Source organism: Gopherus evgoodei, chromosome 7 (assembly GCF_007399415.2).
Source record: "Gopherus evgoodei ecotype Sinaloan lineage chromosome 7, rGopEvg1_v1.p, whole genome shotgun sequence".
Classification (NCBI taxonomy): Eukaryota; Metazoa; Chordata; order Testudines; family Testudinidae; genus Gopherus; species Gopherus evgoodei.
Window position 1 is genome coordinate 8,985,406 of NC_044328.1, and position 66,863 is coordinate 9,052,268.

Below are 66,863 nucleotides of genomic sequence, written 5' to 3' on the forward strand. Positions count from 1 at the left end.
GATGCAGGGGAAAGTTCTTATCTTAGTGCCTGGGGAAGTTACACAAGTCAATCCTGGGGCACTCAGCTGAGACAAGCACACCCTAGAGAAATGACTAATTGAAGGCAAATCCTAAATATGAGACTTTCTTTAGCTCTGCACTTAACCAAACTGACTGTCTGGCTTGTGAGGGAGACACTCATACCCACTGGATGAGCTCTTTAAACCTGTCCTGAAAAATGTGTGCGCTCTCAGCAAACACTGCTTCTCTCATTTTCTAGTCAAACCTCAACAGCAACGCTGACACTGGACAGTGAGACGTGATCCCAATCCAAATGGCAGCTCAGGATGCTCTCTGCATCCCCTGCTGCATACAAAACACAGACCAATCAGCGTTGGTGAAAGAAAACCAGAAACTTTAGCAGAGAGTCTGAGACGTGGCAGCCACAGTGCAAGACTCAGCGAAATTCAGCCACTTGCCATCTGCAGCAAGGCTGTTTATCGTGGCGTCCTTATGAAAAACCCACGGAGTTAATTTGAATAACCAAAGAGATGTGGGCTGCACAGATACTGCTGCTGGGGGTAATTAAGAGGGAGCTGAGGGGATGCTGTGTTCTGTTAGCAAGTGCCCACAATTTAACTCCTCCGGTCTCCATCTCTAGAGAGTGTGAAGACAAAATTAATCCAATGGGCCATCTCACAGCATCAGTTTTTAAGCAGGCTTCCCTTTGCAATGGATTGCATGGTAGGGCCCAAATTGTGTGTGTAACTCGGAGAATGCAGTTCTTTTTCCCCCTAGTGGCTGGTCCACCTAAGCGGTCTAGGTCTCTGCTCTAGGTTCTAGTTTAGGGCACTTCTTGTTTTAGCTCAAATAGGAGCAGTATGTGCTTTTGGTTCTGAAAGCGCAGGGTTCAGATGCCACTGTCAGCCAAATCTGGGCTGGTTCCATTTGCAGTGAGCCTGCTGATTGTTAAAACAGTATTTCAAGCTCCCTGCAAAGTGAACCAGCCTGAGCCTACTCAAGCTAGTCTGCACAGTAAAAGGGGACACTGTCAAAAGTAAAATCACAAACAATTCCTCCTCTGCATTTTAACAGCACTTCAGACCGTTAACATGAAAGAAATTGTTTTATAAAAGCAAATTTTCTATATAATCCCTTTATTCGTTTGTTTACTATTTGCATTTCACCCTTTTGGTATCACAATACCAGAAGAGTCAATTTCATCTCTCTCTACATTCAGGCTGACTTCCTATTTAACATTATTAACATCTAACATCTATTAGGTCCAACAGACAGAGCACTGAGCTAGGAGTGAGGACATCTGAAGTCTAATCTTGACTCCGCTACTAACCTGCTGCATGACCCTGTGTAAGTCACTTCACTTCTCTTTGCCTCTGTTTCCTCTTCCGCCATGTCTCTGCCTTTAGATTGTCGGATCTTCAGGACAGTGATTGTCTCTTACTGTGTGTTTATACAGCACTTGTAAGACAGTGCTGATCTCAGCTGAAGTTTCTATGTATGTTTGTAAAGCTAGTAAGAATTGGAATATAGTGTTCTTGGGGTGGGGTTCCCAGCTTTAGAGGGGAATCTTTGCTCAGATAATATAAGGAAGTTTGCCACTGTTATTTTTATTATATATCTTGTAGTGGACCCTCGCTCTCCCACCCGGAGGGAGGCCACTCGGCCTCACTACTCACCTCTATTCACATCTGCATAAGGAGCTTCCATGAACGGGGGTTACACCTGGAATCTCCAGCTCCAAACCACAAACTTTCACCACCTGAACCAAGGGATCAATTCTATTAGCTGGTAGCAGTAGTAGTTTCTTAACATCTATATTGACCGAGAACTAGCTGGGGCTTCAACATACTTGGCCAGCACGTTACATTTATTTCTGTATCATCCTGTTTCAGAGAGAAAAGAAAAACGATGTTTGTGGCCTAACAGTGTTGAGTATCACTTTAATAAGTAACTGCCTTCAAATTCTCAGCAATGGCTGACAACCTGTAGAGCAAAAAATGTTAGGCCAAGCTGATCTGCCTCTGCAGAGTCTGACATTTCTGTACACTGATGTGGGCTGTTGAACTAAAACTGAACGTGACCCACGGCTACTGTTTTGCAGAAGGTTGAGCTTTTTCTTATTAAATTCAGACGCTGGGTGCGAAGAGATCAGCAAGTTTTGCATTGGCCGCCTCGCAATGTGATTAATCGGAAAGGCCCCACTCCAAGGGGATTGGTGCAGCAGGATTCCAACTGCCAGCAGTTTGCACAAATCACACTAACCCAAGATCCATCTGCTTACAGCTGCTCCCTCTGTCATTCAGAGCTGTCAGAGCTACAGGGCTTCTGTAACGACAGCGTAGGAAGGATGGCAGGTAGAGTGGGAACAGGCCATGAAGGGCCTGTCCATTACCTAACCCCCTTACTAGGATCTGCCCATCTCCCTACTCATTCACCCCCATTTCCCATAATCCCACAGCAAGTCCCCAATCCCACAAGACCTTTGGCAGAGTCCAAAACAACTGACAACACTGTGGCTTCTGAGGCAGTGTACTGCCCTTAGTGCTGGTGAGAAGGGAGGGAGTGTACTGGGGCTATGTGATCTCCAAGTCCTTGTTTGTTGAACAGCAGGACTGGGGAGAAACTGGTTACTGCCCTGCCTGCCCCCCATGCTCCTGGCAGTGGCTCCTACTGAGTCTCTTCAGCACGCTGGGACCATCCCTCCTGGGAGAATTCCAGAGAGAGATTCTGACCAGATGGTGCTCCCGGGAAGTGAACAGCTATTGGTGCATGTGCCCTCAAAGTCCTAGCTCCATAGGCTGATGTGGCTCAGTTAACCCACCACCACCACCACTCCTCCTAGCAGCTACTACTGCTGAGTCTTGCCTTCCTGGAGGACACCACGTGGTAACTGATTAGCTAGGTTCATCCGAATCAAACACACAACACCCACCTGTTCAATAACAGTTGAACATACCTATAGACCTGTGTTACATTTCTTCTACCAAGAAGATAATTTAAGGCTTAAAGCTGCATCTCATCTGTAATTACAACTTGGTTAGTGAAACACATATTCATAAGCAGTACTGCCAACACTCAAAAAATCACAAATCAGGCCCCCCCGCAATCATGAGATTGCTTTAACAATCATGAGATTATTTTAAAAATAATAATTATTGGACTCTTTTCCTTTGCCTTCCAGTTTCTGAGCCTTTAGGATGCACTTGTTTCAAGTTTTCAAGTTTTTCTCAGCAACTAGGGTTAGAAACTCCATTTCTCTGTTTTTTTTTATAAAAGCTGAGATTATTTTCACACAAGTTCTTGATTCCTGCACCCGCAACTTTAAGGAAAACTAAATATCACAAGTCCTGTGATAAAATCAGGAGAGCTGGTAACCTCAGAAGGCAAGAAGTTGGTAGGATCTCACATTTGTTTTCCAACAGACACACACCCCAGTTACATTTCCCATGTACAGTTAGGTTACAGACTTGTAGACATGTAGCTCAGTTTTACAGCCATGTGCTATACATTTTCTATAAGGTTTTCATTCAGCTAACTTCTTCTGCTCCACAGAGAGGAACAATGGCAGATCTTAGACACTTGGGTGGATAGATAGCTATGTACAGGTTTCACTTCATTCAGCACTGAAAAGCAGCTATATATGTGGTAGAACATGATGGCTATTTATTGGTAGCAGCACAACAATACACAGTGACCACAAGGGAGCACTTTTATTAGGCAACATACTGTCTTGAGACCACCTTAAAATATCCCCTCCCATACTCTGTTCTGATCTGCTCCCTTGCTATTAAAAGACCGTTCCTATTGAGCAATCAATTTTGCTGGGCCCTTGCCTGGTTAGTTCTCACACACACACACAGTCTTCCTTACTGTGTGCTGATTGTTTCCACATATATACAAAGGCCTCCTCTGCTGGACCATGATCTTTTTACCAGGGCTAGGATCACCTTCTACCTTGTATCTTGTCCAAGCTTGGATGAGCCATTTCCAGTATCCTGCAGAGAACACCTGTGAAACATTAAAGTATCCCACGATTAACATCAGCACTGGTGCAATGTCATTGTGTTAGGCCTTTTGTATCCTGACTGTCAGAGAGTGGACTGGTCAGTTCCCTTTGAGAGGGAATGGTCTAGCCCACCTGTGCCTCATTAATTGCCTTGTGATGGGGCCTGATAGAGGCCTGATGATCTCTATAAAGCGTCAGAGGGGCAGCTGTGACAGAGTGAGCTATAGAGAGCAGAAGGCTGCAGAAGAGTTTGAGGCTTCATAAACCAAAAGTCTCCAGCCAGGCAGGGCAGGGAGTGGCTGGCCAAAAGCAGGGAATCCTCAGGGCACCTTTTGGTTTTAAGTCTATAAATACGTTTAACATGGAAGGGAAACGTTTTAAGGGCTCTTGACTGATGGAATTTATTGAACGAATCCTGAATAGAGACAACTGAGGCAGGGAGCTCCCCAGCCACTGTTGCCATGTTATAACAATGGTCCAAGGTCCTGGAGAGAAACTGCATTGTGGTGTGAGAGTAGGTTAGGACATCATGGTCTAGATATATGATGTGGGGCCCAGTCCCGCAAACCCCTCCTACCCTGCACAATGCTCGCTACCATGAGACTTCAGGGGTATGCTGAAAAGCAGGATATGTCTGTAGGACTAGGCAGCTGGGCCCATAGAGAGGCAGCATGCCTAAGAGTTCACTTGGTACTAATGACTGCCAGCAAATCCCCTGAAAGCCGTGTGATCCATGCACTAGGATTTAAGGTAGTAAAGCACATTTCAACAGTTGACCCACTTTCTTATCAAAGCCCATCTCCGGTTAACGTTGAAACAAAGAGTGCCATCTGCTGACTAAATTACTTTATTATCTAGTGCAGACCTAGGCGAGAGTTCTGGCTATTTATAAAGCGTGATTCAGAAATCATCATGCTCTAATGTCACTTTTTTAAAAAATTCCATTTGCTAGTTTCATTTCTGGAGTAATTCAAACATCAGAAGGATCTTGGGCTATAGACTATTTAGGGAGTTACAGTGTTAGATACTTTGCTGTTTTAAGCAATAAGGAAGGCATGGCTCACAGATGAGTGAATTGAGACTGCAGATATTTTCCTCTCCTTGGGCTGAAGATGATTGTATGGCTTCATTTTAAACAGATCACCTGATGGAAGTTCCTGTTATTTAATTTATTGCAGAGACCAACGCTAACTCAGAAAATCAAATCAGCGCATAGGTTCTTCCAAAAACAAATAGTTGTTTCTTTTTGTTCTTCTTCCTTAACATGAGTGAGGTGAGTGTTGTCATAAAGTTACAAGTCCTTATATTCTGGGTTTTTTTTGCATATACGTGGTTGTAAGTAACACTAGAAAATGGTTTACAAACTCAAGCCTTGTCTATACTGGGGTTTAGCCCTGATTTCATCCATCGGGGATCAGCTACTTGCATAACTGCTTCAGTTCAGACCCCTAATGTAAGGATAAGCCTCTGCCAGAGCCCAGGGGAAGCTCCACCACTGCACATCACAGCATTCCTTGTCTACACTTCGGTTGTGCCGCAGCTGCTGAAATCTGAGCTAATCTACACCACAGACAAGGCCAAAAGCCACTCTTCTGATTCCATCAGGTGGATGAGGAAGCCTGGGACCGGCTTTCAAAAGTTATTCTATCAGCACCTTGCCACCACAGTGCCTGGCTAGACACAGACTGCTTCCCCACAGACATTACTGATGTCTCAATGCAATCACACAGTATGTCCTTACTGATCCATAGCCTTGTACGTAAGCTCGTTGGTGAACCGCATACATGTAACATTAAGTAAGCTCCTTGTGTTTGTACAGCATCTACCATCATGGAGTCCTGGTCCATGATAAATAAATAAAAATATTAAGGATCAAAATTGACCTTTGGCTCCAAAAAAAACCCCATAGTCCTTTAATTAAATGAGATACGGTTGCAGATCTACCCCATTTTTAATGGGGACGCTGACAGCCTGAAGACGAGCTCTGTGTAAGTTTGAAAACTTGTCCCACTCACCAACAGACGTTGACCCACAAACATATATTACCTCCCCCCAACTTGTCTCTCTAATCTCCAGGGACAGGCACAGCTACAACTACCCTGCATGGCCACACTTTTGACATTCCATTCAACAGAGGGAATGGTGCGCGCGCGCACACACACACACACACGCACACACACACACACACTTCATTGCAATGTCCTAGATATCACCACATCCCAACAGTTAACGAAAGTCTTAATTCTTCATTAACATGCATGTGACGTGACCTTGATTTTTCCCATCTACAATGTTGTTTTTTTTCAAAATCCTTAACAATTCTCCCTACAGTTTTTCACTGTGCATCTTACAGTCCTGGCCCTTTAAAATTCCTTCCATCTTGCAGGGTGAATTCCACTGAATACCACTCAGTTCCTGTAAAAACAGGAGGAATTTTAAAGAGCCAGGACTGTATTAAAATCTTCCTTCCTGGACTACTATAAAATGGGTCCTGGTTTTTTTATGCCAAATTTGCAAGAGAGAAATGTCTTGGCTGTTTTTTAGTCTGTGTGCGTCTGTTGCATGCCAAATTTAGAATAATTTTAACAAGCTGGATAGAAGAAAACAAATGGATCTTGATCTGAGCAGCTTGCTGTTCTTGTGGGCATCCCCAGAGAAGATGGAAAGCCAAGAAGATAGCTCCTTATTTTAATTGTTGCATTAAAATCCTTCCAGGTCAGTACACAACTGTTAATAGGCAACTTAATTAAACATCAGCCCAGTTCATTTTTATACTCTCTAGAGGCTCTTGTTTCATTTTTCTCTTATTACTACAGTAACTTCTATTAAAACCAAAGCCATGGGGAGTTTTGTCCTTATCATGTAAAACACGCTTAGGAACTACCAATGGGCATTCTCATTTAACTACCTCAGCAGATTCCCCAGCCTCTTCCTGCCCTAGAGCAAGGCAATGTGCCTGATCTCATACACAGCGCTACACTGTCTTGCCCTTAGACCCTCCAGAAGCCAATTACACCCCTTTGTTGCCATTTGCATAGAAGGGCATTAGAGGAGATTACATTGGAGGAGGAAGGAGGAGCTTGTGGAAAAATCCCTGGTCTAGGCTTCCAGAGAGTTGGGTTCAATTCCTGGCTCAGTTGCAGACTCACTGTATGACCCTAGTCAAGTCATTCTGTGTTTCAGTTCCCTGTTTGTAAGATGGAGGTAATACTCTTGGCGGGGCAATTGTGAGGAAAACAATCCATTGATGATTATGAGGTGCTCATGTACTATGGTGAATGGGGCCATGTAAGCACCAGGCTAGAATGTGCCACTGCTCATTATACTGAATTCATTAGTGTATTTAAATTTAAAAACTGAAACCACCCCGCTCGAGTCTACAGCGCTCCTGTTATCCACCAGTGCCCCGCTCTCCCAGTTCCATGGAAACCCTGTGCATCAGCACCTCCTCATTCAACCCCCTGCTAACAACCAGCAAGAAGTGGGATGCTTCAGAAACAGTCCCTGTGGTATGCCCTGTATATGGAAAGCCCCTGGCAGCTCTATGTAATTTAGAGAGGGAATTTGCCCCATATGAACGCAACAACTTACGATCACCTTTGGGCCAGTCCCTAGGAGAGGTTCACTAGTCAGTAAAATGCTCAGGCAGAGCAACTATTGTATATAAAGTGGGGAAGCCAGCTTCTCCATATTTCCTCAGTTCTCTGGAATGATGCCATTTTGTATCCAATTGTATAAGGAGTCCTCAGCTACTTTATCTTTTTCAGCCTAAATGCCAAACTCACTTAGATGGATTTGCCAAGGAGCTCCTAAATCCCACCATTCTTGGACGCATTTGGCTTTTTGAGGTCTATGTGGTCTAACTAGGGCCAACTGCTGCCTTGGGAAGTGACAGATTTAATAGTCGCGTGAGCAAATATTGGAGTTCCCATTGCAGGTGAGTTATGAGCCATTTACGCTCCAAAACAACTGAATTTCGCCACCGCCAGGGCCACTTAAGATAAGAGTGAGCAGAGGGCAGGATTTCATAGGAGACAGCTACTCAAACACTTACAGGCTGTCGGAGCTCTCTGCCTGTGATAAATGAACACGAAGCTTCTGACTCAAGGAGAAATGATCTATTTGTCTGAAAAACCTTGGCTAGCAACCGGCATGCTGCCACTACTCAGTGCCCAAGCTCCAGTCATGATTTTTGATTGAACAGACACACCTCTGGGGATTTTCCTACATGAAAAACAAGCATCTGCTCCTCTCATTAGATTTTCACTGGAAGGGCAACGAAAAACTTTATGATCCCCGAATGCAGTTGGAGAATGCCTCCAGCTTGCTAATATTATTACTACCCCAGTAGCACTACTTTACACAAAGGGCGCCAATGCCTCAGCTGATGTAAATTGGGATTGTGCCATTGAGATGGTGTAGCCTCAGTTTACACCAGCTGAGGAGCTGGCCCCAAAAGCTTGAGTCATATGGTGCTATCGATAGCTACGCAAAATTACCCATTGACTTCAATGGGTGTGACACTGAGATGCCCTCAATGCCAAATGGTAGAAGGCTCCCTCCCCACAACACTGTAACTCACATCACACCCAACACACTTATAGGGCTTGTCTACATTACCTGCGACAGACAGTGATCGATCCAGCGGGGGTCGATTTATCGCATCTAGTCTAGACACGATAAATCGACCACCAAGTGCTCTCCCGTAGACTCCGGTACTTCACCAGGGTGAGAGGCGCAAGCGGCGTCGATGTGGGAGCGTCAGCCATCGACTCACCGTAGTGAAGACACCACGCTAAGTAGATCTAAGTACATCGACTTCAGCTACGTTATTCACGTAGCTGAAGTTGCGTAACTTTGATCGATTCTCCCCCTAACCCCAGTGTAGACCAGGACATAGCCCCAACACGCTGTTGCCATAATATGTAGCTCCAAGGTGTTGTGTAAGGTACCATGTGTAAACTGGGGACACGCTGGTCCCAGAAGTCATTGTGTGCTATATGTACTTGTGTACAAAGAGCTACAGATGTGTGCTGGAAATACATTTGAAAAATGTGTTTGGGCAGCAGTGCATAAAGCCAGCCGACTCTACACAAAGGAATGTGTATTTACCTGTCTGACCAGATTGACTACTGGCAGAAGACAATGAAAGTGCATTTACTTAAAGCCATCAAGCTAAACACACGGGGAAGATGCTGGCTAATATACTGATTGTGTATTAGTTATAGTGATGAATCAGAAAAGCCAATTAACAGTCCATAGTTTGGCAGGGTTCTGCCTCGTGATCAGAACCAACAGTATTCGAGTTATGACAAGGACCCTGTGTGCACAAGAGAGACAATCACACTTATGAAATTGGTTCTGGCCTTGTAATAGTTTTATTAGCACGGGTAGCAAAAGCACAAAGATATCAACCCAGAAAAGTAGACAGAGATTATACAGAATGGTCAAAATGTCACGCCTCTGAGCATCCATGTACTCACACTAGCCCTTGTGGAAAAACCTGATGTGTTAGTCATCATTCTGAGCACCTATCAGTGGGCGGCATCCTGGCGTCTCCCCAGGCACGCTGGTTAGAACATAGCTTTTATAATGTGTTACACTGACCCCCACTATGCCAAATGCATAGTCAGTAGGGGGGGTCAGTCCCTTTGCCTTCTCTGCATTTCATCACCTGACTAGTATTGGGGTGACCTTGTATCATAGGTAAGGATACGATTCTGTCATGGAGGTCATGGATTCTATGCCTTTCCAGGCTCTCCATGATGCCTTCTTGAGCAGGGCGGGAGCAGCTGTCACTCTGGGGCCGCCAGAGCACTGGACCCAGGACTGAAGCAGGAGCTGGAGGTGGGTCAGCATTCCTGGGGCTGGAGCAGCGGCAGGACTGGAGCAACTGCAAGCCCCTGGCAGGGCTCTATTTGCCCCTCCCCCTTCCCAAGATATTTTTAGTAAAAATCGGGGAAAGATTATGGGCTTCTGTGAATTTTTGTTTATTGCCCATGACCTGTCCCTGACTTTTACTAAAAATACCCAGGACAGGTTCTTAACCGTACCCAGAGATTACTGGGCCTTTTACCTCAAGTTTATTAGCATATACAGCAGTTAGTTACTATGTCATGCTTGTGGTCAGACATCTGCTGATGTTCCTAACTTAACAAAGCTAACGCTGATACCAAATGACAACTTGTGGTTACTGGCCAGCAGTTTAGCAACACTTATAACCTCATGCTGTGCTATAGAGTCAAATATGAGTTACTCATGTCAAGTCATTAGGCCTTTGTCCTTAGTTAGTTTGGCTAAGCTATTGTCTTTACGGGCTTAGGGCCCATATACCTATTTACATCTAGGTTTAAGTGAATTTAACACTCACTCTAGGGGACAGAATCTGCACCCTAGGAAGCCGCCTTGACTCTTGCAACAGAGACACTGGATTTTGGGTAATATAAGGGGAGCAAAAGGACCTTTTAGTTATACAGCACTGACGGGATACTGAGTCTATGAAAGTTGGATCTCTTAGTCTGGCAGGCTAGGGCTACTGGTAACTTGATGTCAGTAAGACAACTGCTTAGGCAAAGTTTGTAACTTGCTAAGATAAAATGTTAATTATTAGAGCGTGCGCTTTGGTTGGTTTTTAACCATACCTGTCTTTTATTCTTGCTTAGTATCACCTCAATCTCTGTTCTTTGTTAACAAACTGATTCTTATTTTATTACAAAACCATCTCAGTGCTATGCATTATAACATGCGAGTCTTCAGCTAATCTTATAGGCTGACGAGTGCTCTGTCTCTTCGGATGTAGCAAACAATCATTTCTGTGCACGTCCAGTGAGAGGGACACTGCAGGGAGACGTCTCTGGGGAACTCTGGCTCCCTGATTATTACTGGCAAGGCCAGGTTTAGACTGACACAGTCTCAAAGAGTTTGCTGGCAAGGCAGACAGGCTGGTGTGTCAGAGAGGTGACACAGAGCTTAGCAGCAACAAAATGCTCCCTTGAGATGGCAGAGGGGTAACATAGTGGCTCACAGTTCTGGGTGTCCTGAGCATGACATCTCTGCAGGTAGTCAATATAATACGAAGGCAGACTGAGCTGGAAATTGAGCTACAAACACAATGTATTGTGAAAGCCTGTTAGGTTTGTGTCCACCTTAGCTGTTTGCTTTAAACACCTACCACAGGAACGGCTATGATTCCATGACACTGTACTATCATATACTGCATTGATTGGCACTATGGAAGTAGACAGACCAGTACTATAGCCTATGGGCAGGCGGTTCAGCCATGGCGTTTTGCATGCACACACCTCCCTAGGGTTTTGTCTGCAATGCTGTGCAGAGATCTGCCACAAAGCAGAGTACTCCTATGATGTTTCTTAACACCTGCCCCAACTCCAAGTACAAGGAAAGGTGTGTCTATTTATTTCAAGCCCATGGTGGGTGAGGACGGGGCTTGGCCCTGAGTTTAAAGGCCAATTAAATCAGTTACACCTCTGACAGAGACCAGAGAGACTGAAGGCAACAGAGCAAATCAGGACTCTGAAGCTTTTATTAGCTGACCAGAAACATAGGCTCGTCAGTGTAACAATTAACGTCAGCAGTGTATTGGCAACTGGAACCCAAGAATGGAAAACCACTGGGTTTTCACAGTGATAAACCAAAATGTATAAAACACTCCAGTTATTGTCTCCTCGAATGATTGTTTCAGCAAGGCCTGGACTGCAAAAGCAAAAGATTTCACTTTTGAGATTTGCTCATTATCAGAAAAATTGTTCACAGATGGAATGCTCCTGTCCCTCCACAAAGGAAAACAAAAGCTAAACAAATAGCCCCCTTCCCACCACTATTTCCAAATGGTTATCAAAGGCTCTTTCTCAATCCACATTCATTTTTCAAAACGAGGGGCGGGGGATTGGAGGATTTTAAGGTTGAATGGAGTCTAACTGTCACCATGTAAAAAGTTATTTAAAAAAAAAGTTGGTCTTAATGCATTTTGGTGATGGGCTCCGTCTCCCTGATGAGCCACTGGAGAGCCTCATGTCGTCCTTGGCTCTTCAGTTCTGCCCCGATCACCTCCCTGCATTTCCGGTGGTAATCGTTCACCCAGTCGCACTAGAGAAAGGGACAGAAGCAACATTTAATACAAATCAAGAAGCAGGGGATGATCTGTTCAGCCTGCACTTTGCGTGGGCAACATCATCAGCTCTCAGTGGGGAACAGACCGGCTGATTAGAGGAGAAGGCAAAAGGGCCAGGAATATTTAGGAATGGCTTGTAATTGTGGGTGTCAAAACTGAGGCACCTAGGACCTGATTTTCAGAGGTGTTGAGGCTCCTCCATTTGCCTTCAGTTGGATCCGTGGCTACTTTAGCATCTCTAAAAATGAGAGCCTCCAACAAAGGCAGTGGCCACTTCTTAATACTTGGGCCTGAGAGCCCTGCAGTCATTACATACACTGCCTTGAACGGGACTATACACCTAGGTATGGGCTACCATTCTGGGCCTGAAGGCCAATGAAGATACTGCATGGAACAAGCCAGCAGAAAAGGGAATGTGGGTGGGGCTATTGGTCAGGAGAAGGTAGGAAGGAAGAGTGGAGAGGGCGTGTACTGGAAAAGAGAGGGAGGCTATTCTAGGTGTAGGGGGGCAACATGATAGAAGGGCTGAAGCAAAGGAAACAAAGTGGGGGTAGCAACATGATAGGGCTGCAGGTAGCGTAGGGAGTAAGAGGTGAGTCAAGCAGAGATTAGTTTAGGTGAGCTGCCAAAGTCACACCACCATCAGAAGGAAGGTAGCCCTATGAGACCAGATCCTTCGGCCCTTCAGAATGAGTCTGCTCCCCTCCATCTACTACCTCCCTTACCTCTTTTTGTGTCAGTAAAGGGACACTGATCATTTTAGTCTGGATCGGAACCAGGGTTAGTGGCTCGAAAGTCAGGCTCCCTCTGTTACTGAAGTTATACTGCAGAGGAACGAGGAAAGACACCATTAGTCACTGGACACTGCTCCAGTGGAATAGGAGTGTCCTGTACAACCCCGGTGCTTGGCGTGGCTTACACATGGTTCAGAAGGGAAAACATTTAGCTGGCGTTCCACAAGTGGCAAGGCCTGACGTAAAGCCCACTGAAGTCAATGAGATCGTCTTGTAGAGGGCAGCTACCTGGAATTGCTCATTTTGGCATTTCTAGTGACATTTCATCCTAAGAAATTCAGCAGACAATTAAATGTTCCTTTTTTAAATCACCTGGGTTTAATGAAAGCATAATCCCCCCAACCAGGCAGGTTTTGGTGTTGAAGCAGACTATGTCGACTCTACCATGCCAAGGAATCTCCAGCTGGGGGGGGACCCATTAGCTTTACAACCCCACAGTGACACAAAGAGGCTGGAATGCAGAGACTCTAGCCCTGGCTCTCCGGAGCAGAGAGAGGACATTTAGGGGGAGTGTTGTGCAGATTTTAACCTTGCCTGACCTTTTCTAGTGAGCAGTGCAGATCACAGCAGCACCAGCATTGTCCTCATTATATCTGTTTCCAGGAAGAGACCAGGTCTCGGTCTTCATTACGGAGAAAAGTCCTCATACGTTTTCCCCGAGTGAAACTCTTGCAAGTGCAGTAACCCAGCCTTGTGGGAAAACTAAACCTGTGGGTACAACTGCCTGCAATATTGACCTGCTTCCAGTTCCAGGCTTTTCATTCAAAATCCATGACATATTTGTGTTTTTACAACCACCAACTCATGGAGAAGTGATAAGGTTCTTCTTGAGCATGCTCAGAAGTCACTCACCTTGGTTTTGGCAGGGATCACGAGTACCACATTTTCTATGCGGATCCCAAAAGACTCATCTTCATAATACCCAGGCTCTGCAGAGACAGACAATAATCAGCCAATCCCTGCCGTGTAGCACAGCCATTTATCACAACAGGTGAATTTCCTCCTGGGGCTTTAGTTCATGTGCATAGCTAAATAGTCTGGACATTTGGCATCCACGGAGAGGAACAAATTTCCCATTCCATCTAATCTGCATGTAGAGCCAAAGCAAGGTGACAGGCTGAGTTCTCTCAGACAGACAGACTGCCCCAGTTTAGGCAGTCACCTTCCAACTTCAAGAGAAGAATACAAAGTGTGTGTCACGTCTGTTTGAATCACCGGAATTCTGCAAACACTACTAATCCAGTTACTACGGGCCAAAACATCCCACTCTGTTTTAAGAGGTGCCCATTGTACACAGTGCCCTCCATGTAAGGATCTCAACTTAGCAAACTTGAATGAATTTAATCTCACAAACCCTCTCACCCCCGCGGGCAGGGTAGCTAAGTATTATTATCCTCATATTTTACCACTGGGGAAACTGAGACATGGAAAGGTTAAAAACTGCCCCAAGGTCATACAGACAGTCAGCGGATTAGGTCCTATAAGTCCTGCTGCCCATTCCTATGTGGTCGCCATAAGACCATCCTTCCCTTGAAGAATGGGAAAATATGCCTCTCAAACTGGTTTGCCAGCAATACCTCCATTGACTTTAACTGTTATAGTGCTGTACACCAGGAGGAAGTAAGAGCAGAATCAGGCCTGTAGTATCACAATAGAAAGACAGGGTCTTAAGACACCTGACCCCAGGTATAACCTGATGTGGTCTCTCTCTAGATATCTTGAACAAGGAATTACCTGGCAACTGGAAAGGCAGGAAACGTCCCTCCACCCCCACTGCTTTTCAGATTTGTTCCCTAAGCAGCCTGTTAACACAGCAGTCCTCATCTGATTACAAAATATAGTCAAGGACACTAAATACCATCAGAAACTATCATGCCAGCTTCCAGGGGTTCATCTGCAAAGGTTTTGTAGCTGATGCCACATGGACCCTCGTGCACATTAAGGAAACACCCAACTCCGTGTCCTGTGCCATGCAGATAATCCAAACCACAGTCCCACAATGCAGAGCGGGCAAAAGAATCCAGAAGGTGACCTGCAAACACCGGTGAAAGAGAGAGACATTTAGAGAGGGCTCCAACCAGCTGCACACAGTCAGTCTTTGACAATCACACCTGCAGATCTTACCACGGGACACAGGAGCATAAATGAGAGAGAGAACCAAGTCACCGGCTTGGTACAAGTTATAAAAGAGACCTGTAATGGGATATAGTGGCTCTTTAAGAAAGGGAGGAATGGGGTCCAGGCTAGTCCGATCCAAATACAGTAGTCTCAACCAAAGACCCTGTGGGACAGCAAAGGCCAATGTGAGGAGAGAGGAAATGCTCCTGAAGGAAGACTGAGTCTTGGGGAGAAGGGATGACTATTTATTTTAAGAGCCCGAGGTAAGCTTTTACTGGCAGGGCGAAGTAAGGCTCCTCTCTCTCCCAGTCAATCAGTCGCTCAACCAATCAAGACAAAAACCCTGGAGAGGGGGACATAATACTCCCTGTTCTCATTATGAGGAGGGGACAAGACAAAGGTCGTGTCTGCCAGTCTGCCAATAGACCTTCAATCCTGAGAGGAAAAGGGGTGACCTGGAGTGCCCTTCCCAGGCTGGGGAAGATAGCTAGAAACCACCCCCTTGCCTCCAGAACACCACTGGGAAGAAGGACTTTTGCAATCAAGGTTTTTTTGCATTTGAGGTAATTTCATTGTGAAAGATCTTTGCGGCCAGCCTAGGGGAAGCTGGACCAGGTAAATATGAAGTGCTTACTGTGAACTAGGAGAGAGTGTCTCAGGGCAGTGAGACCACCATCAAGGGTAGCAAGCCAAGTCTCTTCCCAACTACAGAATTCCAGGGTCGACATCCCCTGGCCTCTCATAAAAACAACCCGCACCAGCCCCCAGCTCTCTCAGTAGAGCATCCAGAGGCTGAATGCCCCTGCAGAATGCTCATCCTCAGAGGGGGTCGCTCTAGGTATACCAGAGGCAGAAGAATTGGGGATGGGATTAAGAGGACAAAATGCCCTTCCCTCACCCTGGTACACACATGCCTAATAGTTCCCTAGAGCACCAGAATCTGGGGTTTGACTGCCCAATGACAGCATCCAAGTGCGAAAATCTGGCCTGTATTTGCATCAGAAACGCAAACTGAGCCCAACTGAAAAAGAGACACCTTTGTTGAGTATCTTATTTGGGACAGAATAACACTGCAAGGAACTGGCTGCTGTGTGTGTGCGCCACTGCCCTCTATTGGAAGGAATCAGAATAACTTATTTGTGTGTCATAGGCCCTATACTGCTGACACCTAAAAGAGATTCTCCTTTAGCTTGAGATGAACACCTCTGCCTTTGATGCAGGCAATCTGAGATCTCTGCTTGCTAAGGCTGTGGCCACATTATACAGTACCCAGACAACTGTAAAGTTCTAGGTGGACAGTGATTTGTTCCTCTGTAACTCAGCGATAAAAATATTACACCGGTGGAACTAGAGAGAAATACAAATTCCCTTCACTCCAGCCCAAGAGTTTCATTGTCAAACGGTGTTAAAGGAGCTAGATCAATAAATATGATGCAATGTAAAGATTATACAAGGAGATACAACTAAAGACAAAACTTTTCTGTCTGCCGACTTCATTTGTATCTGTCAAGCATAATATTCTTGTAAATGGTCACATGATTCTCCAAACACATCAGTCGTCCGGGCTCCCATCTGCTCAGAACAATCTGCAGCTACAGAACAAAGTGAGACAAAGCAAGCGACCAACCTTTAGTTCCGTTAGGGAAGATGGCTGCACTCACAGCTATATGACCCTTCAGGACGTAGGTGAAGCACTCCTGCCAACAAAAAGCACCCGCTGAGTAAAGTGAAGATAAAAAGCAACCTCCCTCTTCGCTTTGAAAACAGGATTGCATGTTCTAGGTCAGCAGAGCGTTACAGAGGCTCAGCTAAGACCCATAAAATAAGTGATGCAATAGCAAAGCACGAGAACAAAGATACCGACTGAGAGAATCAATAATGACTACGGCCCTACCAAATTCATGGTCCCTTTTGTAAACTGCACAGATATTGCATTTTAAAAATCTTGAATTTCATGGTTCCAGATATTTAAATCTTAATGTCACACTGTTGTAACAAAACATGGCAAAATATAAACATGTAAAGTCCTTAAGACTCAGCGTGTTTCAAACTGAAGGTCCCAACCCAAAAGAGGGTCACAAAACTATTGTGGTGGGGTCACAGTATTGCCGACCTTCTGCGCTGCTCTCAGAGCTGGGCGGCTGGAGAACCGTGGCAGCTGGATCGGCGCCCAGCTCTGAAGGCAACACCGTCACCACCAGCAGCACAAACATACGGGTGGTAATGCTGTGACCCCCCCCCCCACGCACAATAGTCTTATGACCCCCTTTTGGGTCAAGATCCCCCGTTTCAGAAATACCATGTACTTTTGTCTATTTTTACCCTATGCAAAAGGCCAGATTTCACGGGATAAATCAGATTTCACAGTCTGATGCATTTTTCACCGAGTGCCAGGTAGACAACAGTCTTATGACCCATCAGTTATATAAACCATTTTTCCCAACAGCAGGCAAAACAAAAAAAAAATCTCATAACAGAAAATGATGTCAAAGAACAAGTCAACATCCCCTGACAGTCCTATGTCTTCAGCGTGTTGGAAATAGCTTTCCAGTGGTTTGAAAGACAAGAAGTGATGCATTGAACCCATATGGCAATTTATGCACCCTACCCACTGTAATTTTAAGATGTTCTATTTTATGAACTTTTTGATTATATGAACGCGTGAATAGTTCATAAAACAGGAGCTCTACTGTAAGTACCCAGACAGACAGGCCTGGTATAAATGCAAATTTGCATTCATTTTAACTAACGATGGAATTTTAAACAGATTTAATGGCATTGCTGAAATCCCAGTGTGAATTCTCTGATATCGGTTTAAAACTGGCTTATAATAGCATACGCCAGTTTTAAACTGATATAAGAGCCTCTGCAATGGAGGAATCAAGCTTCCATGGATGGCAGGAAGGGGTTAATGGGTTCCAGAAAACGTAGTCAGCCCAAATGGGGCAGGAGTCAGGCTTCCAGGGAGGGGTTTAGAGCTGGGCTCAGCTGGGGAAGGAACAGGCAGAGAGAGAGTAGATGTGGGCAGAAGGCTGGCTAAGGCCAGGGACTTGTACCTAGAGCTGTCTTCACAGGGACTTGGATCAACTTACCAACACCGCTCAGGGGCGTGGATTTTTCACACCTCTGAGCGATGTCGTTAAATTGACCTAATTTTCTAGTGTAGACCAGGCCTAAATCTCTGTTGGAGGCTGGGCGGAGCAGGGGAAGACCAGCTGGGAAACTGAGGCTGCATGGATAGTGTGCCACACAATGCTGACAGGGGGTGTTCTGCTGAGGATGTGCTGTAACAGCATATGCACACAGAGCTGATTTTTAAACCAATTTAACTGGAACCAGTGTGACTCTTTTGTTAGACAAGCCCTTGATGCCACACCTCACCATTTGAGCTTTGTTTTTGTAGGGTCAGTTACCCAGCAAGGTGGTTTGGACTTTAGGCACATTGCCACTGAACTTTTCTGGGGGACGCCAGATCATTTTCTGGATGGGAAGTGTGGATTCTGAGATGGGGAAGGTGCTGTTCTTTATATTTTTTTAGGTTACATTTTGGGGCTCTGAATCCTGACAGCGTTCTTTTTAACCACGAATTGTTTCCAGGCAGTCCTATGGCCTATACAGAAGGTCAGATGAAATGATCACAATGATCCTTTCTGGCCTTGGAATCTAAGAATCCTCGTCAATTTTATTAGCAAATGGATGGTACAAAATAAGTCACTTTGACTCCACAGTTACTACTTTCATATCATTTTTACCATTTTTTTCCTTAAAAAGTAACAATCATTTAAATATCTCTAATACCGTAAGCCTGCTCTCCAAACACAAGATGTCCAATTACCTTTTCGTAAGCCGATGGGGTGCCAAAATGCATCGTCCGAGTCACATCCGTCGTGCCATCCCTTTGAAACAAGAGCAAATGAAGTCAAAGAAAGCAAGCTCCAACAGAGGGGTACATCTTACCCCAATAATAAAGCTGAAACGCTAGTCACTTCCAGTAACTGAATCAAAGCGTTCAACACCCCGATTTACGCAGGAGGTCACACTAAAGGATCATAGAGGTCCTTATCTATGAGTCCCTGAACACACTGATGCCCTGTATGGAACAGCACTGACTGACATTCAAATGTCATGTTTCATCCCAGCGCATTTCTCAAATTATACACCTGGAGTGCCACGAAAATGCAACTAATTCCAGAGTGAACAGCTCATGCACAGCATGCTGCTCAGTGGTGCTGAGAAGGGCCCATTACACGTCATTTGTATCAAGGGTGGTTTTGAAGCAGACCAAATCCACAACTGCATTCTTGAAGAAAAACAGATGCATACATGACAGCTAATGGCTGCAAAAAGACACATAAATCCCCTTTGACCACGGGATAAATCCTAAGAAGTGAGTAATGATTGGGGCTGCCCAGTTTGAGACCCTCAAACGACCCTGATTTTTCAGAAAGTGCTGAAGTCCTGCTCTCTGAAAATGAGACCCCATAAGGTATCTCAAGTTTGGCATTCAACCCCAAATCACTAGTTATTTCTGAAATGTCAATCCGTACGCACACATTTGATCCTGGCCCACACAGGTCATACTCCTAAAGCATTCAGGATTTAACTTCTCAGCAGTGGCAAACTCAGCATCTCTGCCCCAATACTGTGCTAAATACCATCAATGTCTAACTCATATTTTATTCAAGGGGCTGCTTTTCACTGTGACACTAAAGGAATCGTTAATTAGTACACCGCGGGGGGAAAAGAACTCATAAAAATGATATCAAAGTATGTTCAAGAGCTTCCTTTTCAAAGCCCTTTATAAAGACTGCTAACAATAGCCAAAGCGCAAAAGAGACAATTCCTCTCAAAGGAGAGATCAGGTCCACCTCGCTCCCTTGCTGAACAAAAAGCCTTTAATCTATTTAGTTAGTGCTTGTGAAAGGTCCCGTGTAACAGCCGTAGGCCACCAATTTGATCCATCAAACAAGTACAGCATACACTAAGCCTCCTCAGCAGTATGGCTGGTACCTGAGCTACCTCTAGGGATCAGACAGGAATTCAGTCTCCATGACTCCATGGGGCATCAAGAGGCAAACATTAGGTTTCAGAGTGAATGCACAATAGTACTGCCCTCGTCCTGGACACGGCCCTCTGTAGGCATCATCTTAACAGTGGGCCGCAGGGTTACTTGCCCAACATGCCCTTACTGTGCTGCATAGGATGCCGGCTTCGCTAGTTGAAATGTAGGGGCAGGTCTGCGGGGCTGTAACTCCACCCTCCCAGGCATGTGAGTAGGGAACGGACAGGGATTTGATTCTGCCTCCAGGACACCAGCTAGCAGAGCTGAGACAGCTTGGAGGGTGAAGTAACCTGCTGCTGGCCAAAAGCATTAGCAGATGACATCCTCGCTGGGCCTACGGGGGAAATCAAAGATCAATTGTAACTATGAGTCACATCTCCCTCCCTGGTCTGCTCCTGAGCTAGCACAGCCAGACTATACAGGCAGCACCCTGACTTTCTATTGCAAGATCTTCTGAGCAGGGAATCCCTCTTTGTCCATTCTTGTGATGGGTTACATAAATCCCACATGGGCTGGGGAGGGTTAACAAGCTGTGGCAAGCACAATCGGCCCAACTTGGACTGCAGGAAGGGGCTGGAAAGGGGACAGCTTGCTCAGCTGCTGCTGGCTAGGAAAGAGAGCAGATCTCACCTGGGGAGAGGAGTCTAGCTGAAGCCAATAACTGAGTGGGACTGCGGCCAATCAGAGTCTCCCTGGAGAGAAGGCAAGCCAGACATCGCACTGTTTGGGTTCAACAGGAACCTGCCGATGGTTGTTAAGATAGGCCAGGGCAGGGGTGCCCCATCTGAGGGGAAGGAAGGGGCCTGAAAGCTGAGCCCAGAGGTCATGTGGATGGATAACCTCAGGGGGGCTCCCAGCTGGGATTCCAACTCCTTTTGGGAAGGTGATTTTAGACTCTGTTATCCAGGAAGGGGAAGGAGGCTTGAACTTTCACAGTGACCCAGCCAGAGGGCTGAGCCATAAGCCACCAGAGCATCAGAGACACGGAGGCAGAGACACAGCACCACTGTGCCCTGCACAGAGGCGATGCCCAGGGGGCAGCGACCTGATGACAGTTCTGTAAACGTCATACCAGCAAGCCCTAATAACGATAATGGCCCATTGAATCCTTTACGAATGCCAGCAAGGCCACCTATTCCTTTCACAGCCCAGTGACCCCAGCTAGAGTCACAGTGATGGCCTAGAAACTACTTTCTTTTTAAACAATACGGTGCAATTTCCCACCACACTCGGGACACAGAGACAAGACCTGCATTGCAGCTGTTCTTTAAAAATAACAGCCCGTCAAGTTGTTTAGTCAGCACCAAATCTAGCCCTTTGCAACCTTCACCAAAGCAATTGAAGATTCCCGCCCTGCAGATTGCGCACTAAATGTTTCTTGATTCTAACTTGAAACAAGAGTTACAGCGACCCTCCTCCACTTACTTGTACTGAGCGCCGGAATCCAGGAGGTAGATTTCATTCCCAGACAAAGCCCTGTTGGTCTCAGGAACTGGCCTATTGAATTAAATGAAAAATTGTTTGTTCCCTCATTTCAACATTTCCGGACCAAGGCGGCTGTTGAAGGACAATGTCAGGGGCAAGTTCAGATTGGTCAGTTCCAACTTCTTCTCTGAATGCTGGAATTTGCACAACGTCTGAGCCGTGGGATGTGGATGAATGTACTCCGCTGAGTGAATGGCACATGCTCCTCTCTGCCCATTCTCCAACATGCGCCCCCGGCCCCATATCAGCACAGTTCCCCTGCCTCCCCCACTCCTTCCCCTCTTCAGAAGGAGCAAATTCCTAGACACTGCAGGCCAGGGAGTCCTGGTAACCCATCTCCCTGCACTCCTGAGCAGTCAGAATGAACCCCACACACACACGTACACTCACACACACTCATTCTTCCCTGCCTGTCGTCAGGAGCCATCTTGCTCTGCAAAATAACTCACAATTTCCTCACAACACAAGGAATCCAAATCATCCACCAGAGGAGGCAGCCAGGATTGGCCAACGTGCCCTCCCCTCAGAAAAAACTCTGCAGACCAAGGTTTGGCAGATGCTATGGTGGAAGTAGAGAACCTCTTCATTGCCCCAGCACAGCCATGATGATCCATTCCATGGGTTAAATTATGTATTGCCTTCACCTCCAATTCCAACTCAAACACTGGAGTGGAGTCAGGTGGATAGGCTGAGCCAGCCACCACCTGGGATGGTCCTCTGCTGGCCATGAAGTCCTGGCACAACATTGGCATCAAAGCACCAGCATCCCAAGTGGTGTGCTGAGATCCGTATCTCCTGGGGAAGGGAGCTGGGCCAATATAAAGCAAAAAAGGTGAGTGACAGGGATAGATTTTTCCTTGTCTGAACCAAATAATCTCACTCTTCTGTCCTCAGCTGCAGCACCGTGGGGAAGCAATGCAGGCTATTGGAAGTGCGTTTGCTGAAGAGCAAAGGGGCTGCGCTTCTCTTACTTGTAGTGAATGATGGCGCCATTCGGACCCGTGCTCGAAATCGTAGCAAAGCTCAAGTCGACAAAATCGGTCTGTTGGCTGAAAAGAAACATCATGAACATGCACATGTGAGTGAGAGACACGCACCAGAGCAGGTGGGTGTCCCCAGCACAGCTCAGATAATAAAACAGTTTCTAGCTAGCCAGCCAACCTCCCCAATTTCACCTCACCTCAAACCCTTCCCCTCCATAGAAAGACCAGGTCAGTCCCGCAGCCATCAGGACAAGCTTAGAGGTGGCTCTACTGTGAGACAGGAGTCAAGTAAGTTCAGCCCCTAGCCTCCCATCTAGCTAGAGTCCTGCCTTCTCCCAAATCGCCTGGCCTCCACACCTCCAACATCCTCCCCAGCTCCAAATCTCAGCCTTCAGACACCGCGCCTGCTTCTTACTCATTATTTATTTTCAGACATTTTTATAGCACCATCCCTGCAGTATCCAAGCACCTGGCAGACATTAATGGCCCCGATTCTCCACTATGTGCATGTTGCTTACAAGGCACAACTTGGCCTTAGGAGCCTGGAGAATCCAGCCCTAATGAATTTCCCTTCATGACTCCTCTGTGAATTGGGGAAGTATTATCATCTCCGTCTTGCAAGCTCACAAGAGCCTCCTGCCTCCCCGTGCAAATGTCATGACCCAGCCCTCCTAAGGGAGAAGCCAGTAACCAGCAGCAGAGGAAGGCAGGGAAAGGTGGTGAATGGGATCCAGTAAGGCAGGAGTTGCTCCTCCCAAGAGATGCTAACCCAGCAGCCACAAACCTTCTTTTTCTAGTGCCCAAATAAAACCCTAGGAAAGTGACTTGTCCTCTGATAACATGCATCACGGAAAGGGTAAATTAACACAGAATAAGAATCAAAAAGCCACCCAGAAAACATCCTGATGGAGGTTTTGGTTTTGTTTTTTTACCTGCGAAACTCCTCTGCTTTGTCCGCAGCTGATATTTCAGTAACAGATCCCTTTGGAACCTAATGGACAAAATCTGGGCTAAGTTATCAGGCCAACCATAGGCCCCGACTCTGTGGGTGTCCTGGGACTGGAGCACCTACAGAAAAAAAAGTGGGTGCTCAGCACCCATCGAAGCCCTACAGATCAGCTCCTCCTGCTTGCCAGCAGCCACACCAATCAGTTCATCCCCATCCCTCCCAGCGCTTCCCACCTGCCACGATCAGCTGTTCAGTGGCATGCAGGAGGCACTGGGGGCAGGAAGGGGAGCAGCAGGGGCAGGAAGAGGCAGGGTTGGGGCTGGGTCTTGGGGGAAGGGGCAGAGCAGTGATCAAGCACCTCCCAGGCACTGGGGAAGTCGGCGCCTCAGAAGCCAACTAGGAAAGGAAACCAGGAAACTATGAAACAGGCTCTATCTTTAGCCTTTACACAACCTAATCTTACAGGGACATTCACATTTTGGTGTTTTATTTCACTGCCCCCCGCAGTGATAGAAACCCAAACTCGGCAGCATTGGGCTAAGAGTGCCAGAGCCAGGAAGTGAAACTGACCAGTGCAGAATCAAAGAGTTTTAGACCCCAGTTTGCAAACAGCTACTGCAGCATGTCTTGACTTCAATGAGACTATGTATAGGAATAATGTCACATATGGCAGCAGCTGTTTCTGAGACTGGACACTACACTGAAATGTACAAATTCAGAACAAATAATGGTGAAAATCAAACTAGATTTGACCAGTGCTTTCCATAATCTGTGGTTTTTAGCATTAATACTTATCTGCATCTAAGACGCTAATAATACACTTATGGAAATATTATTAAAACACATAATACTTATATATAAAAGCTGGCCATGCTCAGATAGTGCCTTTAGCCACAGATCTCAAAGCACTTCACAAAATATATGGTCACTTTTATTTTAATCATTTTGGTGGGGTGGAAATGGAGACACAGATGCAGTTATTTGCCAAAAGTCACACAGTGGGCAAATGGCAGAGCAGGAGACCAGTCACATGACCTAGGGCAAGGTTTACAAAGGTCCTTAGGCATCTACATATGCAGACACACACCTAGTGGGATTCACAAAAGCACAGAAACAGGTTAAGTCCGTGGGACTTAGACACCTAAACTGCCCTAGCCACTGGGCAATACAGATTATCTTGAGACTTTCCCCATAACACTGCACTGTAACATGCGACACTATTATACGATCTACTACACCAGGTCAGCAGGCAGACAGTATCTCCGCTATTAGACCTGGACAGATCCTTCCTCACGCACTTAGGCGAGTTTGCCTAATCTGCCTTTTGGTCCCATTTAATAAATGTGAGCATGAATCAAAAAGCTCATTCCATCTTTGCTGGAAATCAGAATTAAATCCACAGCCTGAAAATCAGAGAAAAACAGGCGCTTTTTCTTCCTCTCCTAGTAGAACTACTCAAAAGAATATTCATAGTATTGAAAAGCTTATACTAATGCAAAATGTTATTATGTAATAAAATCCCTACATTAAAACATGAGAAATCAATACGATACCTCTTTCTCTAGCCAATTAAAGAGCTCACACAGAGCGACAGCATCTTTAATCTATATTAAAATGGGTAAAAAAGAAAAAGTAATTGAGTGCACGTAAGATTTATAAAGCTGCAATGGAAACAGTCTTTTTTATGCAAAGACAATTAGATATTAACACAGGGTACACTGACAGAGAGATGAGGTAAGTGGTCTCTAAGCAGTCTGTCTAGCCTCTAACCTCCCTGATTAATGCAAGCACCAGAAATTCAGACATAGATTCCAAGTCCAGAAGAGACCACTGTGATCATCTAGTCTGACCTCCTGTATAACACAGGCCATAAAACTTCCCCCAAAATTATTCCTAGAGCAGATCTTTTAGAAAAGCATCCAATCTTGATTGAATATTGTCAACAATGGAGAATCCACCATGATCCTTCGTGAATTGTTCCAATGGTTAATTACTCTCACTGTTAAAAATATACACCTTATTTCCAGTCTGAATTTTAAAGCCATTGGATCATGTTATACCTTTCTCTGTCAGACTGAAGAGTCATCATGTTGTTGTTAAGCTAAACAGACAGAGCTTCTTGAGTCTATTGCAATAAAGCATATTTTCTAATCGCTTAATCAGTCTCATGGCTCTTCTCTGAACCCTCTCCAATTTCTCAACATCCTTCTTGAACTGTGGATACAGTATTCCAACAGCTGTCACACCAATGCCAAATGCAGACAGAAAATAATCTCTCTATGCCCAATTGAGATTCCCCTGTTTATGTATCCCACGATCACATTACCCTTTTCGGCCACAGTGTTGCACTGGGCGCTTATGTTCAGCTGATTTCTCACCATAACCTCCAAATCTATGTCAGTCATTTGTTCCTAGAATAGAGTTCCCCGTCCTGTAAATACGGCTTACATTCTTTGATCCTAGACGTATACATTTCCATTCAGCCATATTACAATGCATATTGTTTGCTTGTGTCCAGTTTCCCAAGCGATACAGATCACTCTGCATCAGTGACCTGTCCTCTTCATTATTTACCAAGCCCCCAATTTTTGGGTCATCTGCAAATTTTATCAGTGATGATTTTATGTTTTCTTTGAAGTCATTAAAAAAAAATTAAATGGCAGAGAGCCAAGAACTGATCCCTATAGGACTACACTAGAAACACACTCCTTTGTCAATGGTCTCCCATTTACAATCACATTTTGAGACTTATCAGTTAGCCAGCTTTTAATCCTTTTAATAAGTGCCATATTAATGGTATATTATTCTAGTTTTTTAATCAAAATATCATGTGGTTCCAAGTTAAATGCCTTACAAGTGCCTAAGTACATTACATCTACTCTATTATTTTTATCAACCAAAATTGTAATCTCATCAAAAAAAGATAAGCTACTATAGAACATTTCTTAAATATAGAACAGAAATACTTATTGAACACATCTGACTTTTCTGCATTATTATTAATAATTCTACTATTTCCTCCAGTATTGGACCAATACAATTGATAGGATTATTTTTGTTTCTAATGTAATTAAACTCATTATTAGTCTTAACTCTGTTGGCTATTGATGTCTCTATTGTATCCCTTTGTTTCCCTTATCAATTTTCTACAATTCTTAGCTTCTGATTTATAATCATTACTATCAACTTCCCTTTCTTCCATTTGTTACATATTATTTTTTTGTATAGCTGCCTTCATCTCCCCTCTAAACCAGGTCAATTTTTTAACCAATACAACCTTCTTCCTCAATTGTAGCTTTTGGGGCATCTAGCAAAGTGGTTCTCAAATAAAATAAACATTAATAAAGCTTTGCAGGTGGATAGGGTCTCATCGCCAAGGATTGTGAAGCCTTTGGCAAACACTACCTATGCTTTGCAACATGCATGCTGTGAAGTATGGGCCTGAGTACATTTATCCCCATTTGTTGATAGGTAAACTGAGGCACAGCTAGATGAACTGATACATCCAAGACTAGCAAGAGGAGTCAGCAGCAACGATGTGACTAGAACACAGATTTTCTTAGTCTCGTGCCCCGGCTGTAGCTGCTCCTTTATTGTTCTCTTTTGATGTTTGCATATATGCAGGGTGACCAGATGTCCCGTTTTTAAAGGGACAGTCCCGTTTTGGGGGATTTTTTCTTATACAGGCACCTATTACTCCCCACCTCCTGTCCTGTTTTTTCACAGTTGCTATATGGTCACCTTCGGTATATGTCACCCCACTCCTGCTCTTCCCATCCAAGTGACTGCATTTCAAGTCCCTTTGCAACCACCCTGGATGGGTTATCAGTAGCAAGGATTTAACAGGGGACCTCTGGACCTAAAATGGTCGTCCTCTGTTGCCTGAGCAAAAGGAGTCACATACTGTAGCTCAAATACAGGAGCAGATTCATAAACCTCCATAGATGGATTAGTAAAAGCAGCAAAGAATCCTGTGGCACCTTATAGACTAACAGACGTTTTAGAGCATGAGCTTTCGTGGGTGAATACCCACTTCCTCAGATGCATGGGTATTGCATCTGAGGAACATGCATCTGAGGAAGTGGGTATTCACCCACGAAAGCTCATGCTCTAAAACGTCTGTTAGTCTATAAGGTGCCACAGGATTCTTTGCTGCTTTTACAGATCGAGACTAACACGGCTACCCTCTGATAGATGGATTAGCCACTTGAGGGGGATCGAGAGCCATTCTGTGTTAGCAGGTTCCACCTACTTACATGGACTGCTCCTGTCAGGTGCCGAGCACCCCTTCTGAGCTGGGAGATGAGGGTTCCATGCCTCTCAGGAAGATATTAGCACCTTGACAGACTGAAACCATGAAGAGTTTCATTGGAATACTATACCCTGTTTGCAAATGTGAAACAGACATGAAGGCCATGGGACTGCCTGGCAGTGCGCGCAGCAAGCATAGCTATGTTTGGAGAGTGCCTAGCACATTGTGGACACTGCTGGAACTAAGAATAATAAAATGGACATGGATGCTCCACGTCCATCCTAAATGGCATTACAGCCTGGGGGTCCCGGAGCCCAAAGCGGCATAAAATAAAGTAGATTGATGCCCAGTGCCTGACGGTTATAGATGAGAAGGCGACCTGGAGAAACAAGAGCCCATGATTTTCCAAAGCAGCCCCAGCGATTTTAAGGGCCCAGCATGAGACACCTTAAAGGGGGCCTCGTTTTTGTGAAGGCGGGGAACTCGGCACTTTCGGACAATCAGCCCCGTTTCAGGTGCGTCAACTTGGCCACCCAAAAATGGAGGCATCCAAAAGATTAGCCTCTTGTAATGGTCTGAGCCAGAGTATTCAGCACTATGGTTTAGAGAGTATACTTTTGGTTCCTTGTTTCTACCCCATGATAATGTTAGCCTGCTAAACCCAGGGTTGTGAGTTCAATCCTTGAGGGGGCCATTTAGGGATCTGGGGCAAAAATCTGTCTGGGGATTGGTCCTGCTTTGAGCAGGGGGTTGGACTAGATGACCTGCTGAGGTCCCTTCCAACCCTGATATTCTATAATTCTATGATATTAGTAGTTCATGATTGTACAGCAGTAATGCCTTAAGAGCCCAGTACAGATCAAAGCCTCATTGCACTGGGCATTGTATAGACATAGCAAAGGGACAATCCATGCTTTGCAGGGCTCACCTGCTAAATATGGGTCTGGAACGCTGTATAGTCCCCACTGAAAACACATACGGTGACCAGCACTTTTATACATGTTGTTCATAGCTTTAAAGCCGTCACTGGGGCTTTAAACATAGCGGGAAGGCTTGTATGTTCCAATGACCCTGCGAGCTCTGCCGGTGGGGATTTCAACACCTGGTAGGGTCTCCCAGGACAAAGGGAAGGGACCAGACAAAAAGCAGTGCACTGCTCTTCCGGGCTGAGGGTTGGCCAATCAGCCAATGCCTGGTCCTTGTAAAAAGTTAGGGTATAGAAATGCCCAAGGCAGCCATTGCAGCAAAGAGTCTTGTTTGTGTCCCAAGCAATGTCTGAGAGCACAAGCAGGATTCAGATTCAGAAAGCTTTAAAGGGGGCACCAAACAGTTAGGCAGAAGAAGTAGCAGGTGTATGACAGAAGGTTAGGAAAGAAAACATCCAAGGTATTATTTGCATCTTAATTCGACACGAGTCCAATTGAAACACTTCCCCAACCCTGAAAGAGAAACATAATCCCTGGCTCTGGGAGATGATCTGAAATGCACTCAGTGTTTCACTTACATGTGCTCTTCTCATGCCTTCTGTTTCGGCTGCGTTCTTCACAGCTTTCGCAATGCATATGGGGGTACACGGGGTGAGGTAGCGGTGAGCCTAGAGCACAAAGGCAGGGATTACATCCTGATTATTCAAACTGCACAATCTTGCATGTTGAATATCTTGGACTTTTGCATCACTGAAGTTTGTACTTTACAATAGCCTTCAAAGAACGGTCTTGTTCTGTGCCGATGGCTGCTGGTTAGCTAAACGCTGGCCAAAACACGGCAGAAGGATGGTCCCTGTTCTGAGGAGTTTACCACCTTCATTATAAATCAAAGAAAGAACTAAGAGCCAGGACAGCCACATGCAGTACGTCAGAACTGTTAGCTTTGAGCTCCACATGGGAAAACTAAAGCACAAAGAGGCTTAGGCCCAAATTTTCAACGATCGCCTGTAATCTTGGGTGTGCCCGTTGAGACACATAGGACCTGATTTTCAGAGGGCTGAGCACTGGCTGCTCTAACTGAAATCTGTGGTGAGCTGCATTCCAAAAACCAGGCCCTAACAGTTCGACTCTCCAGTCTTGTGCCATAAAGCAGCCTTAAAGCCGACAGAGGTGGCTAGTGGAGAATCTCCCCTTGGGCAGAACTTTCCGCTGGCATAGAACTGATGGAGATGGCTCCATCACCTCCCAGCCCAGCTGCCACTCATCCTCAGCCAAGGGGAAAGGGGGAGGCATGTTGAGGGAGACTAGAAGACGGAGGGGGTTAGGGTTGCCAATTTTGGTTGCATGTATTCCTGGAGGTTTCATCACATAACATCATTTTTAATTAAAGATTAATCTTTGATTCCTGCAGACGCTAGAACAATCCTGGAGGGTTGGCAATCCCAGAGAAGGTGTGGCAGAGGAGAGCTCTATTTTGATCAATCCTCCACTGGCACAACGTCCCCAAGGGACTTTACACCAATGCCAAGTAAAGACTGCCCCTCTGCAGATCTCACTTGTGCCAGGGCCGGATGACTCTGAATCAGGGATCCACAACCAGTTCCCTCCCACTGCCAGTCTCCACTGCGTCTGATCTATGCTTGGACATAGTAGAAAATCAAAGTCTAGATGGGCACCTGGGATTAATGGAGCCTTTAAAAAATTCTGTCAGAAATGACTGGCCTGAAGTCTCCCAGCAAGTCAGTAGCAGAGCTAAGAATAAAACCCAGGTCTCCTGACTCCCAGTCCTCTGCTCTGACCACTAGATGATTTACCATTCCCAAACACTTTACAGGAGCGGGAGAACAACTGCTACATTCTGAAGAAATAAAGTGCCGAATGCTCCTATGAAATTACATTTATCAGTCAGGATAGTCTCCAATCTATGCAGTACATCGGTTGACATTTTTAGATATATCGTCGGGGTATATTTATCTTCCGATAAAAGTATATTTATGCACCTTTGCGAGCAAATCTATACAGGGTTGCAAGTTCTGTGTTATATACGATGTTGGACTCCTGCCTGCACCAGCAATATGTGGCTTCGATAGAGGAGCGAGGTAAATCTACACAGTGCATCAGTGAGGTTTACAGCACTCTTGCTTGGACGTTCAGCTGATATACGTCGCACAGGACTGGGGCTCAGGACTCAGGTTCCTATGGTCAGATCTGCCAGGCACCCGAAGACTGACCTTGAGCAAGTCACTTAACTCTTTTTCCCCTTCCCACCCTTTGCCTGTCTTGTCCGTATGCTCTTCAGGGCAGGGGCTGTCTCTCACTATATGTTTGCACTGTGCCTCCCACAACGGGGCCCTGATCTGAGCTGAGGCCTCCAGGCACTAAGATATGTAAGTTAATCAATAATCATCATCCTAAATTACGTATTACGGGCCAGATCCTCAGCTGTATAAACTACCATAACTGCACTGCCGTGGCAACAGGGGGGCTATCCCCTTTAAGTATAGTACAAATTAGGGTTCAACCAATCCCTGTTCCAGGGCATGTCCCTCTAAGGTTCCTGGGATTTTGGAGTGGACAAAGGCCTACAGAAGGGCAGAGGCAGGTGTTGGGAGAGAGGTGGTTTGTCCTAGGGAACAGCTAATGCTAGGGGGAAACCCAGGGTACTATTTCTTTAAGAGACCAGGACCCTTGTAGTGCAAGGTGGGGCAAGGATCCCCTCTCTCCCAGCCAACCAGGACAAGCCCTGGGAAGGATAATGGGGAGACACCGGCAGGGGAATGAGTGCTGCCCACTGACTGCTCCCAGTCTGGTTTAAGGCTGCAGCTGACTGAAATGAGCAGAGCCTTGAAAAGGGACGCTGGGGGACTCCTCAGCCCAGGAGGAGAAGCCTGCCTGAACAATCAGCCAGATTCCAGCAGCAGGGCTGAGGGACTCCTGATCAAAGGAGAAGAGGGATGGGACTAAAAGGGTTAACGTCTCTGTATTTGGAAGAGAACGAACGAAGGCCCCACAAAAAGGCTCGTGTCCTCTGGCCTGAGTCTCAATCATTGCAAAGAACTAAAGGGGGAAACTGAAGGCAAGCTGCCTGAAGGGCTATGCCAGGCCATGGGGAGGGAGGTGCTCTGGGATGGCACCCTGCTACAAATTTCAGCTGGGCTATTTCAATTTATCCAAGCTGAGATTCTGCTCCGCTATTTGGCAGAAGATATTTTCACTGAAGTCAACAGAGCTACACTGGTTTGCACCAGATGAAGAGTTGCACCCTTGCTTCTAATGCCCAAAATTAATGAACCCAAATATTCTAAGAAGAGGTGTTGGAGTGAGTTTTAGTACTTCGCAGCAGTTTTTCATGGCAGCAGCAACAGGCACAGAGCCATGTATCTGATGCCGTCGGGAGGCCAGGTTTGACTAAGGAAAGTGGCAGAGAGATTTATCTGTGTTACACATGTTCTACATCCTGATGATTTGTTTTTGTATCAGGCAAAGCACACACATTTCTTAAGAGTTGGCAGAAAGATACAAAGAGCTCCATCATATATAGAAGCGATTTGTTGCTGTGTAAATGATAAAGCTTTACAATCTCCCTATCTGTACTGACGCACAAAGAGCAGAGATGCAGCCAACATACATAATCAGATGTCATTGTCAGAGAAACAATAATACACAATACCTGTTCTCTTGGCCGCAGTAACTGGCACATCGAGCAGGGCAGATATTAGCTTGTCTATATAACTAAATAGACAACAAGCAGATACATCAACAGCCTTTACAGCTGGAGAGGTTTCTTTCAGAAGACACAAAACTTAGGCTGTTCTTAAAAATCCATGGCACTTTTTGCAGGAAAAGGGCCCTCAACCCTCGTGTCTCAGCCAAACTGCAACTTGAAGCCCTACCATGCAAATGCTCACTACAAGGTGTAGTCCCTTTAAAGTCACTGGGAACTACCCACAGCAGAGAGTGGCTGCAGGACAAGAATTAAAAATGACACCCACCCAGAGTGGTGGTTGTTGAGCACAATGGCTCAGCGACACAGAGGTCAATGTAGAGCCGCCTTGTAGATTATCCCATGGGATTAGTTACAGGAAGGGGATGGCTGGGACCTAGATAACTATGCGATTCTTTTTTAAAATCAAGTGATTATGTTGGTGAACGATGCCCACCGCAGTGATTCTGAGCATCTCTCTAGCCACACAACAGTGACAGCTTCCCTGACCACTCTGCTGCTATGTTCCAAGCCTGTTCTGAAGTGCTGGGAAACGACTGATTTCAACGGGAGCAGAGATAGGCCAGCACTAAGCACTTCTGAAAATCCCACCCAAGGTTTCACCCAGGCCCTCCACACGGGACCCTTCCACCCAGCTGATTATTCCAATGCCTCTTAATCTGATGTGGACAGGGCCACAGCCTGTCCGCGTGACAGCCTTAATAAGGGAGAGCATGAGCACAGTCGTTTAAAAGGAACACAAAGGCTGGGACAGGGCAGCAAGGGAGATTTTTCCATTCTTGGTTACCAGCACAAATCCATGATGGCTCCTCACTGTTGCTATCAGTGGCTGTTTGGTGGCCTACGTGCAGTGAGCGAAGGGTGTCTTCTCGTACTGATGGCAAATCACCCTCCCCACAAGCACCCTTGTTTTCAGACTCAGGAAAGGGGACCAAGGATTTTGTGGGTCTATAGAGGACTGAAGTACCCTCTGACAGATTTAAAGCACCTCTGAAAGGTGGAGTTGAGAAAGCTGCCCTAGCTCTATGGATATGTAGGTGCTCTGATTCTCTGAAGAGCCAGGTCCTAGATGTCCTACATTGTTATCTGTTACCATCATGAAAATTACTCTTTTTTAAATCTTCACCCAGTAGTTTAGGCCCCAAAGGTCCCTTACTGTAATTAATCCAACTGGGTAAATCTACAAAAGAGCTTTACAGGTCCCATTCTATCCCTGATTCTTGTATTCTCCTGAGCTTTTTACACCCACTCCTTGTACTGGTTGGTTATGACACCCGTGACAACATCTTCAGCTAAGGTCCAGCTGAACTGAAGCAGAGTGCAACCACTTCTCCTCTGTGAACAAAAAGCCAGAACCATTGTGACGGCATTAATACCTCTGGTCCTCCTAACACCATCCCATGTGGCACATTCATATTTGGAAATTGCTCAAAAAGTCCTTGCTCTCAGCAACAGTGCTGAGTGTAATGTTTACTTGTAGTGTATTATTTAGCCATTAGATGTCTCCCTATGCTGTATGGAGTTCCAGAGAGCGTGTAATCTCTGGTAAACGAGGGGGAGACAGCTGGAACTCAAGATGTGTAGAAGTCTGTTGATTTGTCTGTAGTTATAGTTTTTCTTCATAGATTCCAAGGCCAGAAGGAACCATTGTGATCATCTAGTCTGACCTCCTGTATAACACAGGCCATAGAACTTCCCCAAAATAAGTCCCAGAGCATATTTTAGGTATGTTTCCTTTCAATAAGTGTCTCCTGTTTAGAAAGGACTGTTATATTCTGTATCAGAACAGTGAGCAGTGTGGGATAGGGCCTTCTTCAGAAGTCCCAGAATACAACTGAGGTGTACCAAGTACAAAGGAAACAAAACAATTCTGATATCAACAGTGTCCCTGTGCAGTCATGCTAATCCATCACAAGGACAAGCAGCCATTCTGCTTTTTGCCCCCTATCACAAGCCACTGAAATAAATAAGGGAAGCCATCTTCAGATCCTCCCACCAAGCTCAGCCCCCCCACCCCCACCCCACAGGTTCTATCTACACCTGAATAATTGGGTGTATTCAATCTATGCCATGCATGGGACATTCTCAAGATCCATGCGCAGTTACCCTAGTTTACTCAGATCTCCCCAACCCTCTGCCTACACTGTTCTTGTCTTAGCCTGAATCTGAGAATTCTTACGGTACATTGACTTAACAAGCTGGAATGCTTGCCCTGGAGACAGCCACCTCCACATTAAACAACCCTCTGATAGTCTGGCATTCTGTTCAAAGTCACCCTTCCGCAGAGAATGAGACCTGCAGCACCCAGTACTGACGGGAAGCTGAGAGCTGGTGCCCTAATTAAAAACACTCATCACAGGACTGGGTTTGAAGGAGGAGTCCTTTTCCCTGCCAAGACACACCAACCTTGGGGATGGCCTCGGTCAGGGCATAGCTGGCTTTGTCACTGAGCCACACTTTCTCCTTGGGGGAGAGACCCACACAGATGGCCTGCAGCTCCGTCAGGACAGATTCATACGGCACCACCTGGATTTTAAACTCAGCCTCCAGGGAAGAATCAAGCAGCAGATGTTCCCTCGTGGACGGGTCTGCCATGCGGTCGCCACTGATAAACAGCCTGCAGAAATGTATCAGCAGAGAGCACATGGGTGTGACTTGTGCTTCAGCCTGATGGAAGTGGGGGAGGGGGAAAATCACACTATTCTAATCATATTTAACAGAGAAGGGCTATTATTAAGAATAATACTGTGCACTGATCCAGACCATTTTATCCAAAGATCTTCATGCACTTTGCACTCTTCATTGAAATTCAGTCTCACAGTCATCCTGGGAGGTAGTTATCTTCAGTTACACAGAGGGGAAAAGTCAACACCATGGCTACGATTTAGTCATGGAGGTTGCAGAAGTCATGGAATCAGTGACTTCCAGCAACCTCTGTGACTCCAGCCTGTGGCTCTTGGGAGCTGTGGGGTCCCCTGCCGCCTCTGGTACCCCGCAGTTTCCATCCCCCACAGCTGGCAGGGGACCCCAAAGCTGCAGGCAGCAGGGGTACCCTGCAATCCCCCAGCAGCTGCAGGCAGTGGGTGGCCCCGCAGCTCCCAGCCGCGGTTGGCGGGGGACCCTGGAGCTCCAACACTCAACCCGCAGTGGGGCCTCCAGAACTCCTAGCCACGGCGCAGCTGCCCCACTGCAGGTGGGGTGGGGACTCGCAGATCTCCATTCTGTCATAGATATTTTTAGTAAAAGTCAGGGACAGGTCATGGCTTCCATGAATTTTTCTTTATTGCCCGTGACCTGTCCATGACTTTTACTAAAAATATCCGTGACAAAATCTTAGCCTTAGTCATCTCTCAGCTGAGAACAGAACCCCCAGGCCTGTGTTCTACCCACTAGATCACACGCGTTTGGCTAGTACCTTCATGTGCCTCGATTCTTGTGTCCTACCGAAGCTTGTTGCACTGAACAAAAAGAGAAGGATCTTTGGCACCCAAAGCCCCAAAATCCCAGAGCACAGCAGCAACTGTTACCTGAGGTTTTGAAGGTAATCTTCAGCTAAGTTAACCCCTCGAAAACCTCACAATGGATAAAATTCTCCCGCACCTGCCCCACTGCTGATGCCAAGTCATCAGCAGCTCCTTATAGCACCTTTGGCACAAAGATCTCAAAGCATTTAACATGATCCCAATTTTACAGAGGAGCAAATTGAAGCACAGAGAAGGTGAAAGGACTTGTCACACAGTAGCAGACCTGGGAACAGAAGCAAAAGCTCTTGACTCCACCATCACAATGATGAGAGGGGAGCAGGGGGAGATAAACAGATTATCACGGAATATAAAAATGCTAGGAAAGGACATTAATATGGCCGAGGCACACGCAGTTTAAAAGAATACACACAACACAAGAGCCAGTCTCTCAGAGGAAACACGCCCGGAACATCAGTGCAACACTTGGCAATGATAAAGAAGGGGCAAGGTAAAGACCTGATTGTATCGGTTCCTATGACAGCATAAGCAAAAAATACTGGATTGTATTCAACATCTGAGCCTCGGAGGTTAAACAGCCCTAGGAAAGAAAAGAGAGCCCAGAATCACAGTCATGTCTCATCATTTAAATTCAACAGTATTAGAGAAGAAAAACAAAACCAAAATTCAGCTGGCTCGAAAGCAGATTCGCACAAGGGCTTTAAGCCAGAGTCCAGCTGTTGCAATTCCCCAGAGCTTTACTGGCAGTAATTTGCTTTCTCCACTAGATGGCACCAAAACTGTGAGGAGTAAATGATGCCAGACAAATCTCTTCAGGCTCTGGCTCAGTAGCTAGACCACAGTGGAGATACCAGAATGGCAAGGAAGTGACTCTCCAGAGAGTGCTCAAGTTTCAGTACTTTGCCCTCACAGAGCCCTGTCAGCCATGGGACCCACGGGGGAAGGGAGGCACAGAGAAGTTAAGGCCAAAACATTACAAAACGGCCTTTGATTGTGGCTGCTCGGCTTCGGACGGCTCAGCCTTGCTTGTCAAACGCGCAGGTCGCTCACAACTCAGGGAGATGCCAAGCAGCGCGGCGGGTGCTCGGCCTCTCTGAGCGCCGGGTTTCAGGAGTCAAGCTGAGCCCTCCGAAACCCAGGGACTCGCTCCTGGAAACGTTTGCGTGAAAGAGCGGCTCCCGGTGACGCGGCGAGCCGGCAGGCGGAGGTGGAAGTGTCTGGGGCTGGGTCCACTGGGCCAGGAAACATCAGGTAGGACACTCATGGGTATGTGCATGCTTCCTGGGAAAGACCCTGCTTCTCCCAAGTCACAAAGACCCATAGGGGGCTTCCAGGAAGGGGCTGTAGAAATCTGCCAGCTGAGCAAAATTAGGGTCTCCATGCTGTGGAATGGTGCTGGCCTCCTCTTCAACCCTCCCCCGCAGATGCCCTTTCAGATTTTAATAGAGCAACATCTAGTGACCAAACATAAGATGAATGGGTTTTTCCATCTATAGTAGAGGAAAGAAGCACCAGATGTACACCTAGCAGTAAACATCTCTCACTGTCCTCACCCCTTTGTTCATGGATCACTCCTTGCACTGGTAGGTGTACTTAGACTGTAACCACCTGGGAGCAGGAATCAAGCATTGTTTTACTTGTCTGTAAAGTGGCACGCATGCCATGGAGGTCTGTACAGATAAGGACAGAGGGCAGCCATCTCTGCTAATGCAGGTCTCGTCAGAGAAGAGTCCCCTTTGCTGCTATTGGATGTATTTATTTCCTGAAACAGGAAGCTCTGTGCTTCGTTTCACAATTGTAGGAGCGAATACCAAGGACCCTGACTATGCCACATTGCTGGTGCCAAGTTACTGATTTCCAAACTGAAGCTGGGAATTTGTCAAGATCATTTACACTCTGGAGCAGGTGATGCAGATTCTACAGTATATGCTAATCATACACCCAAAGCCCGGCCTGCACTCAGATTTCCTGGGACATCTCCTACACAGGCGCAGCCCCACTGGTGCAGCAGCAGGAGTGCTAGTGCACACAGGCCTCTGGTGTGATCAACAATGGGTCATCTGGACCTACTCTGAGGTTTAGAGCAACCCAGATCATATCTATCCTGAGCCAGAGCAACAGTGCCCTGGGGCCATTCCATGAGCTCCGGCCTGACCTCCACCCACCCTGGGAATGCCCACTATGCTGGGACGGGAGGCCAGAATCACAGGGCTCAGAGCTGGCTACATTGGTTTTGCTACATGGAGACTCTCCTACGGGTTGTTTAAGCTCTCTTGGCTGCCAGTCCCGTGCAAAAGGGAACGAGTGGGGACCGGGATGAAGTCCATTGCAGTCTCGTGACTGTAGGGGCAAGGAGACTGGGGGACTCCTTTTAACGAGTATGAAAACTAGAACTAGGCTTGCGGAAACCACAAGCACATACACTAGGGTGACCAGACAGAAAATGTGAAAAATCAGGACTGGGATAGGGGATAATAGGAGCTTATATAAGAAAAAGACCCAAAAATTGGGACTGTCCCTATAAAATCAGGACATCTGGTCACCTGAACATACACGCACATGCTTAGAAATCACAAATGTTGCCTACAAAATGGTGGTATGCCTATTTGTGTACCCAGAGCCACACACAGTACTGCTTCACGGATGGGAAGGCTTCACAGCTTAAAACAGCCTCCAGCTTCCCAGTGGGGAGTGGGAGGGTGTAAGGATATTTTATGCTAGAACATTTTGTCTGTCTGTTCTTTCCTCAAGCTGCCTCGGTTTTATATATCCCCTTCCTTTTCCTTCTCTTTGCCTGTTTTTCAAGTGTGGTGATTTGTTGTGTACAGTGGGCCTAAATCTGCTCTAGTGCACTGGATTTACACAGGTGTAAATGAGAGCAAAATATGGCTCATAGCAAAGAATGGAGACTGCTCCTGATCTGTCCCAGGTTAATCGACTTATAACAAACCCCTCTGGTGTACCACATGCCTCTTGGCACTGGGTAGATTTCTCATTTCCCAGCCATGAGAGAACATTCTGTAGTACTGACAGACAGATCCAATAACCCACCCAGCCAGGATACTTACAAGATACCTCATCCAGGGCTGTAACCACAAGCCAAAGGACTTTTCTCTCAACCATTTTCGCACGCAGAGCTGCAATCTTCTCTTTCCAGCCTATCCCTGTGAAATACAATACATTTGCTGACTGTGGATGGGTTTGGTTCTTTAGTTGCAAATGTTATCACCACCTAATTTATTGACTAACAGCAGAGACATACAGCCACAAAGCCCTAATGTGATGAGACTAGAATTTCCTAGAAGCCAAACACGCAATTTCTGGCTTGTCTTCCTTACCGCTCCTTTATGACATACACCACCAGCTTTAAGCTTTTTCTCCTTTTTTCCAGAAACATACATCTGTGTATTTATTATAAACCCATCGCTGCAGTATCTAGGCACAATCAATGCTTACATCTGGTTTCCAAAACAAAAAGATCATTGAAGAGAATAAACAGAGTCTAATTAGATCCTTAATTTAATCAAACAGCACATCATGCTGGGCTGCAGTTATATTTCTCCTGCCACTTTATAAAGGGAAAGGAAGAGAGAAAAGAGGAGTGAAAATGAATCCACGCAGTTCAGGACCAGATCCCACTAACCTGTGTAACTCAGGTCCAGGGTCATCAGAGGTTTGCAGGGTCGCTGGGGGCGATCCATCCAGATTGCATCGATTAGATTCTCTTTGACCGGCACGAGAACATGGCCGGCACTCTTCAGTGCTTTAGATATCCTCTTCCACTGATCTGCCAAAGAGGAGAGAGCTAAGAGCACTGGCCACAAATGTCAGAAACACAGGAATTCCCTCTGTGCTAGGGGATGCTGGAAAAGTCTAAGCTTTCTTCTCCACCCCTGCCCCTTCCACTTGATCTCAAAGATGAGAAGGAGGAGGAGAAGGAGAAGAAGCAGCAGCAACATACAGATGTAACAAGCCATAGTGACATCCTGACAGAGGTATCACAGTCACCAGTGGGAAATGAACCAGAGATCTACAGCACCAAAAGCACAGGCCTCTGTGCTGGAGCTTGAGCTAAAGAAGAACTCTCTTAGCTGTGCAGCAGTAATAGGCTGTAACATGGAAAGCGAAAGCGGCTCCTCTGCCCATTTGAAACAGCGCGGGGAATTTAGGTAGGCAGAATTTCATCGCCCAACCTGGAAAGCATAAAATAAACTAACCAGCTGGAATAATGAAAGGGTCCACTCCAACTTTCGAGCCCTCTGGGAGCACACTCACTAGCCAGTCCTCCTGAGTCGGTGTATCCTTCAGACCTGGATGTGGAAAAGGGGAAAAAAATGTAGTTTCAAGAGCAAAGAAAAAGCCATGCAGAAGCGGTTTCACACAGACTCTTAAATTACAGCACAAGCTAACATACAAGTCACACTCAAATGCAAGTGCCCTGACATATCTTAAAGCTGCAGCATCTTGTACAGATGCCGATCCTCCTATTCCTTTTTGATTTTTCTTTTGAAAGGCACTATCCTGATCTTAAATATCAGAGGTGTAGCCATGTTAGTCTGGATCTGAAAAAGCAGTAAAGAGTCCTGTGGCACCTTACAGACTAACGGTATTGGAGCATGAACTTTCGTGTTGAATACATGCATCCGACGAAGTGGGTATTCACCCACGAAAGCTCATGCTCCAAAACGTCTGTTAGTCTATAAGGTTCCACAGGACTCTTTGCCCCATCCTGATCTTAGTTCATTCACATGCCCTGGCAATCAACTAACCTGTGTGCATAGAGCATCCCCATACCCTGCTGTTTAATTCTCTGTATATTAGTGGAGCAATATTTTGGACAGCCACCCACCCATCTTCATGAGCGTCCAGTTGCTATCAATTTGCTGTGCTGCCTGCAGGAAGTAGCGTCCGTCCGTCCACATGGCTGCTTTTTGCTCGGTTATAATGGCAGTACCTGGCCAGGAAGCAAAAGGGAGAAGTCAGTTTCTGGTTCATCAGAACACAGAGGGGCAGATACAGAGGTACTGGATGCATCACAGTTACATGGACTGCACAAGGTTTGGTTGAAATGTACACAGATGCCGGACAGTCCGTATGAAAGCTCAGGTCACAGTTCTAACGTCACTTGGGTATTAATGGAGATGCTAATTGTTCCCCACAACTAAGAGTCAAATTCCTTTGCAATTCTGGCCAGGCCATTCTACATCAGGAACCGGATTCGCTGAACCTGCTTTTAAATCTCCTTAGACTAAATCAGTTTAAACACAGCTCAGACAGTCAGCATGGAGAAGCTGAAGCCTGGCTTACAAATTATCATTACTAGAGAAACAGCCAGAAGCCCCAACTGATACCAGGGTCCCATTGCACCGGGAACTGCACAACAGAGACTCAGTCCCTGCCCCAAAGAGTTTACAATCTAAACAGAAAAGACAGAGTGAGAGAAGGGAAGCATTATTATCTCCATTTTACAGTGGGAAACTGAGGCACACTGGCCCTGGTTCAGCCAGGTACGTAAGCAATGGGAACACACATCAATGGGACTACTCAAATGGTTAAGTTAGGCACGTGCTTACCTAACTTGCTGAGTCAAGGCTAGAGAGATCTAGTGATTTGCTTAAGGCCACCCAGGGTGTCTGTGGCAGAGCCAAGAATTAAACCCAGATCTCCTGAGTCCCAATCCAGCATCATACCACATGACCTATTTTCTCTCTTACAATGACTGAGATCTATCTTACTGCAGCACAGCTCGCAAACTCTGGTTCAGCCTCATCTCCCCTGGCCAAACACACCTGACGCTGTTGGAGCCGGAACCCATTTAAAAACGGAGTTTTCATTCAGCAAACACTGCTTGAGCCCAAGCCTGGGCAAATCCTGCCACGGTCTGACGGTGGAACCACCACCCTTCTGACCGCAGGGTGAGGCACCAGGATGAGGCTGAAGAAAGGAAGGCTAGGATGCAGGACTCATGTTCTAGAACACCGCTGCTCTGCATTTTTGTATAGACTGTTTTCCACAGGAGGCTCTCAAAGCACTTTACGGAAGTTGACCCACAAAGCCTCACAGCATCCTGTGTGGAAGTCAGTATTTGTTATTAACCCTGATTTCCAGCTAGGAGATGGGAAGGTTGAGTGACTCGTCCGCAATTTCACAGCAAGTACACTGCAGAGCCTGGGATAGAAGTCTGCCTTCCAACTTCCAGTCCTATGCTTCAGCCAAAAGAACATCCCGTGCCTCTGTGAGATAAGCAAACTTTTCCATAAACTCAGCTTCACAGTTCAGTCTTTTTGGCACTAGCTTCATTCTAAAATGATTGAAAGTGGCTGACAAACATTGTTTACCATTAATCCCAGCTCTGTTGGGCAACGTACAATCTGTTCATAGTGGCCTCACGTTAGACAACATAAAAGCAGGCTGCGAGCACTGCACTGAACAGTTAACAGGATTTTGCTTTATGGGAGGTTTGCTCAGGGGTCGATCTTTTGTGAAAGCCCATTACTGCATCGATCTTACATAATTTTCAGCTGGCAGCCAACACGTAATTTTGCAGATGCTGATGTGGGAAGGGAACAGTCCAAACATTTTGGTTAGGTTTTTGTCATCCAGCATACATGTTATGAATCAGATCACTCCTTTTCAGGGGAAATATGGGTTCACACAACAAAAGAGGTTCTGGTAATGTACCTGCAGAGCCATCAAATCCGGAGATGAATGCCCGTCTGCAATCACAGGGTGCAATGTACTCACTCTGGAATACAGAAGACGCAGCTAATTATTTACATCAGCGACAACAAAAAGCAGCTGATGACAAGTACATTGAAAAGCTCCATTTCTCTTGAAGGACACTGTCAAGAGAAACAAACAAGTGACAAGATTGGGCTCTGCTCCTCTGGAAGTCCTAACAAGTGTTTAAAAATTGTTCCTTTGGGACACTTAAGTATCTGTGATTACATTGTAGTTATATCTGCCTGTTTTTTTAAACCTCCGGCACTTTTCTCCCACCAACTTCTGTAAACAGTGAAGTGCTGCAGTTTGCTGATATTTATTTCACACTCAACCTCCCATTTGGCAACAAACAGATCCTGCCTTTGAAGCTGTAAAGTGAGAAGAAGAGAACACACAAGCATTCCTTGATCTTGGAAACTAAAGTATACAGTCCATTAAATCTTTAAATGCCACTATATATATTTATGTCCTCCAACTGGAGTTTACAAGAGGCCCTTTTAGTATTTTTCCTCTACAACAATGCCATTAAAAAGGAGAAAGTCAAGGTTGTTAGGCCATAAAACTTTTAAGCCTTTAGGAGATTTGTAATTAGGTACTAAGTCTTTTACTTTTACTTTACCTGTTCAAATCCAGCCCAGGTCAGAAGTAACCAGAAGTTATTGGTTACCATTGGATGAGTGCTTACAGCCCTATGTGAAGCAAGTGGGAGGGAGAAGGAAAAGAGATGGGTAACTTCTGTCAAGATCAAAGTGTCCACATCATAAAACCATCTTAATTGGCACCTTTGTTGTCAGTCTCAGCAAAAACCCTAAATAACTGAATAGGTTGGGGACACAAACTCCTAACGTCCACAATCTGTTGCCAAAATGGAAGAAGAAAAATTGTTAGCCAAGGTGTTCCTGCGTTTTGAAATGGCCAACACACCCTGTTCTGGGATCTTGTTCAACCACAATAGGAGGTCAGGATTGCTAAACTTGCCTCTAATTATCAGCACAATTCAGCAAATCAACTGAATCCTGGCCAGCCTTAAAAGCCTTGGCTCAACAGAGTACCAGGCAAATGATCCAAGACAAAAGTCTCTGCAAATCAGCATGGGATTATTCCCTGCCTCCTTGATGCTGCTGCAGCACTGAATAGCCATGAACAAATCAGAAACACTGAAGAGTTACAGTCAAGTTAAATCTCATGGGCCCGATCCTCTATTGTGTCTAGCTTCCAGAGCGTGCAGCAGAATGGACGGCGATCACTGAGCTGCTTGGGGCTCCTTTAATTTCTGCTTGGAATCTGCCCATGTGTTTATTTTTTAAAACCCCGTACTATGTTTCAAACATTAGTTATTAAATATAAAAGATTTTTTTTTAATCTGGATCTATTCATATGGGGCAGCTCCAAAACCACCTACGTGATTTGGGAGCATAAGTCCCACTGACTTGCAGTGCTCTTAAGTCACAGACACTTCTGAAAATCCCATCCATAGTTTATTTACTTTTCTCTTCCCTCTGTCTCAGCTGAGGAAGGAGGTCAGTCTGTTTCACTTACATGGGCAGGTATTATCTTGTTAATTTCACTTTCCGGGTCTTACGCACTAACATAATGCTGAAATGTCTGGGTGACAAACACACACAAAAAATTTATTTTATTTTATTTTTTTAACGGGGAGATTTAATGTCTTTATAAAAAATAACAGTGATTTTTCTAACACTCCTCCCCCATGGGAATATTTCTATTGGTCTTAGCTTTGGTAAAACCATATTTAAAAAAAAAATAAGAACCTTAATTTGAGGAAAAAAAATTCCCTGACAGTGTCCCATACAGGGAAACATGCAGGAAACATTTAAAGGGGGAGACAGGGGAGGGTTGAAACTAAGTAAAGGGATAGATGGGCTTTAAAGTACAATTAGTGGCTTGGAGCTGCATGGGAAGGAAGATGACTAGAGCAAAAGCCCTCTGTAGCTATCTATCTGTTTAGCTTCTTACAGAGCCTCATCATCACCGTATCTGAGCAGCAGTTCATCTCCTGTTCCATACAGCAATCCCTACTGTGCTAAGATTACCCAGTGTTTTGTGATAATCACATCTGTGCTAAAATTAGCACTGTGCACCTGTGAATGCTGCACAGCGCGTGAGCCACTGCACGGTCACAACAACCCATCTAATTGGAGCTTCTCTTGCAACTGGACTGGATTTCATCCCAGCTCAGACCCTAAAGCGGCTCCCCACCACACTCGCTGGGCTGCTGTCCAAACCTGTGGAATTTTAGGGCCCCATCCTGCAAGCCCTCTGTCAAGTGAGCCTTCTTTGTTTAACTTCTTTCAAGTTTATGCAGATGAGTAACACCATTAGCGTTTGCAAGGTCGGGCCCATTAGCACGCAAATCTATTGTGTTTAGTGCATTCAGCAGCACTACAGGTGCATCCCAGCTGCAACATACAGCAGCAATTAGGTAAGGAAGCTCATTGGTTTTACAGGGGTGACCTTGATCCTCTGAGCATTTCAAACAAACCCGGCCACTTACTTGGCAGGTGCATCAGGAGCCCCAGCAGTAATAATAACTGCACTGGTCAGAGCTGAAAAAGGTCAGGTGGATGCTGTGTAAAATTCCTCTCCTCCATTGCTCCACAATTCTGCCCATTCATCAGTCCTAAACAACCACACCTCATGCTGTTCCAGTCTGGAGCAGAGAGTGGCGATCCAGCCAATCCAAATGTGGGGATATGAGCTGGGCAGACATTTACTAGCTGTGAGAGACCCGTCTGAAGTGATCACGCTTCACTGCACTACCTTGTTCACAAGAGGCCCTTCCATTCCCTCTGACTTCCTACCACAGGTTTAGAGATACAAGTCAGGCTCAGTGTATAATACACGGTAGGAAATCAATGTAAGTAGTGCAGCCAGTATTCAGCATCGGCTAAAGCAGACACCAATCCAGGGTATTGGCAGTCTCTGGAAAGGATATAAATTGGATTCCGAGATTCTAGGAAAAGATGGTTCTGTTTAAGAGCTCTGCAATGTGATGCTTTTGTGCAAAAGGCAAATATCATTCTGGGATGTATTAACAGGAGTATTATATGTAAAACAAAGGAGGTAGCTATGCTCTATTCGCCTCTGGTGAGGCCTTGGCTGGAGTACTGTGTCCAGGTTGGGACACCACATTTTAAGAAAGAGGTGAACAAACTGGAGACAGTCCAAAAGAACAATAAATGTTAAAACAGGTTTGAAAAATATGACTTAAAAGGAAAGAACTGAAAGAACTGGGCAAGTTTAGTCTAGAGAAGAGAAAGCTGAAGGGAGATCGGATAACAGTCTTCAAATACGTAAAAGATTCTTATAAAGAGGACGGTGATCAATTGTTCACCAAGTCCACGGCAGGCAGGACAAGAAACAATCAGTTTAGTTTGCTGCAAAGGAGATTTAGGTTCAATATTAGCAAAATCCTTCCTAACTGTAAGAATAGTCAAGCGCTGGAACAGGTACGTAGGGTGGCTGTGGAATCCCTGGAGTTGGAAGATTTTAAGAATAGGTTAGACAAACACATGTCAGAGGTGGTCTAGTGGGATCAGGGCAGGTGGATGGACTAGATGACCTCTTGAGGTTCCTTCCAGCCCTCTGTTTATACGCTTCAGTGCTTTTATGTCTATGGAACTGAAAGGACAAGTAAACCTGGAGAGCTAGGGGATCTGATTAGGTTTATAACACAATGGGGAAAAAATTATTTTAGCCTTAGTACAGAACCTGACATTAAAAGCACTGCAGGGATCTTGGAGCTTACATAGACAAGTTGCTGCAACCTACTGAGAGACCTCAATTCACACAAAAGCCCAGGAGAGGTAGGGCACTCAGCATGTCACAGTATCAGGGCCCTAAAATGTCAGCAAAATGCAGGTACTTTGAGCAATCAAGAAATGGAATAAAATTCCCCCCGTCTCAGGCCTTGTCTGCATTACTGATTTGCTTCTATTTCAGTCACTGGTGGTGCTGCACAAGTGTGAGTCCCGAATGTAGAAAAGTAAAGCTAGTATTTGCATGGATGCTGTGAACCCCTGCTTGACTCAGGCTGTTGGAAACTGCAGCTTAGGGTGGTTTACCCAGTCTGCACTGCGGGTTTGTACTGGTGAAGCTCACCAATGGCTGAAATTGGGGCAATTCCCCGCTGCAGACAAGACCTTGCAGAGGCAACCCACCATGACACATGCGAGTCATGAAGCTGTATAATTAGCTGTTTTCATTAATCAATTCCATTCAGACTGTTTAGTTCTGTGAAGAAACCTGATGAACTTGTCCAACAGCAAGCAGGGATGTAGGGTTGTTTGCATTACTGCATTCACTGTAGCAAAGACCAAAAAAGAAGGGAAAAAAAAAAATTCAGGAATCCTGCAGGTCACATTCCTTAACTCACGTGATCACAGTTCCAGGATAGCAAAATGTAACTGGAGTTACATACAGACAGAGAGGTAGCTTCAGGCACAAAAGGCAAGAACTGTAGCAGCTGCAAAGGAGCCCCTCACCCATCACACAGAACTGAGGAGCTGATCTATTTAAAGGGAAACGTATGACACACGTGTTCCCGGGGCACAGCCACATTCACCACTGCCTTGCACTTTGTGTCATCATGTGCACCTGTGCAAAAAGGGTGTGAAATACTCTGCTGCGGCAGCATTTCACACCCACTTTGCACAGGGGTAAATTCCAACCCCAGGTGTGGGAAGGTGAGAGAGGTCAGGTCCTCTACCTCTGAAAATGGCTGAGGGAAGAAGATACCCTCCGCCCCCAGGAACTCTGATGTTCTCTAAACAGAGCTCGGATGAAGACTGAGGACACCGCATGTACACATTTATACAGCCAAGAAGGGGTTCAACATTTTAAAGTTGCCCTGGGCTAAACAACTACAGCAGATCAAGACAATCTTAATATTCTGGAGAGAGACAAGTATCCCCACAACCACGAAAATAAACACCCAAGCAGCAGGCCCCAGGGTCACCATTTCCGGCTGACGCAGAGAGGAGTAACTCTGGGCACACAGGGATCCCAGGTCTGCAGATGAGAGGGGACCTGGGCCTCTGCAGCATGCTGCCCTCCCTACTACTACCCTAGAAGCCCCTCCATGTGAGAGCTGCAGGTTAGGGCTCTCTAGCTCTAGAAAATACACTACAAGGGCCAGGATGGGAGCAGCCACTTCTTTGGTACGCTCCCCTCTGTAGGCCATGGGCTTCCCTGGAGAAAGCAGACCCAGCAAAGTTGGCTTCCTACAGAAAAATAAACGCTGACCATCAGAAAAAAGACTCTGGAAACTCCATCTACAGCTCCCCTTTGCATCATTCCCCGGCTCACCAAAGCTTTTATATTGGAATTATTGAAACAAGCAAACCAAAAAGTAACCGTGGCCATCTATGGACTTTTAGTTTTCCTCTAGAAGGAAACATCCTTAATACTGAAATCTCTACCTGGTGTGCATCTCCAGACGGAACGATATAGGCTTGGATGGGCTCTGTGAGGTACCTGGAGCTCTTCATCACCTGTCGCAGCTGCCTGAGCAGCTCTGTAGTAATCTTGGGACTCATATTCCTACCTGCAATACAAATTAAGCACACTGTCTTAGTACTTCTGCACCAGCCCCTGTGGATTGTAAGGGCCGGATCCATTTCCCATTGAACTCAGTGGCAAAACTTTGGTGTCAACAGGGCAAGGATCAGGCCCCATAATTCCGGTTTCCAGCTTCTTGCCCTCTTGTTTTCCTTGTTGTCTCCCATTTTGGTTCTTTGGTCAATGTTAAGGCTGAGAGAGGAGGCTTAATCCTTTAGGGTCAGATCTTGTAAACACTTGTGCAAATGTTTTCTCACATCAGTAAAGTATCAGAGGGGTAGCCGTGTTAGTCTGGATCTGTAAAAGCAGCAAAGAGTCCTGTGGCACCTTATAGACTAACAGACGTTTTGGAGCACGAGCTTTCATGGCTGAATACCCACTTCGTCAGATGCAAGTAGTGGAAATTTCCAGGGGCAGGTGTATATATATGCAAGCAAGAAGCAGGCTAGAGATAACAAGGTTAGTTCAATCAGGGAGGATGAGGCCCTGTTCTAGCAGTTGAGGTGTGAAAACCAAGGGAGGAGAAACTGGTTTTGTAGTTGGCAATTGTGCGATACACTGGCCTAGCATGTATGAGCTGCACTCCTTCTGGCGCTGGCACCAGCCCCTATATACCTTCGCCTTTAGCTCTGGTGGTAGAGTTTGGCAGTTCTGATGTCAAAGTTTCTAGGTCCAATTCCCATTGTGGGCTGTGGTGTCTGCACACAGCTATGGCTTGTTCCATATGCAGGAATGAGCCCTTAGTTCTTACCTCACCCTGCTGTGCACAGACATTGTAGTTTATATTCTACAGAAGCAGTGACTGCCCTGAGTTGCTCTCTCCATTTGCTGCACCCATATAAATCACTTAAGGGTGCAGTTTTCTGGCTTGAGCTGCAGCGCAGTGGTGATAGTCACAGCTTGTATGGCACTGGACCGGGAAGAAAATCCTGTCTAGTCTTTCCTTAACCAGAGCATAGTGGCTGCTATACAGGGTCTTAAATGGGGATAGCAGGACAAGAGAGGGGCAAAGGGGGAGATGGGACGGAGACGATACCTTGACGATCCCAGTCAAGAAGTAGATGAGGGTACAGACCATTAAATATAAAAAGGTTATCCACCAAGGCACTCACGTTGGTGCATTATTTACCCTCACATTCTAGTTCGTGCAGCCCTATTAAAGGACATTTTAAAAAGAAGATTTATCATCCAAAAAACTAATAGCTCCGGATTTTTTACACCGTGGGCACCCATCCTTTCTGGCACAGACGACCCCATTGCCAACTCGTCATGAGCGTTTGTCATGCAGTGAATCCCCACCTGTTTTATTATGTTAGCAAAAATAAACACAGCTCAGGCCAGAAGTTATGGGCTTGAGGCAGAAATTAGGAAGTGAGGTTCTCTGGCTTGTGTTAGGCAAAAGGTGAGACCAGGTGATCATAAGGGTCCTTTCTGGCGTTGAAATCTGTGGGCAGGTCTACACTACAGACTTGCATCGGTGCCACTGTAGCGCTTCTGGTGAAGAGCTCTCCCATCAGCTTAATAAGTCTACCTCCGTGAGAGGCGGTAGTTATGTGGGCAGGAGGTAGGGTTGCCAACTTTTTAATCACAGAAAACTAAACACCCTTGTTCTGCTCCCTGCCCACCTCTGCCTCAAGGCCTCGCTCCCTGCTCACTCCATCCCCCCTCCCTCTGTTGCTCGCTCTCCTACACCCTCACTCACTCGCTCATTTTCACCAGGCTGGGGCAGGGGGTTGGGGTATAGTCGGGGGTGCGGGCTCTGGGGTGGAGCCAAGGATGAGGAGTTTGGGGTGTGGGAGGGGCTCCGGGGTGGGGCAGGGGTTTGGGAGAGGGTGAGGGCTCCGGCTGGGAGTGCAGGCTCTGGGGTGGGGCCAGGGATGCGGGGTTTGGGATGCACGAGGGGGCACCGGGCTGAGGGGTTCAGAGTGTGGGAGGGGACTCAGGGCTGGAGTAGGAGGTTGGGGCACAGTGGCAGGAGGGGTGTGGGCTCCGGGAGGGAGTTTTGAGTACAGGAGGAGCCTCAGGGCTGGGGCAGGGGGTTCAGGGGGGTGAGCCCAGCATTTACCTTAGGTGGCTCCTGGGATGCAGTGACATGTCCCTCTGGCTCAGGGGCAGCCAGGTGGCTTTGCATGCTGCCCCGCCTACAAGCACCACCCCTTCAATTCCCATTGGCCATGGTTCCCAACCAATGGGAGCTGCAGAGCCAGCACTCGGGCAGGGGCAGCGTGCTGAACCCCTGTGACCATCCCCGAACCAAAGGGATATGTTGCTGCTTCCCAGGAGCTGCATAGAGCCTGGTAAGGACTCCCCTAGCAGCCCGGCTGTACTGCCAACCAGAATTTTAACGGGCCAATCAGCAGCGCTGACCAAAGCCACTATGGTACCTTTTCAACTGAGTGTTCCAGTTGAAAACCAGACAATGGCAACCATAGCAGAAGAAGCTCTCCCACTGACATAACTCTGTCTACACGGGGCAGGGGGGTTAAGGTTGGTATAACTACATGGCTTCGGGATGTGGATTTTTCACTGAGTGACGCAGTTATACCGAAGTAAGTGGGTAGTGTAGATCTGAGCTATGAAACGGACACAGACATAGAATTCTGCATAGGTCATTTCTGTCTCTAACTTCAGTTAGTTCATCCATTGCATCTCCCTAGGGCCAGTGCAGATAGTGTCATGCAGTGAATCCCTGCTTGAAAATAATGGCACACGAGAGATGGATCTTAGTTAGTCACATTTTTGTCTACCCAATCTATTTCTAAAAGTCCCAAACACTTATTATTTTAATGTACAATTTCTACTCTAGGAGCACTTAGAAACTCCAGCTGAGTTCAGGGCCTCATGCTTGTCATTGCACAAACACATAAGAGGGGACAGTCCCTGCCCTAAAGAGCTTACAAGCTACATAGAAAGACAGAAAAAAAAGGGTGAGAGAAATGAAATAGTAGGATCTCCATTTTACAGAGAGAATTGAGATTAAGTGATTTGCCAAAGGTCACACAGGAAGTCTGTGGCTGAGTCAGGACCTGACCCAAGATCTTCTGAACCCACTCCAACACCTTAATCACATGATCATCCTTCCTCTCTTAACCAATGGGAACAAGCCACATGTGGTGCTTGTGAGTCATTCTTCTGCCTGTCTGCAGTAGGGCATAGTATTTTTATTCTACAAATATATTTTGGAAGGAAAAAAGAGAAAACAAACCCCAAATGCTAATACATACCCCGGGTGAAAACCTGGCCCCAACAAAGCCAATGGCAAAAATCCTGTTGACTTTCAATGGGGCCAGGATTTCACCCTCTAGCTATTTCATCCAAGGCTATATACTGTTTGTACACGATGGTGTACAGTGTCTTATTCTGATCACTCTTTTCTGTCCCATGTAATGAGCTGATCATTTCCCTTCAGTGATGATAGATGCCCACAAGAAGACAGAAACAATCTGACGGTCAGTTAGAAAAAGAAAGGAAATCCTTCCCTTAACTCTTAAGGACACAGTTCCTTCTCTAGGCATGTGCTTTGTCCCCACAAGCCTGAAATAGAAACTGATGTTATACACTGATTACAGAAGCAAAGAACGAGGGTTTGATTAACTGCTAATGCATCCTGCAAGTGACAAGCGAAAGATTCTAAAGAAGGCAGTAAAGACTGTCCCCAAGCACAACCCTAATAAAAAGTCTACAGTAATATTAGAAACTCAGATCTATTAGCAGTGAAACCCATATGAAGGATGTCATCAGTAACTCCTGCTTTCTAAGTAACCATTTTAAAGTATCCCCAAGGTTTCCAGTAGAATTCTTTTCATTGTTTCCTTGGAGGGTCATTTAACCTGGTCACTCTGTATTTTTAAGAGCATAGCTGACTTTTCCCCTCAGCAGTAAATATAATCATGTGTTAAGTTAAAATCACTTCTCTGTAATTATTTACTCACTCAGTGATTAAAACCAAGAGGCACTGAAATTAAAGTAATTGTCCCACTAGTGAAAGATGCAACCAAATCCTCTACCTTGATGTTTCAAAGCCATCAAATAACCATAGCCACATTACCTGCTCTCTGTAGCTTTCCCCTCCAGTCCTGATTCCTCTAGCCTTTGATGGAACAAATACCAGTTGGCCCTTTGCTCTCCCGTAACAAGCTCAGCTGTGCCTGAGAAAGCAAAGGGCAAATATTAATGGTCTACCAGACTTTGGCCACAATAAACTTTCTTATCCCACAATGCACAGCTTTGAAAGCACAAATGTTACAGTACAGGAAACTTCCACCTAAGATTCTAGACCAGAGATGCGCAGACTATGGTCCATGCACACTGGTGGTCTGCATAGCACTTGATGGTGGTCCATGGACAGCTGGAAGCTCAGAAGACGCATCTTCTTTAGATCCATCTTCTATTATACGGCAAGAAAAGCAGCTAAAAATACATTAAGACTGGGATTTTCAAAGGAGTTTAGTGAAAGAAGGAAAGACACCCAACACCCACTGAATTTCAGTCTCAGCTTCAACACTTTTTTCATACTTCTTTCCCATGTAAGTAACTGCTGCAGTTATTACTTAAGATGTTACATGATTGTGAGGAAGGAAGGAAGTTCACACCCGTGAGACATGAGCTGGTCTCGACCCTATGAAAAGTATGACATACCCTGTGCTAGCTATCTCTCTTATACTTCTCTTGTGTTAATCTGTTGATGGATATACTATATACAGCTGGTGCAGCATGTAATGTCAGTGACCCCATAGATAATGTATTCAGTCATCAAGCTATAATAATTTAATCCTCGGCATTCATATATAGCTTTACACATTCAAAGCATTGCATAGACATTAAGCTTCACAGCAAGCCCATGAGGTAGATTAGTGTTCCCTTCCCCATTTTACAGTGGAGAAACTGAGGCAGAGTTGCAGTAACATCAGTAGGGCCAGTCAGCGAGTCAGTGGCAGTCAGGACTAGCTCTCAGGACTTCCTAATGCCCAATGCACTGTGCATTCTTCTAATTTAAATCATCAAATAGACTCACGTCTCTTTTATCAAAATGCTAAGCCTATATCTCTAATCCATGTTCAGCAGTAGATTTCTGCTTTAAGCCTGCTCTTGCTTAGAATGTGTGTGTAAACGTGCACTGACAGCTTAAACATACAAAGCAAGTTTCTGTGCAGAAAAATGGCAGAGCGGGTGCTTGTCTTCTATGGTGGGTTATATCATACAGCTTTATTTTGGAAATAACTCATTTTGGATGAAAGGAACAGAGAAAAATGGGACAAATCATATATTCCTGTCATAAAAGATTTTGATCTATTATCATCCTTGGTCAAGTCATCTATAGACTTTTCCTATCTTGACAGAAGGGTTTTAACTGACAGCACCAGGAAACCATTCATAAAATGAGAGACAGTACCCAATGGCTCTATTGTGCAAAGAGAACTTATCCTACCACATTAAGCAGGTAATGTTTGGATTGCAATCTTGCATGTCTAGCCCCAATATATGAGTCATGTAATAAATCTAATATTATTGAAGATTTGTTTTTAATTTCTATTCAGCAACTCTGATTTATCGAGTATTTTCTGAGTGCAAGACAAAATGTAGCAGTATCTGTTTGCACAAATGCATATGATACAGCTGGAAGGTCTGTCACTATGACTCCAATCCTCTAGACATTTTGTGCACGCTCAACTTTAAACATGCAAGTAATTTAAATTGAAGTCAATGACTACTCACAGGCTTAATGCTGAGCCCATTAGTAAAGGTTTGTAGAAGCAGAAGATAAGTTCTCATGTGTCTACAGGTAGCACATAGGTTAGAGGTGGGCCTAAATTTTCAAAATTGATGTGATTTTGGATCCCTTACAGGGGCCAGATTTTCAGAAAGTACTGACCACCAACCCTCTGAAAATAAAGCTTCTTTAAACCATCTCAAGCATGGGCACTGGAACTTGGGGTGCACCACTTCCCTCCAACCAGACTTGAAGTAATAATAGCAACCAAATGCCAGGCTTTCAAGCACCCCCTCTATAAAAATCTCAAGTTGTGCACCCAAAAATTTAGGCACCCCAAAAATCACTGGTCACTTTTGAAAATATACACCACACGACTCACCTTCTATTACTGTTTTATGCCCATGCATCTGAAATTAAAAACAAATTACAGCCCACTCTTACCAATTTAAAAACCATGCATGATTTTTTTTTCTGAGTAGCCATATTATGTTTATGAATAGCTGTTAGTAGCTGGGACATGGAAGAGGGTTAGGACCGTTGATAAACCATGGTATAATCTGTATGTTATAAAAAAATGAAATGCACACAAAATATTGACATTCAGATTCCAAGGCAGACGCTGTCTAAAAATAATAATTCTGGGACTATTATCATTGTCAGTTCAAATGGTGTATTTATTCCATGCTCTAGATATTCTATCTTTTTGTTCTGTGTACAGCCCGGCTCCATGACTGGGGCTCCTAGGCATTATGGCAATACAAATAGTAAATAAATAAATAATAATAGTAATAATAATTAATAGTTCACACCACATTCATCTCCATGATAGCTGAGCCTCAGGGATAGCGTTTGTCATAATCTAAATGAAAGGCTTCTATTCTTCCACGGGGCAGGACATACGTGGGATCTGCACTGACTGCAGCCCTTTAGAGAAAATCAATATCTAGCACTAAGCTTACAAAATATACGTATCAGTGATGTGTGATTATTGGGGCCAGATTGCCCGACTATGCCTAACCTTTACTTTCATACCAATATGCACATGTCATGTCTATAACTTTGGTATTAAAAGGCGCTATATGTTAAAAAAATGTAGCAATCTCTTTTAAAAGACAAAAATCTAATATCCCTCCTCTGTTCTATAGAACGTTGCTAAACCAAAAAAAGGCTAGAGCTGAAACTGACAAAGTTATCAGCAACTGTTACAACACCTCCCCTCCCCCCCAACCCTATACACAGAGACATAGTCCAGACTTCCCAATGCACAGCATCTGCTTTCTTAAGCCATACAGGATCCCATACATAAAGACTTCATGCTTCAGCTCCTCTTTCCTGTTACTCAGTGTCTGGGCAAATGAGCCTGAAATGCTGCAGTGTGAAGTAGGCTCTGTTTGGGTAAGACACACAGAAGCTGGATTTATCTAGCCAGCTGTGCAAACAGGAAAAGTCGAAAGCACCCCACAGGGCAGCACCCCTGGGGCTTTTTGCACACATCTCCCTGCACGGGATGTTTCTTTGTCACCCTGTTCAGCACCATCAGGTTCTTCCCCCCTCCCCCCTGCAGCCCTCTGTGAAGGAGCTTCCCCTCTCGTGCACCCGGCGAAGGGCTTCAAAATACGCCCTGTCTCCTGCGTGCAAAGGATGCCGCTGGGCTCTGCACTCCTCACCTGGGGTTGTCCCTGCTTCCTGGAGGCTGCCATGCAAAAATTGACGTCCCAGGCCACGTGGGCAGCCCAGGCTGAAGCAAGGGGTGGAGCTAGCGTCTTCCAGGGACGTCACCAGAGCCTCTGCAGTCTCTTCCAGCTGCTGACATCAGGAGCAGGCAGCCCCCGTTATTAACGATTCAGGCAGGAGCCAGGCAGAGGGGCTGGGGTAGTTGCAGCTCTCGCTCTCTCTCCAGCAGCAGTATTTTGAAATCCTCTGTAATTTGTGTCTTCTCAAAGAGGGGGAGTGTTAATAAAGCAGGAGAAAAGGAGAGAGCTGTTACATTTTTCACTTGTGCCTTTGAAAAAAAAAAGTATAGCTTTGGGGGCTGTCATTTATTTGTGCCGCTATGCAACTGGGAGAGGGAAAACCCAGGAGGAGATAAAAAAGCAGCAGAACTGTTCCAAAGAGACCTGTTGATGATTTAGTGCCAACAGCCATCCATATTGTCACTTTAAATTATTTTCATGCTTGCAGCTAGTCCTAGGTGGAGAGAAATAGTGGTTGTGAGTTAATCTGGGGTCCCAGCCCACCTGCTCAAATCCAAGAATACCATGAAAATTAATGTTCAGTAAAGTTGCCCAGTTCTGCCAAACTTAGTGTTACAGCAGTCCACAGAAAAATTGCTATAAGCAATAGTCACAGGGATGGATTAAGGTCAAAGCAGACACCGTCATTTGGGGGCTGTTAGAAAGACTGGCCGCCCACCCTTCCTGGAAATCCTTCTTTCTACCCCTTGTCTCCTGCTATCTCTTCAGCTTCCTTCCCCCATGCAGCTTCTATCCTCCCTGTGCCTTGAATTTCTCTTGTGCCCTTGTGCCTACATCCTGTGGATTCTTGGAGCCTGAATGCCCTGTGCTCACTGAACTGCAGTGTGAAGGATTGGGAACTGGGTTTCTAATTGATTTGTTGCTGAATTTGGGTCCCTGTACGGACCATACCTCATGTCCAGGTCCCAAAGTTCCTACCTTATTCCCTTTGTACTCAACGGGACTATTTACTTGCTTAACGACTTATGCTTGAGTGCTTTGCTGGATCAGGACCAGAATGCCCTCACCAGCTTGCAGGAAAGAGCAAGGGGCAAGTCCCCTGAAGTCAGTGTGGGTTGAGAACTCAGCACCTTTCTAGACTGAGCCCTAAATCAATCCTAGCCATCCATCTTGGAGTTTCCAGGGCTATCTGGATTTTAACAGAACAATCTAATGCTTGGATCTTCAACTCACTCAGGGGACCTCTGAAGCACCGTCCTCTCACTCTGTGTTGTGCATAGAGCACATTATGATACCATGGCTGGGTTTTGTCCCATTAGAGAGTGGGAATGCTAAGGCTGGAAAGTAAGCGATGAGTACACATTCTGGCCTGGATCCTATGCAGTGGATATGATCAGTAGGGGCTGACTGGATCTAGACCAGGGGTAGGCAACCTACAGCACGGGTGCTGAAGGTGGCATGCGAGCTGATTTTCAGTGGCACTCACACTGCCTGGGTCCTGGCCATTGGTCCGGATGGCTCTGCATTTTATTTAATTTTAAATGAATCTTCTTAAACATTTTAAAAACCTTATTTACCTTACATACAACAATAGTTTAGTTATGTATTATAGATTTATAGAAAGAGACCTTCTAAACGTATTACTGGCACACAAAACCTTAAATTAGAGTGAATGAATGAAGACTCAGCACACCACTTCTGAAAGGCTGCCGACCCCTGATCTAGACCCTAAGGTTCTAACCTAGGGTTAGTGAATTCTCCCTCCCCTCAGCCTGATCTCCCTATTGATTGCCTCATGGGGATGAGAATGGCTGGGGAACACACTGCAACCATTGTTAACAAAGGCCCCAGCAAACAGACAACGGTTCAGCTTCTCTTCATTCCCTTCCACTTGAGTTCAACTCTTACAACCTGTCTTCTTACCAGAAACACCTCATCCCCATCAGGAGCAGCGCCAGGGTTTCTGGCGCCCGAGGCAGAATTCAGGGGGTGTCATTTTGTGCACTCCCCACGGAGCGCATGGGAGCTTCCAGTTCCATTCCCATCACGCCGTCGAAGAAGGACCCTCTGCCGAAATGCCGCAGATGACAGCAACCATCATTGAGCTGCTCAGTTGCCTGCCGCTGTTTTCCGCGGCACGTCGGCAGAAGTCCTTCTTCGGCGGCTCAACGGGAGCTGAACTGGAAGCTCCCATGTGCCCCATGGAGAGCGCACAAAATGTCTCCCCTCTGAATCCTGGCACCCTAGGGTCGCCTAATAGCAGCACCGGCTCTGATCCCCGTCCTCTGTGCTTCTCTTTAGTTGCACACAGCCTGTTTTTAACCAGATGTTAGTGCCTATCTTAGTGCTGCAGCCCTAGGCAGTTTTGCCCTGGCCTCCATGTTCAGGAAACGAGCATACACGTACTCTCAAACAAGAAGCATTTCCCCGAAAAGTAACCGTTGGGACTAGGCAAATTTTTTGGTCAGCCAGTTCCAGGGACCCCCCCCCCCCCCGAGGGTGGTAATGAGGCATCTGTAAATCTCCTAATTAGGAGAAACCTGGCCAAAAAACTGAACATGTCATTACCCTTATAAATTGCCCACCATGCAAGCGGTGGGCAGGGAGAAAACGCAGAAATCTGTACCCGTAACCGAGCCTGATCAACTCGAGGTCTCCCTCGGCTCCGTGTTCTCAGAAGCCTACCCGTCTGCCGGTGGTAATGAAACTTTTGTGGTTTGTGTGTGTAAGTATGCCTAGCTGCTAATTCTGCTAATTCTGCTAACTAACTGAGCCTGTAATCGTGTTGTAAGCCGGAGACGAAAGCCGATTCTAGCCGCCCTAAGGCTCCTGCGAGGGGAAACCCACTGACCAGGAAACCTTGAACGCAAGGGGGATTGGCCGGAGTCTCACGGCAATCTTTAACTGTCTTACTGCATTTTTTTACTTAGACGAGTAATTGAATTTATGCTTAATAATAGCACCAATAGCACCTTTACTAACCCTTAGAAGGACCTGAATAACTACTGGGACCTAGAGCGGTACCAGGGTCAGCTTCTGTTTGTGATTGCAGTATTTTTATTATTTGTTCTAGTATTATATCGTAGGCCCAAGTTGTAACTAGTATTAAGTTGTTCCTCCTCCTCACTTGTGACCCATTCAATAAACCCTCAATTTTAACCCCACGACTCATTGTTTGCGTTATCCCCATTGCTACCTTCAGGGCACTTGTCACCCCTCCCGAGGACATCCAGTGATCGAGCCTCCGCCCTATCCCAACGCTCATTACCCGGTAGATAACGGGCACCTTGTGACCATATCGGTGGAGCGAGGGGCGAGAGTAATCAATGATCAACACCAGACACCTGCAAGCATCTCTGTGCTACACCGGAGGGTTTAACCCCTTGTTTACATACTGCTGAATAAACTGTACATCATTGCAGCAGCGGCCTGGTGGAATGAGCAGGCACACTCGGGATGGAGAGCGGGCCCTAACTGTGGTGGTGTTTACTGCACACGTACCCTGGAGAGCCAGGGGAATGCTGAGACACAGGCTGCATGGGCCCATAACAGCCACCATTGACTTCATCATTTCTGAGTCTCAGGAAACAGTGCTTGCTACCTTATCTGTGGCATCTTTTTGGCAGCTACATAACAATCCCTAGCTCTCACACAGTACTTTCATCAGTAGCTCTCAAAGCACTTTAAACATGCAAGTAATTCCATTGAAGTCAATACCAATAAGTCTCAAGCCCCACTGATTTCATGGGAGGTGTCCCCAGTGCTTTCTGAACAGGCACTCGATCCTGCCAGTTGCTGAGATCATTCGGGTCCTGATCCAGCAAAGCACATAGATTTACCCAGTAAAGGGAAAATATCATTCTCCCCGTTTTACAAACAGGGAAGCTAAGGCACAGAGAGGCAAGTGACTTGCCCAGGATCACCCAGTAGGTTAGTGGCAGAACCAGGAATAGAACCTAGTTCGCCAGGTTCATCAAGCACTCTACCCACTAGGCCATGCTGCCTCTACTGTGCTGACATGATGGGGCCGTTGGCAGTGGCTGTGCAGCTCGTTTGACTTTGTTAGTTGGGCAGAAGGAAGGGGTGAGAGAGAATGAAGAGCTGTGGGGAGGGGAGATGAGTAGCAAGAACCTCCTAATGTGGGGGAAGCAGAGGAGGTAGATTGATGAAATTGGTGCCCATATGGCCGTTCACTCTCTCTTCTAAAACTCTGTCAGCCCATGACAGGCTACTGTGTCCACTCTCTGCCTTTCCTCTCAGCTCCTCCCCCCTCTATAAACAGAGGTAAGACTCACAGGTTAAAGAGTTAGGCCAAGGCTTTCTGTTCCAGTCCCCTCACTTAATGAGGGACTTTAACTCAAGGTCACTACCACTGAGTCCCCAGCTATTTTGCCTACTGGGCCTGTGAACAGCTCAATGACGGCATTCATGACAAATCAGTTATTTATCCCTCTGGTCTTCTGCTACATTTTCTCCTTCCTCCCATCCACCCTCCTCCTCTTCCTCCCGTCCACTCTTCTTCTCTTGTCTTCGCTCATATGCAGAATTGCATTTTGAGTGGCTCAAACCAGAGCTGGTGAGGAGATTTCCAGCTGAATAGTTTTCTGTCGGAAAATGCCAGTTCAACAGAGACACGCAGATTCCCCAGGCAGGGAACCTGGAAGCTCTGAGAGTCCAGCTCTGGAAGCCCTGGGAGTCCCAGCTCAAATCAGGGCTCTGAGGGTTTCAATGACAGCCAGTCCCCTGGCAGTGCAGCAGGGATCAAAGCAGAGCTGTTGGATCTCCAGGTGGGCTGATGAGTCTCATCTGTTTGGGATGTTTTCCTAAATGTGGTTTTGGAACTCCCATTCTGCTTGGCATTTTGAAATCTTGAGTTTTTGTTTAAACACAGAATGACATTTTTTCTGACATTTCAGCATTTCCAGCAGAACAAGAATTCCGGGTACTGTCCAGCCCTAGTTCAAACATCTGAACACTTAAAAATATGTTTTATTTCACAAGCACAGCTAGCATATAAAGATTATACCTGTATTTTCTTTGTTTTGCGTCCTGGAATATCTAAGGAATGTTGCCGTTTGCAGTGTCAGGTACCTGTTTTTATGTTCAGCTCAGGGCAAAGGAGACACATGCTGTGTGCTCTTGTAACCATCCTCCTTAGCTGGAGGGCACAGAAATACCTGCATCCACCTTCACCACCCTGCAGGATCATATCACCGGGCTACACATTATCAGAGTAGCCAGACAAGCCCAGCCTATGTTCTGGAAACACTGATAGAATGATGTTGATTTCCTTGACTATTGGCTGCTTGTCAGAGATTGGGGCCTGCAGGAGAGTCAGTCTCCAGGCAACCCACCAAGTGCAGCTAGGGCAGGAAGAGAGTGGGACCAGTAGAATAAGCACAATGGACTTCAAAAAAGCAGACTTTGTCAAACTCACAGAAATGGTAAGTAAGGTACCATGGGAAGACAATCTAAGGGAAAAAGGAGTTCAGGAGAGCTGGCAGGTTCACAAGAAGCCAATGTTAAAGGCACACCTGCATGCTGTCCTGGTGCAAAGGAAAGAGGAGAAGAACCGTAAGAGGCCAATATGGCTCCATCAGGAGCTCTTTAATGACCAGAAAATCAAAAAGGAATCCTACAAAAAACCGAAACATGGACAAGTTGCTAAGGAGAAGTACAGAAGAAGAGCACAGCATGTAAGACAAAATCAGAAAGATTAAGGCACAAAATGAGTTACACCTAGCAAGGGATATAACAATTAGAAGAGGTTCTTTAAATACATTAGGAGCAAGAGAAGGATGAGGGAAAGTGTAGGTCCTCTATTCAGGAAGCAAAGAGAACTACTAGCTGGTGACATCAAGGAGACTGAGATGTTTAATGCCTATTTGGCATCAGTCATCACTAAAAAGATTAATGGCAAATAGATACTCAACACAATTAATATTAACAATAAGGGGGAAGGCACTCAAACCAGAATAGGGAAAGAACAGGTTAAAGAATATGTATATAAGTTGGATGAATTCACATGGGCACAGCCTGATGAAATTCACCCTAGGGTACTTAAGGAACTAGCTGAAACAATCTCCAAACCATTAGCAATTATCTTTTGAGAACTCATGGAGGATGAGTGAGGTCTCAGAGAGCTAAAGAAAGACAAACAAAATACTTATCTTTAAAAAGTGGAACAAAGATGACCCAAGGAATTATAGATCAGTCAGTAACTTCGATACCAGGAAAGATACTAGAATACATTATTAATCAGTTAATTTGTAAGCACCTAGAGGATAATAGGGTTGTAAGGAATAGCCAACCTCATTACTATGAGGTGGTGCACAACTGGTTGAAAGACCATGCTCAAAGAGTGGTTATCAATGGTTCACTGTCAATCTGGAAGAGCATATCTAGTGGGATCCCACCAGGGCAGTCCCGGGCCCAGTCCTGTTCAACACTTTCATTAATCATTTGGATAATGGATTGGAGAGTATGCTTGTAAAATTTGCAGATGATACCAAGCTGGGGAGGGTTGCAAAACTTTGGAGGACAGGATTACAATTCAAAACAACCTTGATCAATTGGAGAATTCAGCTAAAATCAACAAGATGAAACTCAATGAAGACAAGTGCAAAGTACTACACTTTGGAAGGAAAAAATCATATGCACAGCTACAAAATGGTGAATAACTGGCACTGTGGTTGTACTGAAAAGGAATCGGGGGTTATAGTGGATCACATATAGTGGAATATGAGTCAACAATGTGATGCAGTTGTAAAAAAGGGCTGAAACTATCTGGGTGTAATAACAGGAAAGTCATACGTAATTGTCCCTCTCTACTCATCACTGGTGAGACCTCAGCCAAAGTACTGTGTCCAATCTGGGTGCCATACTTTTGAAAAGATGTGGATTAATTGAAGAGAGAGTCCAGGGGAGAGCAACAAAAATGATAAAAGTTTTAGAAAACTGACCTACAAGGAAAGGTTAAAAAAAAAGAGGCATGTTTAGCCTTGAGAAAAGAAGACTAAGGGGGGACCTGATAAGTCTTCAAATATGTTAATGGCTGTTATAAAGAGAATAAAAATAAAATAAAAAAAAATGGATGGGAATCAATTGTTCTCTGTGCTCACTGAACGTAGAACAAGAAGTAACAGACCTAAACTGCAGCAAGAGAGATCTAGTTTAGATATTAGGAAAAAACTTTCTAACTGCACAGGTAGTTAAGCTCTGGAATAGACTTCCTAGGGAGGTTGTGGAATCCCCACTATTGGAGGATTTTAAGAACAGGCTGGACACACTCCTGTCAGAGATGGTCTAGGTTGATTTGGTACTGCCTCAGCACAAGGGGCTGGACTGGATGACCTGTGGAAGTCCCTCTTCCTGCCCTACATTTCTATGATTCTATAACAACGTGCTCTTCAGGAATGATTTATCTAGTTGTTGCTAAGCAAATTAAAAATGTGCCGTGACATTTAAACTACACAGCAATGTCGCAACTTCTCTGGTCCCCACATTGACGGGGTTTTATCCTATCGCCTGATTACCCCAACTGCCATGGGGCCTTTGGGAAAACCCACAGAAGATCAACTCCACAGGCTTCTAACTGGAGCTGTGTGAACATTAGGCTGCCTGCCCTTAATGGTTACTAACTTTTAGCCCCATCTCAAAATGCTCTGTATTACTCTTACTCCCCTCTAACCTTGGCCAAGACTGTTACTTCTAAATAATCCTCATTTTCCTACCGGAGATAGCTAAACTGGGATCTGAGCTTCAGTGGAGAAAGGGAGAGAGGAAAAAAATGTAAATGACAAAACTGCAGTATAACATTTGAAATCATAGTTACATATAGATGAGTGCATTCAGTTTAGTTGGGGAGAGCTTTACTTTTGTTCTTTCTTTCTAAAATAAGGGTCATTGTCTGAAAGTATCTGTTTGCAACTTGAAACTGTTTGCAAACTATAGTCTGGGTACAGATATTGCTAACTACCCACACCTTTGAAACCCCCCTTCCTTGCTTGCCCAAGCTGGATCACAGTGGTAGAAGTAGCATAGTGTGCCGTGTTAGGATGAAACCAGACACCTGAATACAGATAAAAGGCACCAGGTTTAAAACAAATAAAAGGAAGCTCTTCTTCACGCAGCGCACAGTCAACTTGTGGAACTCCTTACCTGAGGAGGTTGTGAAGGCTAGGACTATAAAAGCGTTTAAAAGAGAACTGGATAAATTCATGGTGGTTAAGTCCACAAATGGCTATTAGCCAGGATGGGTAAGGAATGGAGACCCTAGCCTCTGTTTGTCAGAGGATGGAGATGGATGGCAGGAGAGTGATCACTTGATCATTGCCTGGTAGGTTCACTCCCTCTGGGGCATGTGGCATATCAGTAGACAGATACTGGGCTAGATGGACCTTTGGTCTGACCTGGTACGGCAGTTCTTATGTTCTTAGATAGACAGAGTTTTCATGAGATTGATGTTACTTTTTACATCACCATTTTGTGGCCAGATTCTGGCACAACCCAGGAAGCACAAAGGTGTATATTGCCCTGATCCCATGGTAATTGAACACTAGGATGGTCTCAGGCACAAGACAGAGCAAGTTCACTACTATTTTGTCCTGCTGCCTATCATCCATATGGGCCATTCCAGTAGCTGAGGACTGGCCAAGAGTTCTGATTCCTTCACCTTGCCCCCTTTTCCCTAACCATGCTGCCTATACTGACCCTCAGCAACCTGGGAATTCATATGCTGGGTAACACCTCCAAGTAGCCAGTTGTGCCTGCTTTGTACTGCCTGAGCAGTGCAAAGCTACCTCAGCTGGAGCCAGCATCAGACCCTTCATAGCATATGACTATTATATGAATTACAGCCAAATATCCATCAATAGTTAATAATTATAAATGCAGCCATTAGCCACATGGAGTGATGCAGAACATTCTAAAATGTTAGTGTTTGCATCTGACTTAATAGGGAAGAGACGCTTATCAGAGAAGGAAAAGACCTGGGAGTGGGGATGAACAGTCTGTAGACTGAAGATTAAACAGCTCAACGTGGAGGGAAATTGATGGTGGGACTAAGTGTGTTTGTAGCAGTTATGAAAACATGCAGATGCACGATGCAGAGGCAAATGCAGTGTTTGATTATTACATGAAAAAAGTATTAAGGAGACAAGGTGAAAATAAACTCACTTTCATGCAACAGGAGTGATTGAATCCCACTTCCCTCCTCTGCCATTTTGTATCTATCCTGTATCCTTCCTCTCAGTCTTCGCATGCATTAGGACTGAGTATCTCTTTGTTACCTGTTTGTTTTGTTCTTATGTCTCTAGGAGTCCAGGTCACCTTGCAATTTGGTCCTGTCCCCCTATATGTTTCTAACTCCTCTAGTGAGGATGTCACCTGCAAAGTTGAGCATGGTGGAAATGACACAAAAGACCATCTCATGAAAATATGAAAGGACTGTGCAATGTGTCTTTCACTTCAGATGGTCCAAAAAGCCTCTGGTGAACCTAGAAGATCCCTGAGTATGTTACATTTAGCAGAAAACATAATTCCTTGAAGGCTGATGTATGCTTCCCCAAGGTGACAGGCAGTTCTGAAGATCACCTGGCACTGCTTTGCAGACCACACCCTGAGGACCTCTGCTTCAGCTTCTATTCCTGGTTCCTTTGGTTCACTTCACTAGGAGAATTCTGAAGCTCTTGATGAGGATTCACAGCAGCTTGTCAAACTGTAGCAACTGGGCCTGAGCCTCCCTTCATTTGCTCTGGTTTTACCCTAGCATTGCTTATTTGACTTCAGCAGCTTTGCTCCCAAATCAAACCAATGTCAAGTAAGAGGAGAATGAATGAAGCTCCATGTTGTCCCTATGGACTGCAGATGTTTTCATAGGTTCTGGTGACTTAAATTGATTCCCTCTGTAATGGGGGTCCCTCATGGAGTTTAGCTGCAGCATAACCTCATTCTTGGACTCTAACTCAGCACAGGTACTGAAATATGTCACCTTCCATTGCTTCACTTAGTGCCTCATCAGAAAAATCACGGTCCACTTTTCTGGATAAATTATCAATTTTCAGTTTCAATGTTTTTCTGGATTTGTGTAGCATAAAAAGGACAGGATCAATTATTATGAAATCTGATCCCTTTCCCCCGATCGCTCCTGAGTGGAAATGCTGTCTGCCAAGTTACTTTGCCAATAGCATATTTTTACAGGTGCATTATAACTTAAACCCCAATGAAAACATAGGAGCTTTCTATAGAAATGCTGAGCTGACCACTGCTATAGAATTTTGAAGAACAAGGCTACAATTTAAGGCAAAAGTTTTGGTTTTCAGTTGCTTCCAGTCTGTAGTAAGTTTGCTGTAGACTGGCTCTCTCCAGGGGACTCCCCAAAGTGGCTCACACAGGGTAATATAATAAAGTGGCGTGTGGCACTTTAACTGTCAAGGCACAACACAGTAGATCTGCATGTTTTCATTGAGAATGACCTCAGCCTATGAGTAATTTCTGTTCATCCACCCCGGAAGATACAAATACGAGTGAATATTATGGTTGTGCGAACAGAGGGCCTGATCCCAAGCCTCTGAAGTCAGTGGGAAAAGAGAAGTCTTTCTCCTGACTGCTCTGGGCTTTGGGTCAAACCTTTAAATTGTATTAAAGAAATTATATACATTTGCCTACAAACAGGGTGCCACCGTCAGGCTTTTGGAATGTTGCTCATGAGATCTTCCTTGTTGCAGAATCTGGGCAACTCTGAGGTATTCTTATCTAAAAGCAAATAAGGTTCAATTGATTATATTACATTATAAAACTGTAACGGGCAAGGACCGTGTAAAGGACCATGCACACTGACTCTTTACCACTGTGAAGATATCTGATCAATACAACCTTAGCCAATGGTGGGCAACCTGCAGCCTACAGGCCGCATGCAGCACATCAGGGTAATCCACTTGGGGGCCGCAAGACTGTTTACACTGACTGTCCGCAGGCACGGCCGTGCGCAGCTCCCGCTCCGCTTCCTGCAGCTCCCATTGGCCAGGAACATCAAACCGCAGCCACTGCCTGCGGGCAGCCATCCCTGCGGACATTCAGTGTAAACAAAGTGTCTCACAGCTTGCCAGCAGATTACCCTTCTGGGCCGTGTGTGGCTCTCCGGCCGCGGATTGCCCACCACTGACCTAAGCTAATAAATATACTTACTGAGCAGCGTTATTGTTTACAGATTTCACAAGGGCAGACTGAAGTATGGAGAG

General features: G+C 45.6%; 1 protein-coding gene across 4 annotated transcripts; it reads right to left on the reverse strand.

The window, feature by feature from the left end:
- Nucleotides 1-9,361: 9,361 nt before the first annotated feature.
- XPNPEP1 (X-prolyl aminopeptidase 1) lies at nt 9,362-55,667 on the reverse strand. 4 transcript variants are annotated; one of them, XM_030569019.1, is made up of 22 exons: nt 55,597-55,640; nt 54,309-54,336; nt 52,265-52,364; nt 48,078-48,202; nt 42,595-42,658; nt 40,763-40,867; nt 40,131-40,223; nt 39,557-39,700; nt 38,982-39,077; nt 36,412-36,493; nt 34,838-35,048; nt 29,286-29,375; nt 25,083-25,133; nt 23,513-23,571; nt 22,569-22,646; nt 21,538-21,609; nt 18,886-18,946; nt 16,678-16,747; nt 14,791-14,964; nt 13,785-13,861; nt 12,864-12,962; nt 9,362-12,113 (listed from the first exon to the last, which is right to left on the reverse strand). In XM_030569019.1, exons 4-22 carry the CDS (start codon nt 48,192-48,194, stop codon nt 11,985-11,987), a joined length of 1,872 nt encoding a protein of 623 aa, XP_030424879.1. In that variant the 5' UTR covers nt 48,195-48,202; nt 52,265-52,364; nt 54,309-54,336; nt 55,597-55,640; the 3' UTR covers nt 9,362-11,984. The 4 variants fall into 4 exon arrangements, with proteins under 4 accessions (XP_030424879.1, XP_030424878.1, XP_030424880.1 ...); XM_030569018.1 differs by lacking the exon at nt 54,309-54,336 and having other exon boundaries at nt 55,597-55,667; XM_030569020.1 differs by lacking the exons at nt 25,083-25,133; nt 54,309-54,336 and having other exon boundaries at nt 55,597-55,667.
- Between the last annotated feature and the right edge of the window lie 11,196 nt (nt 55,668-66,863).

Coding starts and splice junctions, on each gene's coding strand:
- XPNPEP1 (XM_030569018.1), bottom strand. CDS start 48,194: ATGAGTCCCAAGATTACTACAGAGCTGCTCAGGCAGCTGCGACAGGTG. Junction 42,659..48,077: donor CGTCTGGAGATGCACACCAG/GTAGAGATTTCA, acceptor TCTGTATTCCAG/AGTGAGTACATTGCACCCTG. Junction 14,965..16,677: donor CTTCCCTAACGGAACTAAAG/GTTGGTCGCTTG, acceptor CGGTGTTTGCAG/GTCACCTTCTGGATTCTTTT.